The 72,089-nt window shown below is 40.4% G+C and overlaps 1 protein-coding gene and 2 long non-coding RNA genes across 5 annotated transcripts; 2 read left to right on the forward strand and 1 right to left on the reverse strand.

Moving 5' to 3' along the window:
* Positions 1-10,885: 10,885 nt before the first annotated feature.
* SMAD5 (SMAD family member 5) lies at positions 10,886-22,567 on the reverse strand. Its single transcript, XM_070739209.1, has 8 exons — positions 22,443-22,567; positions 21,440-21,554; positions 19,681-20,186; positions 17,597-17,848; positions 16,332-16,451; positions 14,663-14,884; positions 13,506-13,762; positions 10,886-12,829 (listed from the first exon to the last, which is right to left on the reverse strand). The coding sequence occupies exons 3-8, from the start codon at positions 20,081-20,083 to the stop codon at positions 12,686-12,688; spliced, it is 1,398 nt and encodes a 465-aa protein (XP_070595310.1). The 5' UTR covers positions 20,084-20,186; positions 21,440-21,554; positions 22,443-22,567; the 3' UTR covers positions 10,886-12,685.
* A 26-nt stretch (positions 22,568-22,593) lies between these two features.
* Positions 22,594-26,536, forward strand: LOC139160836 (uncharacterized). 2 transcript variants are annotated; one of them, XR_011558017.1, is made up of 3 exons: positions 22,594-23,220; positions 25,137-25,679; positions 25,929-26,536. It is a non-coding gene; the product is annotated as an uncharacterized lncRNA (long non-coding RNA). The 2 variants fall into 2 exon arrangements; XR_011558018.1 differs by having other exon boundaries at positions 22,662-23,220; positions 25,976-26,051.
* Positions 26,537-40,451: 13,915 nt separating this feature from the next.
* On the forward strand, positions 40,452-47,484 carry LOC139160837 (uncharacterized). 2 transcript variants are annotated; one of them, XR_011558020.1, is made up of 3 exons: positions 40,452-40,916; positions 41,936-42,040; positions 46,551-47,484. It is a non-coding gene; the product is annotated as an uncharacterized lncRNA (long non-coding RNA). The 2 variants fall into 2 exon arrangements; XR_011558019.1 differs by having other exon boundaries at positions 40,596-40,916; positions 46,081-47,484.
* The last annotated feature ends 24,605 nt before the right edge of the window (positions 47,485-72,089 follow it).

Here is a 72,089-nt window from a genome sequence, read left to right on the forward strand (position 1 = left end):
CTTGGCTTAGTTCTAGCTGAGGCTCTGGGGAGATGTTTTCTGCCTCTGGAGGGCCTCTGGGGGGATAGTGTTTTCGCCCTCCCCAGGCTTCAAGAAAGTCTGGGGAGGTGAAAATTGGGCCTACCATGCCCATTCAGGAAATGTAAAATTTTTGGCCTCCAGAGGGCCTCTGATGGGGTGTTTTCAACATCTCCAGGCTCCAAGAAAGCCTCTGGAGACCAGGGAGGGAGGAAAAAATGGCCTACCAGGTCTACTGGAATATGGGAAATGGGCCATTTTTGGCACCCAATGAAAAAAGGTTTGCCATCCCTGCCATAACCAATAAAGGCAGTTCTCAACTTATGACAAAGGGGACTGGAATCTTGGTCACTATCAAAATGGTCATTAAACAAAATACCTACATTACTGATTTATTTAGTGAAATCCCAGCACTCCCAGTTATGAACATTAAACAATGTTCAGTGGAACACGGAATGCCTCAGAGGGTGAGAGCGGCAAACCCAGATTGCATGAGAATATGTTCCTGCTAAGGAATTAAAAATCCTCCCTGCCAAAATCCAAGCAGGAGTTTCATCCTCCAAGAAGAAATGTGCGTGCATTAAGCAAAGGGTCATAAGTTGAGGCCCACCTATTTATCAAACTGGCTCAAAACAAGCTGATTCTCCTTTAGATTACATAAATAATGTGTACTTCAGAACTCCAACTGTCAGTCCTTAATGAATCAAGAGTTCTTAAAAAGGGAAGGACAAGATTAAATTAATTCTTCTACCCTCAAGACAATCTGCTCTGAAGGGAGGGAATGACACGTAACATTGTAAATTTTTGTTTTGTATCCGATTACTCATTTTGTAGGTGAATCTCAAAATATGCACTTACATAATATATAACATTCACTCATATTAGCACTGGCATTCCAATTAAAACAGTCTGAAGATTTTTAAGGTTCTATTTTTTGCTTATTAACAAATACAGCACCTTATTTAGCATTGAAAAAAATATTTTTAATTTCTTCCTTAAGCAATAGAGTGCTATAAGTAGAGCACTGCTTGATCATTACTCATTCAAGCAGTTTCTGAAGAGCATATGCCAACATTTGTTCTACAGATAAGCATGCTATTTTTAAAACTAAAAATATTTCGATTTTCATACAAGCTGATTAGCTAAGGAATCTTCCCAAGAACTAAATGAAACCAGCGTATTTTCTGGAAATGTTGATGAACGCATGACGGGAAACGATGACTGATAAATTTACAAATAAAAGTGTGAGTTATATGACATTTTATTTTTCTTTCCCATCCCTTAAGTCTAATTTAAAGCTGGCATATTGAAATAGGATTTTTTTTTTCCGTTTCGTTTCTTAAACACGGGACTCTTTTTTCTGGAATTTCTTCTAAATCCTTAACTAATTTTAGTTGCTTTAACATAAATAGGATCACATGCACATCTTTTCTTCAAGAGGCCTGTCTTCATTTAAAATTCCCCTGATAAATGTTGCTTCTTGAAGGCTAGAGATCTTTTTAAAATTAACTAGTTCTGACTGCAAGGGGTCCAAAATGCAGTAGACCATAAATGATGGTAGTCCTATAACATGTATTAGAGGTATAACAAGCAGGAAGAGGGAGATTGTGATCCTGCTATAAAGAGCGCTGGTGAGACCACATTTGGAATACTGTGTTCAGTTCTGGAGACCTCACCTACAAAAAGATATTGACAAAATTGACAAGAAGGTCTTAAGCATAAAACGTATCAGGAAAGACTTAATGAACTCAATCTGTATAGTCTGGAGGACAGAAGGAAAAGGGGGGGACATGATCGAAACATTTAAATATGTCAAAGGGTTAAATAAGGTTCAGGAGGGAAGTGTTTTTAATAGGAAAGTGAACACAAGAACAAGGGGGCACAATCTGAGGTTAGTTGGGGGAAAAGATCAGAAGCAACATGAGAAAACATTATTTTACTGAAAGAGTAGTAGATCCTTGGAACAAACTTCCAGCAGACGTGGTTGGTAAATCCCCAGAAACTGAATTTAAAAATGCCTGGGATAAAAATATATCCATCCTAAGATAAAATACAGGAAATAGCATAAGGGCAGACTAGATGGACTATGAGGTCTTTTTCTGCTGTCAATCTTCTATGTTGTAATGGTGTAATGCAGAGGCGACCTTAAGCTATATATCCAGAGGTGGGCTGCTAAGGTGGAAAGGTTATGTGTTTTCACTCCCGTGGCTCTGAGTACTAGTGGAGTCCAACGCAGTTAATGCTACTGTACCTGTGCAGGTAGCAAAATCGTGCGGAGAGAGGCAGGTGCTCCCGTGTTTCGCTTCTGTGCATGCGCGGTAGCATAATTGCGCTGGACTCTGCTAGCACTTAGAGCCACAGGGGCGAGCACATGTCACCATTCCACCTTAGCAGCCCACCTCTGTACATAGCCATATAAAATTTGGCATTAAGGCATATATGGTTCACAAATGTGTCATCAACATGGAAGCAACCAATCCATCCAATCACACACAGTATCAGAAAGTCCAGAGGATCCCCCAAATTTTAAAGGAAAAGGGGTAAAAGCTGTATCCATTATTTCTCCATTGAAGTTAAGATAGCCTCCCGATTAGTTAGACTGACTTTTTGAGTACTGACCCAGCTGAAGCAAAGACTGTACTACTCTTCTGGAGTGTTTAGAGAATGAGATTGGTTACAATTCTATTTAAGGTACCACAAGCAAATAAATGAGATCAAACGTGTTATAAGTGCAACTTCATATCAATAATTTCTCAAAAACAAGTCCCTTTTGTACCGAGATGGAAAAATTGTGAGCAGTTTCATTTGACTAAATTTTAATATTTTTTTCCTAAGATAATGTGTTTTAAGAAATTGTGGGGTTTTTTTTCTTTTTTACTGTTTGGGAGCAATTGGGAAAGCATGACAGAATGGGATCTCCAAGTACTATCTGCAAGAAGCTAGTTCAGTAAAGTATTTAACCCAGGCTCAAGCCAAAAGGATTTCTACGAATAAAGCAGGAAATCTATGATTTATTATTTAGGCTTCTCCCAAACATTTGACTTTTTTCTTCCCCAATTCTTTGTAGGGCAATTCAAACCGCTTGGCTCAGGAAATATTGGCAATAGCATTCATTTTATCTGGTCATTTGACACCTAAGTTATGTACATGTTTGCCAAGAGGTCCAGCAGTGATATTTTGTTCTTTTCTGTCTACTAATGCGTATTACTAAAACCAATCCTTTAAAGCCTTTGAAGCACCAATCAATTCTTAATTCCTATCTTTGCCTGTTTTCCACTATCTGTTTCATAGTCTCAGCACAAGCACTGTAATATATGTATGCTCTCAAATACAGTGTTACCTCTACCTAAGAATGCCTCTACTTACAAACTTTTCTAGATAAGAACTGGGTGTTCAAGATTTTTTTGCTTCTTCTCAAGAACCATTTTCCACTTACAAACCCAAGCCTCCGAATCTGTAACCAGAAAAGGCAAGGAGAAGCCTCCGTGGGGCCTCTCTAGGATATCTCCTAGGAGGAAACAGGGCCAGAAAAGGTGGGGAGAAGCCTCTGTGGGGCCTCTCTAGGAATCTCCTGGGAGGAAACAGGGCTGGAAAAGGCAGAGAGAAGCCTCTCTAGGAATCTCCTGGGAGGAAACAGGGCCTCCACCCTCACTGTGGTTTCCCCAACCGCACACATTATTTGCTTTCACATTGATTCCTATGGGAGAAATTGCTTCTTCTTACAAACTTTTCTACTTAAAAATCTGGTCATGGAACAAATTAAGTCCGTAAGTAGAGGTACCACTGAATACCCAAGTACTGATTAATAAAGAGTTGAATTCTTGTAGTAGAGAAGAAACAGAAAGAAAAACATTAAGATGAAGAATAACTTTCATAAAAATACTTAAACATATATGAGATAGCTCTAAAATTTTACTTTCACAAAATTGGAAATACCTTTCCAAAGGACATTACTTCATTTATAATAACCATATTAACAATCACGATCAAATGCAGAAATGCTCAAAGAATAAAAGTAAAGTGTATTGTTGGAATAATATATCTTACAAAGTAAACAGTACAGCAGTTGCATCCTTAATATACACTGATATACTGTACATTAGAATAGTATGAATTAAATAACAGAGGAAGAGACATTTAAATATAAACTACCCTATGAATCTAGACTACACTTTCTCAAAAGTACTGTATTAACAAAAAATGCAATCATAGTCACATTAGCTATTAATACAATAGTTTGAAATATTTTATTAAATATATTGTTATCAAGCAATAACTCAGGCAACAAACACCTTTTATTCTTCCATAACGTAGCTTAAGCAAGCAAGACTTAGAAAAAATATTTTTCCAATTATAAAGCCTAAAAGAGGCAATAATTAAGTAATCATCAGTAACACTATGGAACATATCCATAGTTAAATAAATCAAGCAACAACTAATTATATAGTTTTCCCAACTATTATTCTATGCAGATTGTTAGACTGAGCTTTAAAAAAGTAGATTGAGTACTTTAAGAAAAAAGTATTCTGAGACAGTAATAAAATTACAATTTATGATTCAGCTTTGCTTATTGTGGAACTTACGTGTTAGGAAATAAAAGTATTTAAGATATGTTCTAATTTTCATGGTACACTTTGGTCTTTTAAGCAGGCCTGTAATTCAATCAGATGTAGCAATATTTCTGCATCTGATTGAATTAACCAAACTGATCTACAATTTAGTTAATTCAATTTTGCAGCAAACTAAACTAATATCTAGGGAGGAAGTGCCTAGTACACTTTTGATAACCATGAAATAAAAACTCTTTAGCATAGGTGCAACTCACAGATAATTGCTCATGGAGAATTACCTCATCTCTTATAAAGATGGTTAAGAGAGATTCCTATATTGCACATTACAAAAAGGAATGAAAATGTTATTTTTACTCAAAGCAAATTGTAACATAAAGAGTTTGTGATTTGGATTAAATCTGCCATACATTCAATTTTTTCCTAATACATATCTAATGGCTATGTATGGCTTGTTGCATGGCTGTATAAGCTGCATAGCTAGAGGTATAACAAGCAGGAAAAGGAAGATTGTGATCCCGCTATATAGAGCGCTGGTGAGACCCCATTTGGAATACTGGGTTCAGTTCTGGAGACCTCACCTACAAAAAGATATTGACAAAATTGAACGGGTCCAAAGATGGGCTACAAGAATGGTGGAAGGTCTTAAGCATAAAACGTATCAGGAAAGACTTAATGAACTCAATCTGTATAGTCTGGAGGACAGAAGGAAAAGGGGGGACATGATCGAAACATTTAAATATGTTAAAGGGTTAAATAGGGTTCAGGAGGGAAGTGTTTTTAATAGGAAAGTGAACACAAGAACAAGGGGACACAATCTGAAGTTAGTTGTGGGAAAGATCAAAAGCAACGTGAGGAAATATTATTTCACTGAAAGAGTAGTAGATCCTTGGAACAAACTTCCAGCAGACGTGGTTGGTAAATCCACAGTCACTGAATTTAAACATGCCTGGGATAAACATATATCCATCCTAAGATAAAACACAGGAAATAGTATAAGGGCAGACTAGATGGACCATGAGGTCTTTTTCTGCCGTCAGTCTTCTATGTTTCTATGTAATATTACTATTATCCTTCTTATCTTCTTTACGACTCCCCACTTTATTGGTATTATTATGATTATTATTATTCTGATGCTTTGCATGTACACCGAGAGCTTCTGCACCAGAGACAAATGCCTTGTGTATCTAATCACACTTGGCCAAATAAAGTATTCTATTCTATTCTGTATTATCATGGAAAGACAATAATTACTGGTTTATTGTAAAGCAACTTATTTCATAGGTTATAGGCATAAATTTAACACTGATTAACTTCTGACTATAACCACACAAAGTTTAAACAAAAGCTACCATACCAATGAAAAGACAAAAAGTGAAAAAGCCAAATTGGGTATACAAAGCCCCAAATTGCCAAAAGGGACTTGAAAGATATAACAGAAAAGACAAGACTGTTGCAATAGTGTTTAATACATTTGTCTCAGCAGAGAAATAAGGGAAAATAAGATATTAATGTATTGCTATTATAATACAATCCAAAAAATATACATTTGCTACAAGAATACTACATATATTCTGATGGCAATAACTGATTGAAATTGCATGCAAAAGTCACATAATTTCTGCTGCCCACAATTCAAAGCACATCAAAAAGTCCATTTTTTTCTTGGTACCTAATGATATATATAAATGACTTGAGCAGTAAAAAAAAAAGGGGGGGAGCTTCTTAAGAGATTCTAAACATTTCAGAAAAACTGCAAATGAGTTCTTATCACTGGTGTTACCTGGAATACTGATTTATAATAAAAATCAACTGCAATCCAAAACATTTAGGATGTTTCTGTTGTTGTCTCTCATAGGTATATTGTGGCAACCTTCAGCTATTACAGAATTCCCAGCCAGCATGGGTTTCTACAAATTCTAGTTAACAGCTATGAGGCTGGGAAAGGTTGAGTAACTAGAATAATCAATCCAGCACTCTTTATAGTTCCCATTCATTTAACTAGGGAGAAACTGCTCAGAACTCCCAGGGAATTCTGATCTTCACTAACTGGATATTCAATAAAAGCAGCTTCTTAAAACAAGAGCCAGCAAAATGGTATCTTTACTTCTCCCATTCTATGGTGTATGCTGTTGTGTTTTAGAACTTCATCAGAAACTAGCTCACTTATATAATGGGGCTTTGTAAGGTGAATTTTCAAATTTTAAAACATCTTGTTTTCAAAAACATCTTTTCTCACAGCATGTATACACTTTATTCTTGAAGAAACTGTCATCTACTTCTCTCTCAACACATCTGAATCAAAGGCCAAATATGAAGGGTACACACACACACACCATTACCATGGAACACACTATCATGATTTACTGACATCCTTTTATCCAGCAATTTAAATGGGTTTAAAAAATATCAGACAAAATTATTACATACAAGATTAACAGTTACAAACCATGTTACTATAGCACAGCTCTAAGTGATAAGACAGTAGAGAATTAAAGCAAAAGGCAATTGCTCTATCCTGCTTACAGATTAATACAATCATGTAAGTGGTTCCTATAGAACAGGAGTGTGAAACTGGCGGCCCGTAAGTCAAATGCATCATGCACAGGCCATCTCCACACCAGCTCCACAAAGGCAATAATATATCTCACGATATATCATGTGATATAATCGAGTTCTGACACCCATGCTATAGAATGATGGGCAAGATAGGCCTTAACTTTACAGTGCTCTATTCTCACATTCTTAAGATAATACCATCATGCATTACAAATTAAACCTTCTCTGGTCAGGAATCACAAATTTAAAACTGTTAACTGTAACGTTAAAATTATTAAAACATTTTTCCAGAATTTAGAATTAGTCTTCAGAGGCATTAACATAGAATACACAAGGATACAGGCCGAAGCGATATTTCAAATACCAATATACAGTAGGATTTTTGAAATGCAAAAATTATCAACCAAGATTACAAGTACAGTGGTACCTCATGATACGAACCCCTCGTCTTACGAACATTTCGTGATACGAACCCGGGGTTCATGATTTGTTTGCCTTGTCTTAAGAACCATTTTCACCTTACGAACCCGAGCCGGGGGCGTGGGCTCTCCTACTGCGCATGCGCTCTACCTTGTGCTTTCTTACTGCAGCAGGGATTTCCCTGCCTTGTGACTGTCATTTCCGGAATTTCCTCCCTGCCTCCCTCCTATTCCTCCTCCTGTATTCCGCCTCCCTCCCAGCCTTCGGGCAGCATTCGCCTTCCTCCGCCGCCATCGGCACCCAGCTCCTCCTTGTCTTCTCACTTCTTTACAAATTGAAAGTCGGGCGGCGGCGCAGAGGCTGGGGGCGGCGAGGGTGTGTGGAAGAGGCACCTAAGGCAGAACTTTCAGCTTCTGGGTGGATGGGAGGAGTTAAGTGGCTGGGCTAGCAAAATCTCCGTGCTGCTTAATTTCTCCCAAAGCTGAAAGAAACGCTGGTAAATAAAAGCAGAACTTGCAGCTTTTGGGTGGATGGGAGGAGTTAAGTGGCTGGGCTAGCAAAATCTCCGTGCTGCTTAATTTCTCCCAAAGCTGAAAGAAACGCTGGTAAATAAAAGCAGAACTTGCAGCTTTTGGGTGGATGGGAGGAGTTAAGTGGTTGGGCTAGCAAAATCTCCCTGCTGCTTAGTTTCTCCCAAAGCTGAAAGAAACGCTGGTAAATAAAAGCAGAACTTTCAGCTTTTGGATGGATGGGAGGAGCTAAGCAGCCGGAGGAATCAATGTAAAACGCCGCTGGGCTGTAGCTCCTCCCATCCACCCAGAAGCCGAAAGTTCTGCCTTTTGTTTACAAGCCTCCACGCGTTTCTTTCGGCTTTGGGCTGCTTGCTCTCCCGGAAAGACCCCAGCCCACACCTTCGGGAGCTTCCCAACCGGGTCCCTTCCACGGGGCAGTGGCCACGGCTCCCCCCAGTTCTCCCGCTGACCCTTTTCACACATGCACACCATCCCCAGTCTCCGCGCGGCCGGCTGTCATCTTCTAAAGAAGCAAGAAGAGGAGGAGCTGGGCGCCGGTGGTGGCGGAGGAAGGCGAATGTGGCCTGGAGGTTGGGAGGGAGGTGGAATACAGGAAGAGGAGGAGGAGGGAGGCCAGGAGGGAGGGAGGAGAGAAAGGTTTCTGCCTGAACTTACAGCAGCGCAAATCCAGCAAGGGCTTCCCCAACCTTTCCCCAACCGCTACCGGACTCCCGCAAGATGATCCTAGAACCCCAGTGGGGCCTCCCAGACACAAAAAATCAGAGAAGACGCACGTACAAACCGCCCGTGCGTTTCCCTCCCTTCCCTTCCAGTCATTGCAAGCCGGACAGTAACTGTTGACTTTTCGGTTAATCCACCCATGAGGGTCCCTCCGTGAAGCCTGCGCTGTCTCCCCCTGTCTCCCCCCCTCCACCCACCTCCGAACAAAATCCGAATGCCAGCGGTAATGAGGCAAAAGGGGTGAATTTGGGGCTTGCACGCATTAATAGCTTTTCCATTGATTCCTATGGGAAACATTGTTTCGTCTTACGAACTTTTCACCTTACGAACCTCCTCCTGGCACCAATTAAGTTCGTAAGACGAGGTATTACTGTATTTAAATGGGAACTGTACTAATCTCCTTGCCACACAGCCAAACTTTCGTTTACATTGCAAACAAGTTTCATATCTTCCATTTCCCCCATATTAACTACTCATTACTCAAAAACTGAGGAACTTGTTGTATTCAATTCAGGGACTCAAAACACACACTCATTTAACTTATGAAGTGCCTTAAAATAATTAAGTGAGTTGGGAAATTATGTGAGTTGGGAATAATTAGTCTCTTGGGATTGCAATGGATATGTCAAATAAAAAAGAACAACTATTTTGAAAAAGCAAATTCTATGCTGGGCATATTACAAAAGGAATAGAGAATTAAATTGCCAATATGTTAATATTGCCACATTGTCTAGCACTTTTGATCACTATACCAAACATTTTCTTAATAGAATGAGATCATAAACATAAGTTGAATCAGAAAAGATCAAGTGTAACAAAGAAGGCAGATAAAATAATGAGATTCACAACTATAAATAGTTGTTGGAATTTAGACACATTCTAAAAGGCCACAAATGGCACTAATTGTGGTGACTAGATATCTTAAGTAAAAACAAAACAAATGTACAACCTGCCTTTTAATGTTGAGTTGTTTAATACAAGCATGAGAGATCTTTAATTTGACCCAGGAAGGGTCTTCCCAAACTACCTTCTCCCTCATTTTATACAGTTACTTTTGTAAGACATTCTCCTTTATAGAATTTTAGGATTACCAAACTTAATTGAACATATTAATATAAGCATGTAAGAACTCTCAATCAAAATTGGCTAAAAGATATCAGCCTTGTGCTAACATACACTATGGATCTGCTTATGTTCTTGATTATTCTAATACATAGGATGTTAAAACATCAAGACTGAAGGATACAACCATCTATAGAGAGAAGGCTGTCCTCAAAGTCACACTGGCTAAGATTCTCTTTTTGAGTTCAAATAGCTTGGACAGAATCCATGCAAAATTTCATAAGTTATTGTAGGAAGTTCCCTTTTAACTGCTAGCATTGAAGAGCAAAGTATCCAAGAGTTACTTCTGATACAGACTGCCTTCCATGTCCAAGGAAGGAAATTAAAACAGTGTATATATTTTTGGAGGGTGAAAGCCTTCATCAATTTACCACTGAAAAATGAAATTTCAAGGAAAGATTATATATTCAAAGCCAAAGTTTCAACCAATTACTCATTGCATAGATGAGCATCAGACAAATAGATTTAGGAAAATTTCATCTACATTTAAATTTAAATTAAACTTTACTTTAACTTGTAATGGTCGTTGACTCTAATATATTTTCTTTAGTTCAAATAATCAAAATATTCCTGAATGGAGACAAATAATGTTTAATAAACACCTGTATCCCCATGACAAACTATTCATCAGAACTTTGTATTGGCTTTGCATTGCTTTAGTCAGAACAATTCCAAATAAGATCCAGATGTTAAGATTGCCAGCTTTTGTTAAATTATAGAGGAGATCTTGTATCTATGAATGATTAAGTTTCAGGAACACTATACCAAAGATATACATCCTAATTTTAAAAACTTGCTTCATGTATTGATATACACCCGTAGCAGGAATTATTAGCACATTTGCAAAGGGAAGGTAGGGAAGAAAGAAAAGATAAAGATGTCAAATGTCCTCCACAAATCAGTGTATAGAGCCCCTATGAGATTATTCCTGAAAGAATGTAACCCTTGCCAATAAAAAAAGTTTATTTTACACCATACAACTTTCAATCACCCACATGGCAATATTCTCATAAATCATTATCATGAGAATGAGTTTCCCCAGCAATCAAAAAGCAAAAGTTTTTACAACACTTAACTGCTGTATTTTTCGGAGTATAAGACACACCTTAGTTTTGGGGGAGAAAAACAAGGAAAAAAGACCTCTGTCTCCCAGCAATTTGCCTAACAGCAAACAGCACAGATGATATACTGTACACTGTTTGCTATGTATTTCTGTGCATGTGTGCCTGAGGCATTGAAACAGCAAAGAATTGGAGAAATGTACATTATGGCAGGATATTAATCCCAGAAAGTTTTCTTACATGTAATCACAACTCCTCCCAATTATTTAAATAGATCTACTCCAAATATGATTGAGTGTTTAACTTAGCTGTCTTATCTTAATACTAAAATGGAACGCTGTTACATTTCAGATTATATTTTTACAGAACTTTAAAATTGATGTGGCTTTCTGGAAGTATTCTCTGCTATTTAAAAGAAGATACAATAGCATTGGGCCTCTTCAGATCAAGCATTGAGTTTTAAAAGCTTTTTCATTTTGTTAAATTAATAATAAAGCAATCTTTAAAAAATAAATCTAATAATCTGAGCATTCTATAAGCATTTATAGTTATTTACTCCTTACAGCAAAAAACAAACAACCAGTTTCAGCACAGTCTGATCACTCCAGCAACTTCAATCAATTGAGTGTCAGGAGGCAGAAAATCAGTGGTTTGTGCTAAGCAGACTCTGCTGCTGTTTGCTGCAAGCAGGAAAATTGCTGGCAGGCAGAGACCAAAGAGTTGGGGTGGATGGGTGGGACTACATTCGATGAATAAGACATACCCAAGTTTTCACCCTCTTTTGGGAGGTAAAAAGGTATGTCTTATATTCCGAAAAATACAGTAGGCAAAATTTAAATCTCCCCAAAACAGAAGTAACATTTAAAAGAAAAAAATAACATTGAATATTAGCAAATGTAAATTTTTAGGAAGCCTCCAAATTATTTTCTACAAAATGCAAAATAAAATATAAAACACAATGCACATTCTTGCAATGTGATACACAGCACTTTAGTGTTTTGCATTCAAATAAATGTTGACTGCCTCAAACAGTGCATACCCTGGATAAAACATCTGTTAAGCACCAATCTTGTACACATTCATCTGAATCTCCCTGGACTTTGATCTGAGTACAGGACTAAATTATGAAGGTAACACTGAACTGTGGTGAAAGTAACTTTGCTACTGATTAAAGGAGAGTCTAATGCATTTTGTTATCACTATCTGTAAAGGTGCTTGTCAACATGTACATATTGAGGTCATATTTAAGCTAAAGGCAATCTTAGGTATAATAAAGCTAGCTCTTTGTGGATTTAGATCATCCACACAACCATATAGTAATACTAAAAATGATGGTATATTGGAGCTATATATATTTAGCAAATGAGATAGTGTTTGTTATTCATTGTGTAAAGTCATTCAAGAATGCATCCTCAGAAAACATGTTAAAATACTTCCAGTGGAATCAAAAGTTGTTCAAATATGTGTAGCTCAGATAAAAGTTTCTGCATTTTTCAATTTTTTCTCCAAATTGAAGAGTCTTAATATGAAATGAAAGGGGAAACGATGATAAAACAATGGAATTGGTCATTTGTAGAAGAAAGCTAACTTATGATGTATTCCTACAGAATCCACACTGGAAGCTTCTGGAAAATTAGAAAATGGTCACTAAAATTGTGGTTGCTGAAAAAAAAATATTTTGGCACTATGAAACAGAAGAAATAGGATTAAGTGGGGAGCCCATTTGGGTAAGTACTTTATCCAGCCACTGAAGAGGCCCATGAAGATGGATTTCTATCCAACACGGGGTGCTTGTAACGTCTTGTCGGTGGTATTCTGCTCCCCATCCCTATAAAGAATGATATGTATTTAACTAGATTAGGATTAAACACTGAAACAATTGATGAATACAACAATTTTTTTTTAAAAAAAGATTTGGTTTGAACAATGCTTTTCTCCATTCCACTCAAAAAACATGTTATTTAAACCATCAATCCCTAATGTCTTCTAGTTTTGTTGGACAATTTATAATATTTTTATTTATGATGGATATATGATAGCGATGCAAAACTACAACTTGGCAGAAACCTCAGTCAACACTGACCACTCATAAATTGTACTGGAATTGTGATTAATCACCCCCTAAATAGGTACAGATTTCCATCCCATTTTTCTTGTGGGGGAGAGGAAATATTATTCATGAGTTAATTAGAAAGAAGTAGGTAATCTTCATTCTTAATTCATCCTGCAAATGAATGAAGTGGAAAAACATCTATCCAACTACCCATACATTTTTATGCATATCGTAAGGCATTTATCCTACTATCTATACATCCTTATAAGTTAATCACAACAACAAAGAATAATAAATCTGACATGCTGAATTAACTCTGGAGGATTTGCTAATTAAATATAGAAAAATTCCAAAGATCTGTTATATGTTAAAACTGCACTCATACGTAATAAATTTCAGATATATTTCAAATAGATACAATACAGTAAATAATAAATATGCTACGTCTTACCTTTACAAAACTCATTCGAATTGTGCACATTTTGGTGAGCTCATATACTGCTTCAAATCCATGATTGACTGACTGAGCTAGAAGCTGAGCAAATTCCTGATTGTTAAAAATTTTAAGACTACAGCCACTGGGAATCTTGCATACAGTTGTAGGGTGAAATCCGTGATGATAATTACAATTCCTACTTTGTACGAATATGCTGCTGTCACTCAGGCATTCTGCATAGACTTCCCCACCAACATAATACAGATGAACGCCTAGGGGAGGGAGAAAAATCCCAAATATTTAACACAGTTAAATTGCAAAAATGATTATAGCCTCTTCCTTTCAGCTGTTAGGAACTCTAGCCAAATTTCTATTTGAAAGGATTCCAACTGTTTCCAGTTGTTTAAATATGTCAAGTGTATTATTTCAAACACCAAATATCTTAACCACTAGATGTCCTCATCTTACTTCACTCAGTACATGATAGAATTATTCAATAAATAAATAAATGATATGCAGTACTATTTTTTCTTGCCTCATCAGTACAGGCAAGTTGGTATGGGAGACAGACTTTAGGCTTTTAAGTCATCATTTTGAATTGTATCCAGAAAGAACTTGTATGCCTCATAGAACACGTCTTTATAGAGTACAGCCAGTTAGCATCCAATATTGCTCACTGCTACCTAATGCTGTTTTGAAAAACTTTTCAGAGATAGTCCCAAGTAAAGTGCATTGTAATAAAATCCAATCTAAAAGAAATCTACATTGCATATCTCATTATAGCAAGTCTGTGCTCTCATCGAGAACCGAATCAGGTAACAAACCAATTAACATTAAATAATGCTGCCTCCTAAAATTATTTTATTTTCAATTATGTCTGTACAAATAATTTAAATATGTACACCCAGTACAAGGGATTAGAAAACAATTAACTATTGGTTTACCACTAAATCTATAGTGATAAAAGTTGATAAAATAAAAATTTTGATGCAATGTTTCATTTACAAAGTTGCTAAAATATCAAGCTGACATTTGTTTTCAAGCTGAATTGTTCAGATTTATAATATTTTTCTATGTGGCATAATATTACTCAAAATTGTATAATTACATTTAGCTTATCCAAACTGCAAACACAGTGTATTTACAATTATATAAGCATACTTCAGGATTACCTTTTCCAATGTGTCTCCGAGTGTTCTCAATTGTTGAGTTACGATTAACATTGGAGAGCAAACCTAAGCAGAATCTGCTTTTGTTGTTAGAAGGATCTGTAAATCCATCTACTAAGATACTGGTAGAAGACGCATGAAAAGCCTCCCCAACACGATTATTTAGTTCGTAATACACTATTGAACACCAGTGTTTGGGTTCTTGATAGGCCACAGGATGAACATCTACAAACAAACATGAAAAACCTGTAATAATTCCAGCATTTACAGTCTCTTGCCTACAGTATTAAACATTTATGCATTTTTTTAATAGCTAAAGAACTTCAGTTGTATTCCTGCAGAAATCTTCCCAACAGGTAGTTCCATCAACAGCACACTATAGACCAGTGTTTTTCAACCAGTGTGCCGCGAGACATGATCAGGTGTGCCGCAAAGCTCAGAGAGAGAAAGAAAGCAAGAGAGAGAGAGAGAAAGAAAGAAAGAGAGAGAGAGAAAGAGAGGGAAGGAGGGAAGGAGAGAGAGAGAGAAAGACATAGAGGGAGGTAGGGAGGGAGAGAGAAAGAGAGCAAAAAAGAGAGGAAGGAAGAGAAAGAAAGAGGGATGGAGAGAGAGAAAGAAAGAGGAAGGAAGGGAGAGAAAGAGGGAGGGAGAGAGAAAAAAAGCAAAAGGGAGGAAGAGAGAGAGATATTTTTTTTGTCCAAACTTTTTTTAGCCCCCCCCCCCCCCTCAATGTGCCCCAGGGTTTCGTAAATGTAAAAAATGTGCCGCAGCTCAAGAAAGGTTGAAAATCACTGCTATAGACTGTAAATGTTACTCCAAGATCCTGAATTCATTAGTGAAGTATAAATACATTATTTGAAAGAACAACAGCAAATCTTCTTAAACCGTTTTGAGAGAGTGTATTCCATTAGCTAAAATTCAAATTGTGTAAGAAATATTTTTTTCTAAAGATTTTCACTTACAAATAAAAATAATACAGAATTAATGTTATTTTGCACAGCCTGCATGCTTAATATATGCTGAATCATTCAACAGAAAATAGCTACTCCTTTGAAGAACAGGCCTATAGTTAAATGATATCCATTTAAAAAAAAGTTCCATTCCTATCAGAAAATAACTTTATGCTCCTACTATTACAGTAAACGAATGATACTTATTTTGTCTTCTTCTTTTCCAAATTTCAACTAGTTATTCTCCTTGGCATAACCTTGAACCGTCTCTTATCAGCAGTTTGCAACACAGAAATAAATAATCTGGAATGCAGTTTCAACTTCTTATATACGGGAATTAACAGTGTGAAACCCTCAAAAATGTCCCCCAATTTCCATTTAAATACACATTTAATCGCAACTTGCTTTTTAAAACAAAATATTTCCCTCACCCTTTTTGAACCCATGATTCAGACGAGAGGATAAAATTATGATCAGATGACATTATGCTCCTCTTTGTAGTCAACAGACTCTCTGTATCTCTGATGACCAGATTCTTAAATGTAACAATCTCATCCCATGTACACAAGACAGTGTGAGGTGCTGCACTTCAAAAACTAAATAAAAGATTTATCTTCTTCTTTCAAATTGTAAGTAGCTAATTATAAGTAGCGCAGTGTATAGTGTAATTATCAAAAAGTTTCAAAATGTTAGTAATTTATCAAGTCACAAGTTTATCTCACCTCTGCTTGAAATACTGGGCATTATCTGAGGAATTATACTATTGCTTGTATCCATAGACTGCGAAGTATCTTGACCCATTTGGTCTTCAGGAGGCATATATGCAGGTGGTGGTGTATCCGCTACAATTGAATATTTGAGCAGTATTAATGCATTTACCTTGAACTATGAGGGTTTTTTCAAGTATAATCACAATTTGGTTTTTCTGTCATTTTCTGCCTTTTTCCATTTTTGTTTGGAACCTAACAATTTTATCACAAAAAATGTTCTCTTCATTCTCACTTAAGGTTTGCACGGGCCTCATTCTCTTCCTTTGTCAGTCATTTATGACACAATCTATCTTGCTTCATCTAACTTAAGCAGTTTCATTTTCTTGGGATTAGAAAGAAGCACCAGCAGATTCTCCAACTGTAACCTAGCTGTTTCTTTGATATTAATGAGTTCTATCAAAGTGGATTTTATGATTAGCTATAAAAGATTTCTCATTTTAAAACTTTTTTTTTACTATATAGTTACTGCTGCACTATTTTCTGGTTTCGACTTATTTTCGGAACCTCTACAACCTTTTCTCTCTCTCCTTTATCTCTCTTTGCTTCTATCTCCCAATCAATGTACAGTGTTCCCTCGATTTTCACGGGTTCGAACTTTGCGAATAGCCTATACCAAGGTTTTTCAAAAAATATTAATTAAAAAATACTTCACGGTTTTTTTCCTATACCACGGTTTTTCCCATCCGATGATGTCATATGTCATCGCCAAACTAATAATTTTTGCAAATAAATAACAAAAAAAATAATTATTGTTAATAAATAATTATGTTTATAAATATGGTAATTTAGAGGTTTAAAGTGTTAAGGGATGGCTTGTGATACTGTCCATAGCCAAAATTGGTGTATTTACTTCCGCATCTCGACTTCGCGGAAATTCGACTTTCACGGGCGGTCTCAGAACACAACTCCCGCGGAAATCGAGGGAACACTGTATATTTAATCAACTGGAGTACAAATATAGCATAATCAGGGGTGGGCTTCTGCCTGGACCGGGGGGGGGGGAGGAATGCAGCGGGGAAGCAAAAATGGAGCACCACCCCAGAAAACCCAATTTGCACTGAAAGATGTTGAAACAAAATGCATAAGCCACGCCCATAGTGTGGTAGTAAAAGTTTTGGTAGCCCATCACTGAGCATAACCTAAATATAATTCTAATTTCTTCCGATTTTATAATACAACCTCTATTTTTCAATGTTTGCCATATAGATAGTTCTTACCTGGTAGTTGAAATGGGCTAGATGGTCCAGAACTAGCTGGAGAACTTGGATAGGTACTGCTGCCTGGAGATGGTGGGTATGGACTATTTGGAGACATGGGAAATGTACTGCTGTTGGGCTGTTGGAATGAATCTGGAAAGGTAGCATTGTGTGGCATATGTGGCTCATTGTGAGTTAAGTTTCTAAACTGAACCAAAAGGCTATGCTGTGGGTTAAATTCACTGTGCCTTGGCACCAAGACTGGAGGTAAAACTGAAAAAAGAGAAAAAAAGAAAACATTAAAATAGTGTTGAAGGTCAGGTCATAATTAACTCTCAAGGAGCAAAACTGTAAAGAAAGAAGCATATGCCAGAAGCTTATCGTTCTCTCATTGGAAAAGAGTTACTACTGGAATGTACAACATGATGGTTCAAGGCCAGATGTTGCTTCATAAAGTCTTGAGGCCCCCAAATTTCCTTCTGAAATTGTTGCTCAATTATAACTTTTAATGTAACAAAAGTGAAAATCAATAAAAACATGAGAATAGAGTATAAGATGAATCTTCTTTCCTCCTAAATGAGGGTGGAAATGTCGATACATCTTATATACTAAATACTTTTGGCCTCACAAAGCCCTGACCCCACATCCCATTTTTGCAAAAAAATGGGCCCGTTTTTCAAAATAATGGGGTGCGGAGAGAGAGAGCAGAGTGGGAGGCCTGAAAAGTGCCCCCGGGGACTGGGGGAGGCAAAAATACCTCCGTCTTTGCAGAAAAATGGCCGAAAAGGTTTTTTTTTGCAAAAATAGGTGAAAAATGGGTCCATTTTTGCAAAAAACAGGGTGGGTGGAGGATTTCAGGGGACTGTGGCATGGGGGAAGGCAAAAACGCCCCCGTTTTTGTGAAAAACAGAGCGCGCAAAGAGTTTTGGAGGCTTGTATAGTAATGCTGGGGGCCAGGGAGGACAAAAACTTTTTTTTCTTTCTTATCTCTTTGAAATTTTCTGTGTCTTATAAGCCGAAAAATATGATATGTCTACTTATATTTAAATTGAATTAAGAGATTTTGCCTTGGACTCTTTTTTTAAAAAAACTTCTAGCCAAGTTCCTGATAAAGTTCTTGAATTTGAAAATATGCAAATCCTATTAAGATTATGAGTGACCAATCTATTTGCAATTGAACTAAAATTATACAGAACTCTAATGCAACACAAAGCTTTTCTGTATTAAGACAATTGTACAAGATAATTGAACAATTGTGATGTTAATAGAACATGTGAAAAACAAATGTTTTAGGAAACATTTTCCAGATTTTCAATCATCAATACATAAATTACTTTATGAAAAAAGACTAAAAGATTACTATGAAAATTTATCTTATTTAACAATACAATTATCAAAACCATTTGATATTGTCTATCACCATTAGCTATAATAAAAGTCAGGGAGGAAATAATTAAAAGGAGAATTCATATATTTCATTATGCCATTATAGAGTTTTGTTTTAGTTTAAACGAGCCGGAGTGGCATAGCAGGTAGTGCTGCACTGTAGGCCACTGAAGCTGACTGTAGATCTGTAGGTCAGCAGTTCAAATCTCATCACCGGCTCAAGGTTGGCTCAGCCTTCCATCCTTCCGAGGTGGGTAAAATGAGGACCCAGATTGTGGGGGCAATATGCTGGCTCTATGAAAAAGTGCTATTGCTAACATGTTGTAAGCTGCCCTGAGTCTAAGGAGAAGGGCGGCATAAAAATAAAATGAATGAATGAATGAATGAATGAATGAATGAATGAAGCAAGCAAGCAAGCAAGCAAGCAAGCAAGCAAGCAAGCAAGCAAGCAAGCAAGCAAGCAAGCAAGCAAGCAAGCAAGCAAGCAAGCAAGCAAGCAATGGCTGTATCAGCATGGTTTGTAGACTATGGTGTATAGGATGGCTGTATCATCTATTGACCTGGCTATTAAAGGATGCTCAATAGGTTATGGCTCTAGTCTACAGAGTAGCAATGTTCCCAGATGCAATTCCCATGTGCCAAATTGTCCCTCCCGTTTTCAATTTGCTGCTCTGCAACAAGTCAACTATTTTTTGGTGGGTAAAAGCATTGAAACACACCTGGGCTCTCCACCCTTTTGTAATGGTATGGATTGATACAAACTTCTTTCTGTTTAGATCCAAAAGGAAATTCACAAATGTCCAATGGCTTCAGCTCATGATGACTCTGCAAATCAGGCCAACGCCACACACGGCAGTAAATCACGTGGGGAAGGCCTTTGCGGTGTGACACTTGAAGTCGCCCATCTAATGAACGAGGAATTGTAACACATTTGCTGGGTTGTCCAGGACTACTTAGTGCCTTTTCCAGCTCCTCCATGGCTCCCTTTTTCTTCTTTAGTTTTTTTACCAAAGCATCGACTGCTTTTTCTGCCCATTTTTCTTCTTCATCACCTTGTTTCCAGCCCAACAAGCGCTTTACAGCTGGGCTAGTAAAAGAGAACAGACTGGCCATTGATGTCATTTGACAAGTTTTAAAGCAATTTTTAGAACAAAACTGCTGTTTCTCAGACACAAAAATAACTGTGCAACTTCTTTCTAATCCAAAGAAGTGATTTTTCTTAGACCTATAAGAAAAAAATACAGAACGTCAGTTGATGCCAGCTTACTAGAGAAATAAAGGCAAACACAGAGAATTGAGTAATTTTAAACCTCATTATATTTAATTCCCACATATGCATATTATTAACAGCCTTTTAATCTGAACCAATTTTCATGCCATGGGGATAACACTTAAAAGACAAAACAGTTGGTGGAATTTACAAAGGAAGTCCTTTGAACTAAACTCCTTCTATCCTTCACAAAGGCTACTCATTTGGTCAAACAGGGAAAAAAGCTTGGATTTTTAAAAAGATAAATGAAAAGATGTTTATTTTAAACTTCAATCAATTTGAAATATAAACTTATTGAAATGCATAGTATATATTACAAGAAGATGTACATCTATTAAGACAGCAATGGAAATACTCTGGTGATTTCTGAGCTGTTTTAAATGATAGCAATTATGCACTGGAAACCCTCTGGTGACTAGAAACTGATAGCAATTAGGCATTCTGGAAACAAGAGATTCTGTAATAAAATTCCAGTTCTGAGAAGCCACTACAGTGTCTGAGGTTTTACTCCTACTGTTCCTTTCTGTTAAGACATTCTGAACTTGGTGTTGTGATCAGGACTATAAAAAGAGAATCTATGCATTTTGAAAAGTCAACTGTGTGGATTTCATTTAAAGGAATAAAGCAATGAATCATCAATGGTGTAAGCAGCGGTACAAAAGTGAGCATTCTTTGGCAAAGGAAGCTCCTTGTTGGGGAACACTGCTCAGACCCCAAGAGAGTCAATCTGGATTGTTGCAGAAGGGAAACAAAATATATTGCTGAGAGCTACACACAGCCCCTTTTTTTTGTTACTAACAAGATCCATCTGCAATTCTCTTTAAAAAATAAAAAGGAGTAAGGATGACAAACGGAACTAATGTGCTGTGGCAACATGTTGATAAGACCTCATAAAATCCCCGAAGAATACTCAACAAGTACAGACATAGACAATAGGCAGCTGGCAAAAAGCAGCACTAAACAAAGAGAAAGGATGTCAATAACAAGTCAGTTCCGTTTCTGCTACAGAAACTGCCAAATATTGTCTATGGGGTTTCTGATAAACTACAGCAAGTCAAAACAGCTAGCCCACCCTGCTGCATTTTCAGCCCATCAAACACAAGGCATTAAGAGCCAGAAAGCTGCCTGCTCGCCTTGCTTGCTAATTCTCAGAATGCTGCTGCTTCTCAATAACTTAGTAGGAGAATGTGCCTGGCGATCCCAGCTACCTGTTTTTTCAGTGGAGAGAAGAAAGCTGCAGGTTTCATGAGCAAAGACAGGCAGCAGTTTTTTACCATCTGCATTCGGCATCTCTCTGGATGGGGGTGAGAAAAGGCTGCACAACTAAACAAGAAAAGAAAAAAACAGGCACATAAAGAACAATCCACCAACAGCCATCCCCAGCGTTTCTTCACTCCTCTTGCTAGGAAACTTTATCAGGATGCCACAGGTGCTGACTTGGTACACTCTCTCTATTATCATAATAGGGTTCAGCTGACAAAGCGCATTTCCTCATTCAGAAGTTTAGTTCTGCCCAAGAGGCAATAAAGGATTTAGGGTTGTTCTCTTCCAAAAGACAATGTGTAAGAGTACATAATGTACAAGAATACACAGAGAGACACTGAATATTCCCGTACAAACAAATTAAAAGTTCCCCGCTTAATGGCAAATCAGCCATTAAGCTGAGCATGTTTGGATATATATTGGGGGGGGGGGATAAGGACACCCATTAAATACACACCCCATCAGCTGCTGATTGAGGACGGCTATAAAAAGAAGCAGGTTGCGTGGCCTGGCAAGGCTGATGTTTTTAAAGCCTTCCATGAAATATCGATCCGGGTCAGGTGGCCCGCGAGCGTGGGCCAGGCCCAAACTGGGCCACCTCGGGGTCCAGCCCTGGCGAGCCACTCTGCCTCGGTCGCAGAGTTTGGAGGGGGAGTTGCTACGAAGAGCTGCCCCCGCCACCCACAACGCCTCCACCCTGGCTTGCAAAGCGAAGAAGCGCCTGGCGCGAGATGCGGACGCTTCTTCTACATCCGCCAACCCCCCCACCTCCACCGCAGCTTGCAAAAGGCAGGCGGGCGGGTTGGGCGGAGAACGATTCCCGCCGCCACTTCCTCACCCAGCAAGCCACGAAAAGGGCGCCCTCCTCTTTCTCCTCCTTTTGTCCTCCCCCCCCTCTCCTCCCCTCCCCTCCGTCTTCTCCGGGCTTTTCCAACGGCTTTAACCTACCACCCGACGCGCGGCTTGGCGGCCGAAAAGGGAAGCGGCAAACCCGGACCAGGAGAACCGACCAAGAACTGCCGAGGAGGGGAAAAAGAGGCGGAGTCAGCCATGTCAGTCGAAACCGAGGGCTCACGTGACAAGGCCCATCGGCCGAAACGCGGCTGGTTGAGTCTGCCCGTCACTCAAAGAGCCCAGAGCCTGTGATTTGCGGAAAGGAGGAAAGAAGGCGGGAGCGTGCTCTCCAGGCTTCTGGCGGAATGGGAGAGAGGAGGAGGAAGAGAGGAGAGGATTGCAGGGCCTTGGGTCTGTTTGGTTGCTCTTTATTGCAGCGTTGCGTTCGCCGTGTAACTTGCGTTTTGTGCCTAGCCTTTGGCCGGGCTAAAAAGCTACCCGGCTTCCTCGTCGTGATTTCAATTTGCGGCTTAGCGGTTCGGGATGTTTCGGGTTCAGGTACTTCTGCTCCTTAGAGGAAAGTCTTAAAAAAAGAGCTTTAAAAAAAAAACTACTAAAACTCGGGCGTAAAAGCCACATCGTTGAGAGGAATTAGAAGAGGAATTAGAAGAACTTTGGAGGAAGACTTAAGACAGCCGCAAAGCAAAGTGGAAGGAGTTTGTCAAGCTTAAAAGAAAACAAAACAAAAAAAAAATGAAATCAAAAGGCAAGGACCCTAATCCTGGGCACAGAAAGACAGACAATTTCTGCCTAGTACATAATGCTGTCCTGGCTGGAAGGATTTATAAAATATCGAGAAACCCAGACTAATTTCAACGTTGCTGCACTTGAGGTAAGAAAACTATACAGGTAGTAGTCTTCAATTTACCACCGCAATTGGGACCCAAATCTATGAATAGAATATAATAGAATTTTATTGGCCAAGTGTGATTGGACACACAAGTAATTTGTCTTGGTGCATATGCTCTCAGCGTACATAAAATAAAATATACATTTGTCAAGAATCATATGGTAGGACACTTGTTAAGTGAGTTTTGCCCCTTTTTACTTGCCACTTGTTTGTTAAGTGAATCACTCCAGTTACGTTTGTAAAGTGAGTCTGGTTTCCCCCATTGACTTTCGCTTGTCAGAAAGTTGCAAAATGGGATCATAAGATGCAGGAACAGGGCCAACATCGTAAATGTGAGACGGTGAGCCAAACATCTGAATTTCAATCGTGTCCATGATTGAAATGACTTATGAACAGGCGGGGGTCCCTACTTACCGTCGCTGCTGGTGCGATGCGCGGGCAGCTCCAGGTGACCAGCAGGTAAGCACGGGCATTCCGGTCAGATTTTGCTTCTGTGCATGTGCAAGAAACAAAATCTCATGAGGGGACACGTACGTGAGAAACAGATTTTGGCAATTCTTTTTTCAGTGCCTATAACTTTGAACACTCACTTAGCGAACTGTTGCAAGTCAAGGACTATTCTAGACCATTACAGTGATCTCTCGGTTAGCGCGGGGGTTACGTTCCAAGACCTCCCGCGCTAACCGATTTCCGTGTTATACTGGATGCGGAAGTAAAAACCACCATCTGCGCATGTGCGCCATTTTTTTCATGGCCGCACATGCGCAGATGGTGGAGTTTGCGTGTGGGCAGCGGGGAAGACCAAGGGAAGGTTCCTTCAGCCGCCCAACAGCTGATCTGCTCCGCAGCGCGGAAGCAGCGAGGAGCCGAAGATGGGGTAAAGGCAAAGGGGAAACCCCATCTTCGGCTCCTCGCTGCTGCCGCGCTGCGGAGCGGATCAGGTGTTGGGCGGCTGAAGGAACCTTCCCTTGGTCTTCCCGCCGCCTAGGCAAAGGGGAAACCCCAAGATCGCTTGCCGCTTTGCAGCTTGGAGCCTTGCTTCGCCTCCTTCGCTGCAATAGGCAAGCGGCAAGCGATCTTGAGAAAGAGAGAGAAAGGAGGGCGACTTGCCAGTCCACGCCCCCCTGGATGAACAGCCTCGCATGGCCCCAGCGCCGGGCTCCGCTGTTGCCTCCGCCCCCATTCGGCTCTGCAGCTGAGAGGCCTTCCCGGCAGAGCCCTCCCCAACAGCTCCCGTCGCCAGCGCAAAAAAGAAAAGAAAAAAAAATCCCCAAAAGAGGCAGGCACAAAGCGGGGGCACAAGGGGAGCTGCCCGGCAGAGGTTGCTTTTTTTCTTCTCGTGGGCAAGTGGAGGGGGGGAGAGAGAAGGGAGGAAGAGAGTGTGAGAGAGGAAGAAAGAGAGAGAGAAATGATAGAAAAAAGGGGAGAAAAAAGAGAAATGAGAAAATGATTGAAGCATAGTGACAGGAAAGAAAGAGAAAGAGACAGAGAAGTGACTCTTGGTGATGACGTATGACGTCATCGGGTGGGAAAAACCGTGGTATAGCAAAAAAAACCGTGGAGTATTTTTTAATTAATATTTTGTGAAAAACCGTGTTGTAGCGTTTCGCACTAATCGAGACCATGCTAATCGAGGGATCACTGTATTACAAATGTACAAAACTGGACACATTGTTTCTTTTGACCCATGGTACACTCCTTCCATGTGTGGAGCTTTGGAATCAACAGTATTCACCTCTGTTCTGACATGCATAGGCAAATTCAAATACGTTTTCTTAATCTAGTATGAATGTATGATCTGTATGTACTTCATGCTAGTTTTGTTGGTGTGTTTAAAGATTATATAATCGTGTATCTGTCTGTTCAGACTATCATTTGCACAAATTATATCATTGCAGCCTGAGGATGTCATTCCATGTCTTGTAGAGCAAAACTCTTTGGAGTCAACATTGAATACAGAAGTCATCTCATTCACAAAACAGCTCCTATTCAGGAACTCCAGAGTCACCTTACCCTCGCAGCAGTAAGAAGGATCAACCAGTGATGATGAAGGATCAACCAGTGTCATCCTTAAAACCACAATCCCCCAGTAAAGAAAGAGGAAGATAGGAGGGGACAAGATACTGGACAGCATTGTGACGATGTTGGGAGCAGCTTCAGATTTATACTACAGGGATGTCCCAGTTGAGCCTCATCAACAGCAGGATATATATAGTCTTTTGTGGCTTTCCTAGCCAGCTTCCAACAAGCAAAGACAAGGGATGAAGCACCTAACGCTGAAAACTGAAAATCTAACATCAAATACCTAACACTGAAAAATGAAAACCTAAAACATAACCCCCTACATGGAAAAACGAAAAATAAAAACCTAACACCTAACTTCCAACATGGAAAACCAAAAAACGACAAAAATGGGGAAAAAATTCCAACAACCTAATACAGTGTTCCCTCAATTTTTGCGGGGGATGCGTTCCGAGACTGCCCGCGAAAGTCGAATTTCCACGAAGTAGAGATGCGGAAGTAAATACAGTACAGTATTTTTGGCTATGAACAGTATCACGAATATTTATGAAAGGCAGATGAAAGTTTGACGATGATATATGACGTCATCGGGCGGGAAAAACCATGGTATAGGGGAAAAAAAACGCAAAATATTTTTAAATTAATATTTTTGAAAAACCGTGGTATAGACTTTTCACGAAGTTTGAACCTGCGAAAATCGGAACAGTGTACCTAGCATCTAATACCGAAAAACAAAAAAATGAAAATCTATTACCTAACACCAAAAAACAGTCACCTAACACTGAACAAAATTGAAAAATGAACACTACTGAAACACTGCTTTGATAGACTTAATAACTGCAGAATAACTGCTCTGATGCACTTAACAACCATGGCAGAAAATAAAATAAAATCTAGAGCAACTCACTCAGGAACCATCTGGTTAACACTTGTGGGGCCTAGGAAGAGAGCCTGTGGTATATTCTACTCCCAGAGGTGAGACAGGCCCCTACTCTCCTGGCCTTCTGAAAAGGAATTAAAACATGGCTCTGCAGACTTGATTGTGGAACACAGAGGAACACACAACCTTGGGGCTGGCTGATGCCCTGAGAGGCTTCCCTTCAACTTTTAATTAAATTTAACAGCATTTATTTATCCTTGTAAAATTTTAATTTTAAAACCTTAACCTTTATATACTGTTCTTATAGTTTAATGTTTTATTGTACAAGCAGTCAGAGTCCCTGTTTGAGGAACGATGGGCAATTCAAAAATGTGGAAAATAAAGACGTTTCATCTGTGCTAGTTTCATTCTTGAGTCAAAAGCCAGTGACAAACACTAAAGATTGAGACTCATTGAGATTGCATTGAATTAAAAGAAAGTGGGATTCTGTTCAAAAGTGTCATCAAATACGGTATTGAGGCAGGATATTTAGTACATGGTATCATAGCCTATACAGTGATCCCTCTATTATCGCGAGGGTTCCGTTCCCAGACCCCTCGCGATAATCGATTTTTCGCAATGTAGGGTTGCGGAAGTAAAAACACCATCTGCGCATGCACGCCCTTTTTCCCATGGCCGCGCATGCGCAGATGGTGGAGTTTGCGTTCCCCGCCGCCCACACAAAGGGGAAACCCCGATTCGGCTCCTCGCTGCTGCTGCGCTACCGAGCAGATCAGCTGTTGGGCGGCCGAAGGAACCTTCCCTGGGTCTTCCCCTCTTGCTGGCGGGCAGGCGAGCGGCGGGCATCAGCGAGGAGCCGGGGTTTCCCCTTTGCGTGGGCGGCCGGGAAGACCCAGGTTGGGGGTTTGGGGGGGTGCTGGGAAGCCCCCCATGCCGGCGGCGACCTTTTAAAACAGCCGCGCGGCTTCCCAACTGAGTCCTGAAGCCAAACGCGGAAGTTTGCCTTTGGCGTTTGGCTTCAGGACTCAGTTGGGAAGCCGCGCGGCTGTTTTAAAAGGTCGCCGCCGGCATGGGGGGCTTCCCAGCACCCCCCCAAACCCGGGTTGGGGGTTCGGGGGGGTGCTGGGAAGCCCCCCAGGCCGGCGGCGACCTTTTAAAACAGCCGCGCCGCTTCCCAGCTGACTCCCGAAGCCAAACGCGAAAGTGGTTTTTTTAAAATTAATATTTTTTAAAAAATCGCGATATAGCGTTTCGCGAAGATCGATATCGCAAAACTCGAGGGATCACTGTATTGCCACTTGGGCTAGCTCATGTATGTCAAGCTTAATTGTGTCACGCGAGGTATTACAATATGTTGTGACATTTTTTGCCTTTGCAGAGTCGCGGTGTGTGTCCTGCGCATAATACATCCGGCCCATAGGCCGCCAGTTTGACACCCTGGGCTAGCTGATCTTTCTGTTGTTCAGTTTCAGCTAGCAACTACTCCCTACTGACGTAAGGTGGAACTTCTTTCATTGTAGTTGGCAGATAATTTGGTCTACTGCCAACAATTAAGCTTAGACTTCGGTAAAATGTCTTGGTTCTTAAAACAATGCAAGTATGTAAGTGTTGAGAGAAAATAAACAAACTTGTTTCAATAGGTAAAATTCTTTGTAGACAAATCCAAGGACTGTGGTTGGGAGTAATTTTACCAATTCAGGGGTTATCCGGTTATGGAAAAAGCCCCCCATACATTTAAGGTTGAATAGTTGTTTGACAACAGAAGTCTGACTCACAAGATCTTTTATAGCACTGGTTCAGGCATGCCTATTTTCCAAAGTCTTCTGAGAGACCTCATTGAACACTTTGTTCTATTCATTTAATCTTTATACACATGCAAGGGCTGAGGATCTTTCCAGCTTAGGCCCTGAATCAGCTTCTGCAACAAGTGACTGATCACCTGACTGTTCCAGAACTGCAAGCTCATCCTCCCAATAGATAGTGCTCCTTTTGACTCTTATCTGCACCTAGCTGAAAGCCTGCTGGTTCCTGAGTTGCCTAGTCCAGTGTTTCCCAACCTTGGCAACTTGAAGATATTTGGACTTCAACTTTCAGAATCCCCCAGCCAGCAAATGCTGGCTGGGGAATTTTGGGAGTTGAAGTCCAGATATCTTCAAGTTGCCAAGGTTGAGAAACATTGGCCTAGTCAGAACCTGTTGCATCCTGGGTCTTTGATTTAAAAGTCTGACTCATCAATCCAGCCCATAATAGCTAGCTCAAGATTCTACCAGATGTGGTTGTCCATGAAAATGGAGAAAACATCACACCACTAACTTCTCCCCCACACTATTTTGTATTCTTCTCCCCCAGACTATTTTGAGAATATCCATTGCAATATAAATTGGGCTTACGATAAAACATCCTGATTTATTCTTTTAGGATTAAATGGATTATAAAAGGGGGGGGGCACTAGGTTCAAACTTATTAAAATAACAACTGGCATGTAGAAACTTGCATTCGAGTTCTTCATTCTAAAGGTCATGTCAATTAGCAGTGCCAATTTCATTTTCTTCACTTTCTAAAATTTAATTTGTCTTAGGATCTCCATTATGTCCTCTGGAGTAAATGATAAATATGAAATTTCAGTGGCAGCAAAAACATCAGGACCAAAGTCTGCAATTGATAAATCTTTATGTTGAATAAACTGCGTCAAAGCAACCTAGGAAAATCAGACTTGCATTTAATGAGGACTGGGGAACTATGACTTTTATGACTTGTGGACTTCAACTCCCAGAATTCCTGAGCCAGCATGATATTCTGGAAGTTAAGTCCACAAGTCACAAAAGGGACATAGTTCCCACTCCTGATTTAGTGCAACAGAGCTGTCCCAATAGGTTTCCAGAAAATGTAGGGAGGAGGTATTTTAAAAAGGGCCTGTGGATCACAGCTTCTATAGTGAGCCAACTCCCTTATTGTTCCCATCAAGAATGCTTGGTGAAGAAGCAATGGATGATGGCTGAATTTCATTGCATCTGCATGTTGTTTGGAATTCTCTAGAGTAAAATGCCCAATTTTGTTCCCTTCAGGGACATCTGCAATCAAGATGGGGATTGATGGCTGCCCTCCAAACTATAGGCACACATTATTTTAGGTTGTACTTATTATTTGAATCAGTTCCATTAAAGGTAAATGCTATGATAATTGCTTGATGGAACTTGCTGCTTTTTGGGGGGTGAGAAATTAAAATGTTTAGATTTCTTGTATCCTATTTTTCTTTGTTAGCCCTAATTAACCTTCTCTGCCATCATAGTTCTCTTTTATTTTTAATAGCTCATAACATGAAAGCTTTAAAATAACAATTAAAATATTAGAATTAAAATTTTAAAACTTAATATTGTTAAAATAATGAAATCCAAAAAAGAAAGTATATAAAGAAAAAATACGGAAAATTTTGAAACATCAGATTTATAAATAAAATGTATATAGGTTAATATTAGTTTTCTGGAATGACCAATTACAAGAATAAAATATATAAAATTTCAAAGATGCAATAATAAATTTTACAATCAAATCACCCCTCAAGGGAAAGATTACTATAACTGATAAATTGCAAGTCAGACAGGTAAATATAGAAATTCCCTCCTGCTGTATAATTAAAAACAAAATTAACAAAGAATATTGTGCAGAGTTAACATGTTTTTAGCCTAACACAATTCAAAATGTTCACCAACTTTGCAATATTACTCTGCGAGAAATCAATCTAGTTAATTCTGTATTGATCCACAATCATTCAAGCACTGTGTAGCCATAAGGCCTCTGTATTATTTTAATGGGGGATGGACTCCAGATGCTGTTTTATCTTCTCAAAAGAATTATTCTCCTGAAGAATTATTCCCATTCCGCTCCTTTCCTTCTGGTGCTGTATTATCTTGCCAGAGAATAAGTAGCCTTATTTATATTTGCTTTGTGATTTATGGTCCAGAGGCTTTTTAAGGCTGCTTTCTGCATCTGAATTTTCAGCAACCATCTCTCTTCAGCTCAGTATGTGCCAAAAGGAAGCTTGTCATGGCTTTTAAAAACAATCTGGTTCATAGTGAGAATTTACTTAATTCTGCATTTTGTGAAACAAGGCTGAAGTATTTTTAGATGTGGATTGTATTTTGCAAGTCAGTTCCCTAGAAACAAGGCATAGAAATGATTGCATTGAGGAATATTCCAATTAAAATATGTATATGTGTCTCTCGACTAAACAGTGTCGTCTGGCGGGACCCAGGGGAAGAGCCTTCTCTGTGGTGGCTTTGACCCTCTGGAACCAGCTCCCCCCAGAGATTAGGATTGCCCCCACCCTCCTTGCCTTTCGTAAACTTAAAACCCACCTCTGCCATCAGGCATGGGGGAATTGAAACATCTCCCCCTTGCCCATGTAGTTTTTGTGTATGATTCGATTGTGTGTTGTTTTTTATATATTGGGGTTTCTTTTTTGGACTTTTTAATCAAAAACTGTAATTTAGATTTTTAAATATTAGATTTGTTACTATGTACTGTTTCTTTACCATTGTTGTGAGCCGCCCCGAGTCTGCGGAGAGGGGCGGCATATAAATCTAATCTAATCTAATCTCTGTGTTGACCAGGAGTGAGTTCTAAATTACCTCTCTCTGCCGGTTCGCTTCCTCCCACATTGTGTGGCCGTACCTCATATGCAAATATAATAAAATCCCCCCAAAATTTCCCACCCCCTGTTCTGTCGGGCTCTCTGGTAGAATCCTCCCAAAAATTCACAGGTACAAATTTCAGACACACACACGTTTGAAAATTCAAAACAATGATCTTTATAATGAAAATTCACTTAAACTAAGCCCTCTTTTAGTATAGCAAAGAGCACTCGTCTCCAAACAAACTGGTAATTTATACAAGTCCCTTATCAGTTCTGTGATACTTAGCTTGCAGCTGTGAGGCAATTCACAGTTCTTCTTTCACAAAGTGAAACACACTTTGCTCTGGTTTAGTTTCAAATTGGGGGAAAATCAGCACCCAAAAGGTCAAAGTCAGTAAAGCAGTCACGAAACACAACGATCAGATAATCCTCCACAATGGCCAAACCCACAGGCTGCTCTTTATAGCAGCCTCACTAATTACCACAGCCCCACCCAACCACAGGTGGCCTCATTTTCTTTGATAATAACCTCTCAGTTGTTGTTGCCTATGCATTGCTCTCCGCATGCATGGATGTATCATTAACTCTTGTTCTGAATCCAAGGAGGAGCTAGATAATTGATCTCCTTCTGAGCTGTCTGCCACACTCTCCTCCTCCCTGTCACTCATGTCTTCTTGGTCAGAGGAGCCTTCATCAGCAGATTCCACAGGGGGGGGCGCAAAACAGGCCTGCAGCATGTGGATGTCTCCCCCACATCCACAGTCCTTGGGGCAGGAGCTGGGCCAGAGTTAACCACAACACGCCCAAAGCCAAAATTAGTATGCACAGTGTCAGAAACTTGGCTCCTGTGCACGCGCATAAGAAAAAAAAGACTCCAAAAATAATCCCCACCCCTCAAAATAAATAACTCCCTGCATGAAAGGTGGCTATCCAATCTCTTTAAAAAAAAAAATTTTTTTTTAAAGAATAAAGTCCTATTGCATTTAGGAGATACCGTATGTATTGTTTTCAAACACCTTGGGAAAAATACAGCTTTCAAAGCTTTCAAGTGATGAAATCCAAGAAGCAGATTAATATTCAGAAGAGTTATAAACTATAATTATTGTAGCAGCACTCTACACGCCACTTCAGCAGTTCTAAATTGGAATGCAGGTAAGGGCTTGGCTGTTCATACTTGCAGACAAACATGTGATATTTGAGTCTTTTTATTGATACATCTAGGAGCAATTTGCTAAGCAATCCTCGTTAGCTTTGACTCGAACAACAACTAAATTTTTCTAAATTCCTTTGAGTAGTGTCCTGTAGTCTCTGCTTTGCTCAAAGATCGGTCACAATTCAAATATCTCTGGGTCTGCCTTCTGCCGCACGAATCCCAGTGACCAGTTAGGTCCCACAGAGTTGGCCTTCTCCGGGTCCCGTCAACTAAACAATGTCGTTTGGTGGGACCCAGGGGAAGAGCCTTCTCTGTGGCGGCCCCGACCCTTTGGAACCAACTCCCCCCAGATATCAGAGTTGCCCCCACCCTCCTTGCCTTTCGTAAGTTCCTTAAAACCCACCTCTGTCATCAGGAATGGGGGAATTGAGACTTTCCCTCTCCCTAGGCTTATTAAATTTATGCATGGTATGTCAGTATGTATGATTGGTTTTTAAATTGGGGTTTTAAATGAACTTAAATATTAAATTTGTTTACATTGTATTATTATTGCTGTGAGCCGCCCCGAGTCTGCGGAGAGGGGCGGCATACAAATCTGATTAATAAATAATAAATAAATAAATAAAGAATCTGGAAAAATGACCACACTTGAAAAAGATGAGTAGTTTCATTATTAAAACTGCCATTTTCTTCTTTATTTTTCTGAGATATTTGGCCATTTATTTTGAAACCAAGACACTTCTTTCCGTCTCCAGACCTGTCTTCTTTACACACTGCAGTTTTCCAGACGGGCAGCTTTGGAATGGAGTTAGGTGGCAAAACGGGGAAGGCTGAAGCAGATACACACCTTCTGTGAAGCTTTGCCAGCATGCACACCCAAGAATTAATGGAATGACAGCCAACCCACTCTAAAATCTGCTGGTCCAGTTCCAGGATCAGCAGCTGCTGAATAAACAGAGAAGACATGCTTAGGATTGTATTCAACTGCACTAATGTGGTCATAGACCTGCAACCACAGACCTGCAGGCAAATCCACCAACCCGGTCAAAAGTTGGCTATGTTTCTGCTCAAGAAATTAACTTTCTCTGGAGCAACGGTTCCTTTCAAGATTTATTGCTTAACTGGAGCCCAAGAAAATTGATTAAGGTTCAAAAAAACTTTCAATCGTTCAGCAGAGACTTTGAGTGCATATAGAAGACACAGAGAGAAAAGTGCTCAAATTGTGAGATGGTCTTGAAAATTCCTAATAGCAAGCTAGAATGAAGTATTCCTTCTTTCCAGAAAAAGGGAAGTAGGTAAGTAAGAAGTAACTCTTCCCCTTTTTTCCAGAAAGCACAAATCCCTTGGAAGAATGTTTCTGATGTTTCTGTTCACACGAGATCAGTGCAAGGCATGATAAAGATCTGAATAGTTCTTGTTTCATGATAAGATGCAACTTTGGCTGGGTGCCAATACCATCTAATTATGAATTGCATTGTAGGTTTGGTGCCAAACTCTGTACTTTTTTTATATTTCTCTGAAAAGTAAGTCTGTCCTATTTGAAAAACCTAGTTTATTAACCCAGTTCTGCAGATTGTTTCATCCCCTCCCTTTTAAAAAATAAATGTTTATGAACAACCTTAGGTGAAATAATAAAAGAAAGTACAAACTAAAAATAAGAAAAATGGAATAAAAAACTCAAGAAAGCAAAAAGAAAAAAAAATAGAAAGAAGAAAAAAAGGGGAAACAACTACAAAAGCAACTTCCCACCCTCATCACAACAAATATAAACAATGTCCATATTTCTTCACCTCTTCTTAGTTTTATGATAAACAGTTATCCAGCTTAGTCTGGATAGGCTCCTTATAGTCAAATGAGAAGGGAGATGAAGATCATTTAAACTATTGCTTGCATGTGATACTTAGGAATGATAAAAAGAAGCAGCAAAGATGGAAGAGCTTTCCATGAAAAAATTTATAGGAGCGACAGCAGAAACAGAATTTTATAAAATATGGGATAAAATGTACAAATGGTGGAATTTTAAAAAATAGTTTTAAAAATTATATAAGAACTTATAATCATTTGAATTTATGAAATTGAATATACAGTATATATGGTAGAGTACTAAGAGTACTAAGAGTAATTTTTAAAATTGAATAACTGACTTTAACCATTATAAAATATTGTTATAATAGATATAAAGTAATAGATTAAAACAGTATAATGATAGAGGTTTTTTTTTTAATATTAATGACTTTAAATACTTTTTTGCTATTTGTTTAATTAATTGATTTTAATTAGTTCAATTATATTATCAAAACGATATTGTATAGACAGGAGAACTTATTTGAGTTATATGAATTATATGAATTATAACATAAAAATGGAAACACAGAGGCAAATTTAAAAGAAGAGCGTACAAATATCAAAAATTGTATTTCTGCATTGATCTGACTATAGTTAGCTTTTCTTTTCTTTTGTATTAGTTAGACTTCTAAGACAAGCGGAGCAATGGTAGCTCCTTTAAATGTTAAATGTTGTTTGTCTTGTGTGTTTAAAGAAAATTAATAAAAATATTTTTTTTAAAAAAAGAAAAAAATTATAGGAGAAAAGATTTAAGAAACCAATCCTTGTACTCATTTTCCACTTCAAAATTACAACCTCCAGAAGTGCATTGTGGGGAAAGATGGTAATTTAAAAAAAGAAAAGAAATAAATAGCACAGAACATAAATTAAGCTGGAATTGGCAAGTAGTTTGGGCAAGTGATTATATTTTGAGTTAGTTGTAGTAGGAATTCTTACAAATGGCATTGGAAGGGGTGGAGTAGAGGGATGCTATAAAAAGTGAACCTGGAAAAGTAACACCCAGAGGTTCCCAGGCTAGGAAGAACTATTATGTAATGCTGTCTCAGTCTTTGCACTTCAGAGTAGGCAATCAACTGTTGCATTTAGGGCTTTAGTTTTTTTTCCAATAAAGATTCTAGTCTGGTTGGTCATGTCTGAATTTTTTGCCAAGTCAAGCCCAGCTGGATTAAGTGTCTGTAGAGCAGTGATTTACTATCAAGCTCTAGTGTAAAGCCCAATTATGGCTTGGGCAAAATGGTTCCAGAGTAACCCCAATCCATATTAAAATACTCATTTAGAGAGGATAACTAGAGAAATTGCTTGTGCTTCACAATTAGATTTGATTTTTTAACTAATTCCTATTTTTTAAAAATAGGAATAACCATCAGATATCTTTGGGAATCTATTTCTGGACTAAATTTGGCATGTCCCTCATACAATGAAATATTTCAATTTCTTTTATTGATTAGATGCCACCCATGTCCCTTGCAAGGTGACTCTGGGTGTCTTTTTTCAATTGAAACATAGAAACATAGAAGACTGACGGCAGAAAAAGACCTCCTGGTCCATCTAGTCTGCCCTTATACTATTTCCTGTATTTTATCTTAGGATGGATATATGTTTATCCCAGGCATGTTTAAATTCAGTTACTGTGGATTTACCAACCACGTCTGCTGGAAGTTTGTTCCAAGGATCTACTACTCTTTCAGTAAAATAATATTTTCTCATGTTGCTTTTGATCTTTCCCCCAACTAATTTCAGATTGTGCCCCCTTGTTCTTGTGTTCACTTTCCTATTAAAAACACTTCCCTCCTAAACCATATTTAACCCTTTGACATATTTAAATGTTTCAATCATGTCCCCCCTTTTCCTTCTGTCCTCCAGACTATACAGATTGAGTTCATGAAGTCTTTCCTGATACCTTTTATGCTTAAGATTGATTTCCCATTTGGTCAGGAGGGGGTTGAATGGACAAAGTCTGTTTACTGCCCTTAGTTACTTGTAAAATTAACAAAGGTAAGATATGGATGGATGGATGGATGGATGGAGGGAGGGAGGGAGGGAGGGATTGATGGATGGATGGATGGATGGATGGATGGAATTATGGTTGTGCAAACACTGTTCTCGTCATAGCAGTGCAACCCCATCCAGATCTAAATATGGCAAATCCCCAGTATCAGGAAGTCCTCCCCCATACAACGATTCAGTCTTGTTATGTTGAAGCTTATTTTCTCCATCCAGACTCCTACAGCCTTTGGAAGCATCACTTGTTCAGCACGGAACAGAGAATCGGAATATCATCTGCACACTGTTGTCACTAAATGTTAAATAGGAGCCGGAAGAGTATTGAACATTAAGAAATGCCAAAGAAAGGTTTGTCGTTTTTGACAGTCTCTTTTCACATTCATTCATCCTTAATGGTTTCCTAATTTTTTTCCATAGTTTCCACTGATTCCTTACCAATGATTTTTAAGGATTTCAAAGCAAATTCTGATGTTCTCCTTGAAAACGGGAGTAGATGTTCAAGGTCATGGCATGGAAACTGGGTCCCTTTCTTCTTTAGCTTAACTTGGAGATTGCAGTTGAGCAAGCTCATGATCTGTTCTGCAGGCAGTGCCTGGCTCTGTTATGTCTTTGATGCTCCAATTTTACTCATTCTAATTTTTGCTACTCTACTTAACTAGAACCAGTGTTGGTGTTGCTTATTACAGGAGAGAACAGTTCCTCATGAGGAACCTTGCAGAACACCTTTGCCCTACTCCTTTCTCTACCTGGTGAGCCCTTTTGCTGGGTGGAGGCTGCATCTCAGACGCCTCTTTCAAAACTGAAAGTAACTACTCCTGTTGATTACTGGAGGCCCCACCTCGACAGCCTCCAAGTCCTCAGGCAGCAGTTCATCTGGTAACTCTAGAGCAAGCAATCTCCTCATCTGAGTCTAAGCTTGCCATGACAATAATAACAAAACCTTGGAAACCTGTTAGTTTCGAAGCAGCTGACAATTTTTCTCCCTTTCACCTGAACCCAAACAAAGTCAAGTTTCTTTGAGTATCTTTCTAATGCTACATTTCCCCCCAGACCTGAGTAATTTTTTTTCCCTGAACCTCCTCCTGACCTGAGTATTTTTCCCCCCTGAACCTTAATAATTCACTCAATCTCTTTTCCATTCCCAAACGTTGGTTTACATTGCCATTACTGGCCTGGAACTGACACATATTAATTAATTAAGTAAGTAGGTAATTAAGTAATTAGTTAATAGAGGCAACACCACTTATCAGCCTCATTATGAAGGCCTGTTGAAGCAGAGGGCTCAGTGACAGCACAATTTATATCAATGTACTTTTCAACCAACTCAGGGGCAGTAAGAATACAGTACAAAGTATTCTGCTGCACGAATCCCAGCGACCAGTTAGGTCCCACAGAGTGGGTCTTCTCCGGGTCCCGTCAACCAAACAATGTTGCTTGGCGGGACCCAGGGGAAGAGCCTTCTCTGTGGAGGCCCCGGCCCTCTGGAACCAACTCCCCCCAGAGATTAGAATTGCCCCCACCCTCCTTGCCTTTAATAAGCTACTTAAAACCCACCTCTGCCGCCAGGCATGGGGGAACTGAGATATACTTTCCCCCTAGGCCTTTAAAATTTTATGCATGGTTGTATGTATGATTGGTTTTTATATAATGGGTTTTTAACTAACTGTTTTTAGTATTGGATTATTGTTATATACTGTTTTATTACTGTTGCTAGCTGCCCCGAGTCTGCGGAGAGGGGCAGCATACAAATCCAATCAATCAATCAATCAATCAATCAATCAATCAATCAATCAATCAATAAATAAATAAATAAATAAATTAATAAATTAATAAATAAATAAATAAATAAATAAATAAATAAATAAATAAATAAATAAAATAATAACCTTGGAAGTCTTCTAGTCCAATCCTACTCAAGCAGGAGACCCTTTACATACATGGTGAAGCTTTTTTTGCTAGGGTGCCAAAAGGGTGCACACACGCATGCCTACACCCGTAATGCAATGCCTTCTCCCTGCTCATGAGTCTTATTGGTATTGAGTCAGTTTTCCAACTCTGGGCATATACGATTCTACCAGCTATTGTGTATTTCATATCTATCTTCTTTTGAAAATTTTCCTCTAAAGATACCTAGTAGGAATAACCCCAGCTTTTCTCGAGATTTTGTTCTAGACATTTTTTATTTTATTTTAATCCATTGGGGAATGTCCACCAGAGATGGTAATATGTCTCCTTTTCTTTTTATATTTCCAACACTTTGGAAAGAGTTTTGGAAACATTTTTGCCAATCGCACAGGAGCAAGGTACTATCAGTAATATATTTTGTAAATATTTTCTTTGTAGGCTACTGCCAGCATCGATTTATAATTTAGGTCCCCAATTTTTGCTATTCTGATACATTTATTGAATAGCCAAAATTTTGAGCTCAAGCTATCATAGATCCTTTAACCACGTCTTCATATAAGTTGTATAATTTTGAAATCATTTTTTTCTTCTGTACCTAGCAATATTTTGTCTAACCCATGTAGGTTTTGCAATCCATATTGTGATTTGTCTTTGTTATATTTTGATTGCACCTGTGGGTAGTGCTACCAATATAACTCGATTCCCCTCATCATAAATTCTTGTTTTGATTTAAGATTTTCATGCTTATCCAGTAGATGTTGGTAAGTTACTAAGTTCTTTTCATCTATTAAATTTGGATATATAGTTGCTTCTGTTACTGAAATCCATTTTGGGATTGTGGTATAATGGTCTTTATTTTATTTATTTTATCTTTATTTTAATCCAGTTTTCTAGTGTGGTTCTTCTTATATAGTGCCATTGGAAACATGAATGTGTTTTATATTTCCCCCCCCATGAAAAAGCATGCCAATCAATTTGTAAATTAACCTGATTTCTTTTGATGTCTTCTTAGGTGTTTGCTTTTTGGAAATGAATGCTAGATTTTATCAAGTTTCATATTGTTGAGGATCTTTTTGATTCTTGAGCCTTTCTTCTACGTACTATTTTATAAAGCCATTTACAAATAAATAGGATCCAGGAATATAGACTTCTATTCAACAAGTCTTGTTAGTTTGATGCATGTGAATAATAATAATTTAATAATTTAATAATTTAATAATTTAATAATTTAATAATTTAATAATTTAATAATTTGATAATTTGATAATTTGATAATTTGATAATTTGATAATTTGATAATTTGATAATTTGATAATTTGATAATTTGATAATTTGATAATTTAATAATTTAATAATTTAATAATTTAATAATTTAATAATTTAATAATTTAATAATTTAATAATTTAATAATTTAATAAATAATTTAATAATTTAAATTGATCCATGTAACAGTAGTAGCATTCGCTCCACATGTTATTTTTAGTTATTAGTCTGCTGCACCAAAACCTTGTGGGATGTGGTAGTTCAGTGGCTAAGATGCTGAGCTTGTTGATCAAAAGGCCAGCAGTTCAGCAGTTTGAATCTCTAGCATCGTGTAATCCAGTGATTTTCAACCTTTTTTGAGCCACAGCACATTTTTTAATTTTACAAAATCCTGGGGCACATTGAGTGGGGGGGGGGGGGGGGGCCTCAAAAAAGTTTGGACAAAATTTTTTTCTCTCTCTTCCTCCCTTTCGCTCTATTTCTCTTTCCCTCCCTCTTTCTCTCCCTTCTTCTTTTTTCTCTCTCTCCATCCCTCTTTCTTTCTCTCTTCCTTCCTTCCTCTCTTTTTTGCTGTCTTTCTCCCTACCTCCCTCTATGTCTTTCTCTCTCCCATCTTCCCTCCCTCTCTTTCTCTCTCTCTCTTTCTTTTTATCTCTCTCTTGCTCTCTCTCTTGCTTTTCTCTCTCTCTCTCTCTCTCTCTCTCTATCTCTTGTTTTCTTTCTCTCTCTCTCATTCTTTCTCTCTTTCTGTCTCTTTCTTTCTTTCTCTCTCTTTCTTTCTCTCTCTCTTGTTTTCTTTCTCTCTCTGAGCTTCGCGGCACACTTGACCATGTCTCACGGCACACTAGTGTGCCGCAGCACACTGGTTGAAAAACACTGGTGTAATCAAGTAAGCTTCTGTTACTTGTCCCAGCTTCTGCCAAACTAGCAGTTCGAAATGCAAGCAGAAAAATAGGGACCACCTTTGGTGAAGGTAATAGTGCTCTGAGCAACTTCAGTGCTTAGTCCTGCTGGCCACATGGCCATGGAGACATCTTCAAACAATGCTGGCTCTTTGGCTTAGAAATGGAGATAAGCACCATCCCTAGAGCCAGAAAGAGCTAGCATGCATGTGTGGGGGAACCTTACCAAAACCCTAAGGACTTATTTATTAAAAAATAATGTATTGTGTGAACTTTTGAAATTCATCTACACTACCACATTCTCTGCAGTGATTCCATAGCTTTGTAAAGAAGACTTTCCAGAGAAGCACATGCCAGGCTATTTGAAGGACCATCTTTTCCCAGTTACATCTGCCCAACCTACCCAGCCTATGCAACATCAGCTCTGCAAAAATAAGATTGGCTTCCCACTTTGACACTCTTTCAAATAGCCAGCAGGCCTAAAGACCTCAAGGTGGCAGGGAACCCATTAAGTGGTTCGGTTGGATTGATGTCACCCAATGTGTGGGCTTTCATAGAGATTTACGTTTGGGGTTTTATTTCTGTAAACTGACTGGAATCATCATGACTGATGGGCACATACAGTTCCTTCATAAATAAATAAATAAATAAAAGAAAAATTACTTTTGTCACATTCCATGTGAACTCATGGAACACATTTAAAATGTGAAGGAACGCACTTCAAATGCTGGGTTACTTAATTTCAAACTGGTTCATTATCTATAATTTTTAATATTCCCAGCTATGGCACAGTGCCCTGAAACCTTGCGAGATGTAAACGTAATTAAATAAAATCCTCCAATGGAAGGATTGAATGCATACTGCCCTACTTCTGATCCCCGTTTTTCTTATTCTTTTCTCTCTCCCTACTTGAAACTGGTGCCCAAGAGTATAGCACAGGCCTCTGATTATATGAGTGGGCCACACCCTGCTTGCTCCCATTAGAGTTGTGATGGCAGACTATTTGGGGAATCCAGCTGTTTGTTCTTCTTTGATGCCATTTGTGACTGGAAATTAGAGCAAGAGGAAAGGTGCGTGGCCAATGTTGTGGTGCTACAGAATTCCCCGCACTCTGTTGGGGAACCCCAATATCTGCGCCGTGAGGGGACCTGGTTCAGCTAGAACCAGGTCAGAACAACCCTGTATGGGTGGGGGAAAAGAGAGGTGTCTGCTGGTAAGCTTGGGAGGAGCAGCAAACCTCCCAGGGACCCAGCTCTGTCCTCTCGGCCTGCATTGAATCCAGATTTTAACTCTAACTTTTAACCACTATTGGTTTAACTTTCCAAAATAATTATTTTGCCTCTTAATTTTAGGCCTTTTGCTCCCCCCCCATACTTAGTTATGATAAAAAGAGGGGACAAGGAAAACAAACATTGAGGAAAGAGATTAAGGAAGGGGAGGAAGCCATCAATAGTGGTTAAAAGTTGGAGTTAAAATCTAGGTTCAATTGATGGAGAACCCAGAAGAAAAAATTAGGCTTTCTTTTTGGAGGTAGCCTTTTTATGTGTGACATATACCTAGAAAAAAGAGTTTTTCTTATAAGTAAATGTTATAATAGTAATAATTTTTGGAAGAGCCACTGATAGTTTTAAATTTGAGAATACACCATCAGACTGCTAATTATGAGGTGAGTTAGGATGAAAAACACTCTGGGAAAGATAAAGAGTGTGGAAGAGGAAGTAGAAGGGGGAGGAAAAGAAGAAGGGAGAAGTAGTAGGACTGAAGGAGTAAGAAGGTAGTAGGAGATAGAGAGAAAGGGAGGGGAGTGTAAGGGGAAAACGGGGGCAGACTGATGATGGTTGACGTAAGGACAGAATAAGATATGGATTTTTGAACAATTAATAAAAATGTGTAACTGTTATTTTTAATATTTTAAAGTATATACATATTAACTTGTATATGATGTAACAGAGAAAAATTTAAAAAAATGGAAAAAAACATTTTCAAGTATTTCAAAAAGTCTTTAAAATAATTTTTAAAAATACATTACAGATCTTAATAAACACTTAAAAAGAAATTACAGCCAGATTTCTTTTGCTTCCTAAATTAGTTCCATTTTATAGCGCTCTTTAACTACTTCCTGAGGAAATTTCAACAGGCATCTTGGCAGGCATTGATTCCAGGCAGAATCTCATCTCATCAGGAAGCTTAAAAGGTAAGGAAGCATTGTAATTATCTCTCTAGTGAGTTGGCAAGCTGGTGAGAGGCACGCCACCATCTAAATGGCATACTGAAGTTGTAATAACAGCTAATGCTCTAATTGATGCAGTTACGGGTTTTAAAACATTTTCATTGCAATTAGGAATCTGGGGCACAAAGTTGTTTCTGCAGCATTTGTGAAACACAAGGGGTGCAGCCATTAAATGCCCTGTTCACCCCAGTGCTCTCAGCAATGGAATTAGGCAATTAAATGTTTAAGTTGAATTCCACTAAGCTTAGGTTTATGAAGCATGGCATATGCTAGCAGAATTGTACAGTCTAGAAAGAAAACGTTTAAAGAATACATTTTTATTAAAACATAAAAGCAAAGCAATGTCTATCGTAACTATCAATGAGAAGGGAAAGGAAGACTTACAAATTATCTTTCCAATTGTGCCTCCATTTTATAGCTCCAGGCTTGATTTTTCTCCAAAATGCTCTGTTTTTTTCCTACTATACCCACTTTCCCCCCCTCCAATTCAACATTGAAGTTGGCCTTCTCCGGGTCCCGTCGACTAAACAATGTCATCAGGCAGGCCCCAGGGGAAGAGCCTTCTCTGTGGTGACCCTGGCCCTCTGAAATCATCTCCCCTCAGAGATTAGAACTGCCCTTCCTCCTTGTCTTTCGTAAATTGCTTAAGACCCACCTATATCACCAGCCATGGGGGAATTGAGATACACCCCCCCAGGCTTATATAGTTTATGTATGGTATGCTTGTGTTGTATGGTTTTAATGATGGGTTTTAGAAGTTTTTTAAATATTAGATTTGTTATATTGTTACTATTGTTGTTGTGAGCCGCCCCGAGTCTGCGGAGAGGGGCGGCATACAAATCTAATAAATTATTATTAATAATTATTTTTTAAACTGAGGTTGCTCAATCATTGTAGAACTTTTTGGAAAAGGATGAATTAGTAATTTCTGCATGTGTGAGGCTGCTCTCTCATCTCTCTTAACTGGCCCATTGCAGCTCCAGTTCTCTTGATGTTCACTGATATTATATTAACATAAGAACATAAGAAGAGCCATGCTGAATTGGGCCAAAGCCCATCAAGTCCAGTGTGACACAGTGGCCCACCAATTGTACATGGGGATCTTGAGCAGAAAGAGAAGGCAAAACCCTCCCTTTACCTTGAACCCCCAACAAATGGGACCCATATTGATGTTGATAAGTAAAGAATTTTCTTTCAAATATAGAGAAAATTAAGAATGCAATACAATTATTTGTGTAAGGTGAATTAATATCTCCATCAACCTTAAGAAAAATGAATTGCTTGAACTATTTTAACTTCCTTTTCCTACTGTCATAATTTAAGATTTGGGGGGAAAGGTGGTGTCCCCCCCCCAGAATTTCATGGTTTGTTTCCTTGCTAGCAATGTGATCTTTAAAAAAGAAAGTATATTTTTTGAGATCAAGATTCAGTAATATTTCTGACTAAACAAAAAACAATTGCTGCCAACCTGCCTTCCATTGAGGACTTGTATACTGCACGAGTCAAAAAGAGGGCGGGGAAAATATTTACTGACCCCTCACATCCTGGACACACTGTTTCAACTCCTACCCTCAAAATGTCCCTACAGAGCACTTCACACCAAGACAACTAGACACAAGAACAGGTTTTTTTCCTGAACGCCATCACTCTACTAAACAAATAATTCCCTCAACACTGTCAGACTTTCTACTAAATCTGCACTTCTATTCTACTAGTTTTTCTCATCATTCCTATCATCCTTTTCCTCCCACTTAGGACTGTATGACTGTAACTTGTTGCTTGTATCCTAAGATTTTTATTAATATTGATTGTTTCTTCATTGCTTATTTGACCCCTATGACAATCATTAAATGTTGTAACACATGATTCTTGAAAAATGTATCTTTTTCTTTTATGTACGCTGAGAGCATATGCACCAATTCTATTCTATTAAGCTTTTCTAAACTTATAAGCATACAAATGTTTTCAAAAATTACTTCACATTTTTAATATTATAGTAAATCAATAGTAACACAGTGAGGCTGACAGCTACTATGGGTGAGTTGTGGAGAAGGATGGGTGAAGCCATGTGATCTCAGTAGTACTTGATGAGTCCAATGCAAAGTAAATAATTTTGCCACCAAATTATTAGTGGTAAATCAATAGTAATAGTATTGGAATTAAATGTAGACTACTAGTTAAGTTTCTAATGTTTGAACCAGATCAGACTCACCAAGTACTCCTGAGACCACATGGCTTCACCCATCCTTCTCCACAACTCACCCATAGTAGGTTAGGTTAGGTTAGGTTTATTGGATTTATATGCCGCCCCTCTCCGCAAACTCGGGGCGGCTCACAACAATAATAAAAAACAGTACAGTACATAATACCAAATCCAATGCCCACCCATCTAGTTACAATTTAAAATTAATAATCTCATAAAAACAGTATATATAAAAAACAGGCACACAGTCAATCAATCAACAAAACAACATGGGCAAGGGGGAGGTGTTTTAGTTCCCCCATGCCTGATGGCAAAGGTGGGTCTTAAGGAGTTTACGAAAGGCAGGGAGGGTGGGGGCAATCCTAACCTCAGGGGGGAGCTGGTTCCAGAGGGTCGGGGCCCCCACAGAGAAGGCTCTTCCCCTGGGTCCCGCCAGACGACATTGTTTAGTCGACGGGACCCGGAGAAGGCCAACTCTGTGGGACCTAACCGGTCGCTGGGATTCGTGCGGCAGGAGGCGGTCCCGAAGATATTCTGGTCCGGTGCCATGAAGGGCTATATAGGTCATAACCAGCACTTTGAATTGTGACCGGAAACTGATCGGCAGCCAATGCAGACTGCGGAGTGTTGGAGTGACATGGGCATACTTGGAGAAGCCCATAATTGCTCTCGCAGCTGCATTCTGCACGATCTGAAGTTTCCGAACACTTTTCAAAGGTAGCCCCATGTAGAGAGCGTTACAGTAGTCGAGCCTCGAGGTGATGAGGGCATGAGTGACTGTGAGCAATGACTCCCGGTCCAAATAGGGCCGCAACTGGCGCACCAGGCGAACCTGGGCAAACGCCCCCCTCGCCACAGCTGAAAGGTGTTTTTCTAATGTGAGCTGTGGATCGAGGAGGACGCCCAAGTTGCGGACCCTCTCTGAGGAGGTCAATAATTCCCCCCCCCCAGGGTAATGGACGGACAGATAGAATTGTCCTTGGGAGGCAAAACCCACAGCCACTCCGTCTTGTCTGGGTTGAGTTTGAGTTTGTTGACACCCATCCAGGCCCCAACAGCCTCCAGGCACCGGCACATCACTTCCACTGCTTCGTTGACTGGACAGTAGCTGCCAGCCTTGCTGTGTTTCTTCTTATCTTCAACTGTGCTTCAGCCATAAGCAATGGGTGGGTGGAGGGAGGTGTTTGGGTTTGGGTGGGGGGAGTCTGCTGGAGGAGCCCAGAAAAGTTTCATTTTTGATGAGAAGGGGTGATGAAGGGGGGCAGCTGCAAGCTGGCACAGTTACGCTTATCAACAAGGCAAGGTTAACAGCCAGACATTAGAAACATAAAAACATAGAAGACTGATGGCAGAAAAAGACCTCATGGTCCCTCTAGTCTGCCCTTATACTATTTTCTGTATTTTATCTTACAATGGAAATATGTTTATCCCAGGCATGTTTAAATTCAGTTACTGTGGATTTACCAACCACGTCTGCTGGAAGTTTGTTCCAAGGATCTACTACTCTTTCAGTAAAATAATATTTTCTCATGTTGCTTCTGATCTTTCCCCCAGCTAGCCTCAGATTGTGCCCCCTTGTTCTTGTGTTCACTTTCCTATTAAAAACACTTCCCTCCTGAACCTTATTTAACCCTTTAACATATTTAAATGTTTCTATCATGTCCACCCTTTTCCTTCTGTCGTCCAGACTATACAGATTGAGTTCATTAAGTCTTTCCTGATACGTTTTATGCTTAAGACCTTCCACCATTCTTGTAGCCCGTCTTTGGACCAGTTCAATTTTGTCAATATCTTTTAGTAGGTGAGGTCTCCAGAACTGAACACAGTATTCCAAATGTGGTCTCACCAGCGCTGTATATAGCGGGATCACAATCTCCTTCTAAGAGTATGACGCATTGGCGAAGATGCACCCACCTGACGAAGATGGACCATAGGGACTGGGTGAATTGCGCCTTTTTCCTCAGACTTTTCTTTTCTTTTGCTGCATTCACTTCTGATTTAGTAAAGATGACCTTTGAAGTTCAAAATGGACTCTTAGTTTTTCTTTCCTAAATTCTGAGTGAAGCAGACCTGACAGAAGCCACACTATGAGCAGGAGGACTTTTCAAACTGTATTTGACATGGCAGCATGTCTTTCATTCTCCATTTTAGTTTTCACCAATGCAGAGCCTGATAACATTGTCCAGGATTGAATTTCAGCTAAAGTAATATGTAGCTGGCAACCAAAGTATTGCTTTTGGACTTCTTTCAAAAGATTGCTTTTCTCTACAGGAGCTGTATTGAAGTTGAAGTAGCAGGCCAGGTGGTGGCTGATGGAGTGGTGTAAGAGAATATGTGGGTAGCATCTGGTAGTTTCAGCTTAATCAGCACCATACTGGAATTCTAATATAGGCTGGGTCAGACTTAAATTGGAAGAAGCAATATGGAATGTCCACGTGCCTCATTCCAGCTTTGCCCAATCTCAATTTACTTCGGTTTGTAAGCTGCAATGGAAGAATGCCACCCAGTTTTCAATATCTGTTTGCAACATATGACAGGTGATTATTTAATGGACATTAGCATTTTAAAGTTTGCCTGCTGATCAGCATTCACAGCCCATCACTTGCCAAGATCAAACACATCAAACACAAACTGTCTGGTTTGGTGCTGCAACCCAACAAGACCGACACAGACTTCAGAGGATAATCAGAACTGCAGAAAAAACAATTGCTGCCAACCTGCCTTCCATTGAGGACCTGTATACTGCACGAGTCAAAAAGAGGGCGGGTAAAATATTTACTGACCCCTCACATCCTGGACACAAACTGTTTCAAATCCTACCCTCAAAACGTCGCTACAGAGCACTGCTCACCAAGACAACTAGACACAAGAACAGTTTTTGTCCGAACGCCATCACTCTACTAAACAAATAATTCCCTCAACACTGTCAGACTTTCTACTAGATTTTCTCATCATTCCTATCACCCATTTCCTCCCATGTTGACTGTATGACTGTAACTTGTTGCTTATATCCTAAGATTTTTATTAATATTGCTTCTTCATTGCTTATTTGACCCCTATGACAATCATTAAGTGTCGTACCACATGATTCTTGACAAATGTATATTTTATTTTATGTACGCTGAGAGCATATGCACCAAGACAAATTCCTTGTGTGTCCAATCACACTTGGCCAATAAAATTCTATTCTATTCTATCGTAAAAAGTCATATGAGATTACTCTTGTGTTTAAATATGAGAGCTAGGTATGGACCAGATGAGCTACATTACAGCTGTAGGCCAGTGGCTAGATATAAGCTGAAAGACATCTCCCTGCACTTAATCAGTAGTATTAAATTTACTGAAGAATATTCATTATTTATCTTTTGGAAACCAAAAGGAGGCTTGCAAATAGGTTTTGAAGCTGCAGGGTCAACAGGGACACAAATCCAACAATGTTTATGAATGTATTCAGGTTAGAGTTCCCAAAATTTTTACTACCATACTGCGGGCGTGGCTTATTTTTGTGGGTGTGGCTTGCCAGCCATGTAACTGGGTGGGAGTGGCTTGATGATCATGTGACCAGGGATGGCTTAAAGGTCGTGTGACTGGCTTAAAGGTGGCCAACTTGACATCACTCACATCGAAGGTTTGGGTTAGGATTAGAGTGCCTGGCCTCTTCTCACCTCAAAGAGATACAATTTCCATAGATATTTACTATTATTGAACATCCAAAATATACTATTTAATCCTACCTATATATGCCATATGTGTACGTACATATTACACACAGGCACACAAAATGTAAATGTACACATATGCACACAAACATGCACATCTCTTCTAAAATTATACACATTCAACCTCATTTACTGTGATAGGAAAAACACACCCAGAGTCCACTTTCTGCTACACATTTAACCATAACGTCTGTACATTAGAACCATGTTTCCCAACCTTGGCAACTTGAAGATATTTGGACTTCAAGTCCAAATATCTTCAAGTTGCCAAGGTTGGGAAACACTGCATTAGAACATTAAACACATCTTCAGATGTACTTCCCTAGCTTGCACATCACTGTTAAATAAACAAATAAAAAGCAGATTCAGCCCCCCCTTCCCTGCAATTACATAACCACCACCCCCAGCCTTGGCCTGTGTTACTTACCAGTACAGGTCCTCCGCCTCTAGAAGCCCTCCTCTCGCCTACTTTGTAAGTTTAATTTTAGGAAAAAAGTAAGGGGAGCCGCAAGTGAGGTAGGCAGGGCGAATCAGCGAGCCGCTGTCTTGTCAATCACTCTGACAGTGCATGCACAGAGGATTTTTAAAAAAATAAAAATAAAAAAGTGGTGGACTCGAAAGTGGCAATCAATCAAATCACGTCACCTGCGATCCCGACTGGTATAGTCAGGATCGCAGTTACTGGTACTGCGATCCTGACATTACGGTAGGAACCCATCACTGAATATATTGCTTTATGTCCTATAAAGCCTAAGCAGTGTCCTGATAAAAACAAGACAAGAACAATGAGTACCTTAATTTGCTGTCCCTTGGTCCCTGAGAAACAGGGGGGGGGGAAATTAGGCCGTGATGCAATCTGGATGCCACTTTGATATTTTCTCCCTATTTATAGAAACTTCCCTGTCACCTGGTTCTCGGGTGGCAGTTATGATACCAAGTGGAAGTGTGCGCAGGATACAAGAGATTAGTGTAGGCTGCCCTATAGTCCTCCTTTGCATTTTGTTTTGTTTCACTTTCCTTATCTCAGGAGAGTGACAACTGTGGCTCATTAAAAAGGGGGGAGGGAATAGATAGGGGCTGGTGATTACCAGCAGAACACTATTTATAACCTCTTGAACAATAGCTGACCTTGGCAGCTTCAAATGCTTGGACAGCCTAGCATTCTCACTGCCTTGGAGTATCGTGTTCCCACCCAACTGCCCGGGGCTGGCTTTCCCACTTGTGATTGCCAAGATGCTGCCTGTGGGTGGAGGCACAAGAAGAAAGGGTAAACCATACAAGGAAGTTAAGGCAAGGAGCACTTGTTTTCTGTAGTGAGTTCAGGAAACATTTTATTTGCCTTCTCCCTGGAGTGTAAAAATATTGGCAACTGCTCTTTTTCAGATCTTTAATTGTTAGTGTTGGGCTCTTTGTTGCTATTTAAAGTAATAAATGCAGGGTTTCTACTTTTGACCTAGTCTGTTTTCTGTTTATGCATTTCGCTTTGCTACTCTCAGTTTAAAGATACAACCACCACCACATGTGGAACAGATAATAAAAGTATTGGCACTGCTTTCTCTTCTCTCTCCCTCTCTCTTGTGTGCTCATGCACACATGCACACCCATCCGCACCACATTAACTTTCAGAAAAGTAGGAGAAAAATTATGCAAAATTGGTGTGTTGCAGCTTCTATATTACACTTGTTTATTTGTTGCACATATCACACACAGACATGTATGGGCATATTTCTACATACAGTGGTATGTCTACTTAAGAACGCCTCTACTTAAGAACTTTTCTAAATAAGAACTGGGTGTTCAAGATTTTTTGCCTCTACTTAAGAACCATTTTCTACTTAAAAACCCGAGCCTGGGAACATTTCCCAGGAAATTTGAGAACGGCACGAAGGCCCGGCCAGTTTCCTGCCATTTCACTCTCTGGCACAATGTATGGGAGGCAGCCTCGCACCAGGTGTATGAGAAGCGCATGGTCCTCCTCGCCACCTCAGCGTTCCTCTTTTTTTTTTAAGTCTTAAAGTTTTGAATTTTTTTTATTCTCCTCCCCTCCCCTTCTTCTTTCGGCAGCGACTCTCCTCCTCCTCTTCTTCCTCTTCCTCCTCTCACCCAAATTCCAAGCTTTTATTTCTTTCCTAATGGTTTTGCACGCATTATGTGTTTTTACATTGATTCCTATGGGAAAAATTGCTTCTACTTAAAAATGTTTCTACTTAAGAACCTGGTCACGGAACGAATTAAGTTCTTAAGTAGAGGTACCACTGTATATCTTAAATACATAAGAAACGCATGTGGTAACATTAGAACTGTTGACTTGGGGAGGCTGATGTTTGTGTCTTTTAATGTCCTGATGATGCTGTGTCGTTGCCCAAAAATCTGAATGATTTGCAGTTAGGAAAAGAGCATGTTGAAATGATTTGGTCATTTAGAGAGAATAGAAAGGATTGGATATGGAAACAAAACAATGTATGAAGGAAACATGAATGGGATCCAGAGGAAGAGAAAGACTGGAAAACAAATTGTGATTGGAAGGGTTAGATGAAATCCTAAAAACAAAGAGATGAAAAGTTTAAGGAACAAAAGACAATGTTTTTGAATTGGTGAATGAAGGTGTTGGAAAAGGTAAAGAAAGATATGACTGCTTTTTATATAAATTGAATTTAGCTATAATGTATTTTCTTTTCTTTTCTTGTTAATTAATTTATATATCAAACTTCTTAACAGCCCATCTTCCTTACAGAGGAGCTCTAGGTAATGGACAATTTAATAATAATAATAATAATAATAATAATAATAATAATAATAATAATGTATTAGGTTTGTATGCCACCCCCTCCGAAGACTCGGGGCGGCTCACAACAACATAAACAGTGTACAAATCCAATTTTTAAAAATACAATTTAAAACTCTTATAATAAAATAATCACACAATCCAATCAAACCATACACCAACCTTGACAATTGGGGTGCATGTTAATTTCCCCACACCTGGCAGCAAAGATGAGTTTTTAATAACTTACAAAAGGTGAGGAGGGTGGGGGCAGTCCTAATCTCTGGGGGGAATTGGTTCCAGAGGGCTGGGGATGCCACAGAGAAGGCTCTTCCCCTGGGTGTGCCAGATGACATTGTTTAGTCGACGGGACCTGGAGAAGGCCAACTCTGTGGGACCTAATCGGCCGCTGGGATTTGTGCGGCAGAAGGCGGTCTCAGAGATATTCTGCTCTGATGCCATGTAGGGCTTTATAGGTCATAACCAATACTTTGAATTGTGACTGGAAACTGATCAGCAGCCAGTGCAGGCTGCGGAGTGTTGACGAAATATGGACATATCTGGGAAAGCCCATGATTGCTCTCGCAGCTGCATTCTGCATGATCCGAAGTTTCCGAACCCTCTTCAAAGGTAGTCCCATGTAGAGAGCATTGCAGTAGTCGAACCTCGAGGTGATGAGGGCATGAGTAACTGTGAGCAGTGACTCCGGGTCCAAATAGGGCCGCAACTGGTGCACCAGGCGAATCTGGGCAAACACCCTCCTCGCCACAGCTGAAAGATGGTGCTCTAATTTTAGCTGTGGATCGAGGAAGACGCCCAAGTTGCGGACCCTCTCTGAGGGGGTCAATAATTCTCCCCCCCCCCAGGATGATGGACGGACATATGGAATTGTCCTTGGGAGGCAAAACCCACAGTCACTCCATCTCGTCAGAGTTGAATTTGAGCCTGTTTGAGCCTGTATAACAAAATATTAAAAATGGGATAATTTAAAATAATTTGAAATTTTATGTAAGAGTAGTGTAGTAGCTGTGCCTATATATCCCAGATTTCCTTCAGGTCATATGAATATCCCAAATGAAAACCTTACTCCTTTTATTTGACTTCTCACTGTGATACCCATTTACATTGGTTAATCTATTCTATTGATAATCATTTTAATCTATTGGTAATGTGATTCCCTCAGTGACCACTAGATGGATTCCTTGGTTTTTGCTGTAGGTTAGAAAATATACAAATAAGGTGGTGAGAATTACATTTTATCTGTATCTGTATACAATAATACTTCATGATACGAACTTAATTGGTGCAAGGAGGAGGTTCGTAAGACGAAAGGTTCGTAAGACGAAACATTGTTTCCCATAGGAAACAATGTAAAGTCAATTAATCCGTGCAACCAAAAAACCCCCGCAAAAAAAACGGCTTTCGGCGACTGCTGGGAAGCCGCATGGCTGTTTTAAAAGGTGACAGCTGGCCTGGGGGCTTCCCAGCACCCCCCCCCGAACCCGGGTTCGTGGTTCGGGGGGTGCTGGCAAGCCCCCCAGGCCAGCTGCGACCTTTTAAAACAGCCGCGCCGCTTCCCAGCTGTCTCCTGAAGCCGAACGCGGAAGTTCGGCTTTGGCGTTCGGCTTCAGGAGACAGCTGGGAAGCGGCGCGGCTGTTTTAAAAGGTTCGGGGGGTGCTGGGAAGCCCCCCAGGCTGGCTGCGACCTTTTAAAACAGCCGCGCCGCTTCCCAGCTGTCTCCTGAAGCCGAACGCGGAAGTTCGGCTTTGGCGTTCGGCTTCAGGAGACAGCTGGGAAGCGGCGCGGCTGTTTTAAAAGGTTCGGGGGGTGCTGGGAAGCCCCCCAGGCTGGCTGCGACCTTTTAAAACAGCCGCACCGCTTCCCAGCTGTCTCCTGAAGCCGAACGCTAAAGCCGAACTTCCGAACCCGGGTTCGGGGGGGTGCTGGCAAGCCCCCCAGGCCGGCTGCGACCTTTTAAAACAGCCGCGCTGCTTCCCAGCTGTCTCCTGAAGCCGAACGCTAAAGCCAAACTTCCGCATTCGGCTTCGGGAGACAGCTGGGAAGCGGCGCGGCTGTTTTAAAAGGTGACAGCCGGGCTGGGGAGCTTCCCAGCAACCTCCCGAACCGAACCCGGGGTTCAGAAAAAATTTGCCTCTTCTTATGAACTTTGTTTGAGTTACGAACGGGCGTTCGGGAGGCTTCTGGGAAGCCCCGCCGCCCGGCTGTCACCTTTTAAAACAGCCGCACGTCATCCCAGCAGTCTCCGAACGCCGGTTCGTAACTCGAAAAAAGTTCGTAAGAAGAGGCAAAATTTTTCTGAACCCCGGGTTCGTATCACGAGTTGTTCGTAAGATGAGGGGTTCGTATCTTGAGGTACCACTGTATACTGTTTTAATGGCACGCTTCTTTTTTTGCTGTGGAGGGTCTGAAAAGTGCTCACCAATTATAAAAAGAATGGGTTAACATATTTATTCTAAGATGTTTAAGAAACCTATTTAAAACCAATCCTTAGTTCAGTTTAAATTTTCTTTCCATTCCCAGCTGTTCTTATCATTTGGCTTCCATGAGACACAAGTAGAATCATAATATATTATGTATGTTTTCAACCAATTATCTAATCATTGTAGATCTGTTGTAAATTTTCCCCTAAGTCACGCTGGAAAGAAGTATGCAAGAGTAAGAAATTGTATTCAAAGGAGAGTCTAGGAAATGGAAAAAGCCACTTTTATAGATCAAAAATTTGTTTCAGTGCTTACATCATATTGTCTTCTTAAAAGAATAGCCCTAATATTAGTAAAAAAAAATTCATACTGTAGGTTTAATATATATGAAAAATTTACAGAGTGGCATATGTAACAATAGTTTTAAATTACACCTGAATTTAGTTGTGTGGTAGGTACAGTAATTTCTTTTTTCCTAACTCATGATCCTGAAAAATGGTTTTAGTCATTGTAGTTCAGTAGAATTTGATGTTTATTTCTTTGTTTTTTTGTACATATTATTGGTGTAAAGTATTACATATGCCACTCTGTAAATAATGTAACAGAATAAAATGTAACCTAAACTTCTAGCCACATTCATAAATAACAGGAAATCTGTGGTTAGGTATTTTCATCTGTAATGCCTTAACATGAACACTATGGGTGAGATCATCCAAGGGCATGGGGTGAGGTATCATCAGTACGCTGATAATACCCAGCTTTACATCTCCACCCCATGTCCAATCAACGAAGCAGTGGAAGTGATGTGCCGGTGTCTGGAGGCTTTTGGGGCCTGGATGGGTGCCAACAGACTCAAACTCAACCCTGATAAGACGGAGTGGCTGTGGGTTTTGCCTCCCAAGGACAATCCCACCTGTCCATCCATCACCTTGGGGGGGGGGAATTATTGACCCCATCGGAGAGGGTCCGCAACTTGGGCGTCCTCCTCGATCCACAGCTCACATTAGAGAACCATCTTTCAGCTGTGGCAAGGGGGGCGTTTGCCCAGGTTCGCCTGGTGCACCATTTGCGGCCCTATTTGGACCGGGACTCACTACTCACAGTCACTCATGCCCTCATCACCTCGAGGTTCGACTACTGTAATGCTCTGTACATGGGGCTACCTTTGAAAAGTGTTCGGAAACTTCAGATCGTGCAGAATGCAGCTGCGAGAGCAGTCATGGGCTTCCCTAGGTATGCCCATGTTACACCAACACTCCACAGTCTGCATTGGTTGCCGATCAATTTCCGGTCACAATTCAAAGTGTTGGTTATGACCTTTAAAGCCCTTCATGGCATTGGACCAGAATATCTCCGAGACCGCCTTCTGCCGCACGAATCCCAGCGACCAATTAGGTCCCACAGAGTGGGCCTTCTCCGGGTCCCATCAACTAAACAATGTCGGTTGGCGGGCCCCAGGGGAAGAGCCTTCTCTGTGGCAGCCCCGACTCTCTGGAACCAGCTCCCCCCAGAGATTAGAACTGCCCCTACCCTCCTCACCTTTCGCAAACTGCTTAAAACCCACCTTTGTCATCAGGCATGGGGGAACTGAGATATCTCCCCCGGGCCTATACAATTTATGTATGGTATGCTTGTGTGTATGTCTGTTTAATAATGGGTTTTTAAAAATATTTTATATTGTAAATTATTAGATTTGTTATAAACTGTTTTTATTGTGTTGTGAGCCGCCCCGAGTCTATGGAAAGGGCGGCATACAAGTCTAATAAATAAATAAATAATAAATATGTAAACATATTTTGAATTCTGATGATAATGTGTTGTTTTCAGTTTTGTTTCTAAATTCAAAAATATGATCTTCTATGTCAAAGAGCCCAACTCTCTACCCACTGTGAGGCTCAGCTGAAAATATTATATTCCTTTCTTTCACTACTACTCTATGAAACAAGGATGGTTTTCCATTCCAGTCTTCTCTATGCAGTTACAACTGTAGTTGTATGCCTGCATGAAGACTGGGTGGTGTACATCAATCTTTCTGTATTCTAAAATTGCTTCACAATTTATAGAAATTGAGTTTTTGTTTGTTTGTTTGTTTGTTTGTTTGTTTGTTTGTTTGTTTGCGTCACTCTGTGGTTCCTCCAGGACTTCCTTTAGTCATCTACCGTTCAGGCTGATTTAGATTTTCAAACTAAATAGTTAACTGTACCTTAATGTTACCTTTATCTTTATCTTGCTGATTGTGTATCAACAATTTAGGCATTTCCCCCCCATACAGATAATAAGAGATTGGAGAGGAATGGAATGGAATAAACAGACTAGACTAGACTAGACTAGACTAGACTAGACTAGAATAGAATAGAATAGAATAGAATAGAACAGAATGGACCTTGGAGGTCTTCAACTCCCTGCTCAGGCAGGAAACTATACCAATCCCTTCTTAAAAACTCCTATCTGAAAAATATCCTTAACTAATAGCTATTCCTTTAGTGACTGTTTGAAGTTCCAATTATGTTACCACCAATTTAAATAGTTTCGGCATCCAGGGATTAAATGGTCACCATTTATGATTTTCCCATCCAAGCAAAGTTAATGGGAGGAGTTGGATTTGCTTAGCAACCACGTGATTCACTTAGAACTGCAGCAAACATTGGGAGCAATTCACTTAGTGGCCTCATTGCTCAGAATTGAAGTTCTAATCCCAACTAAGGACATACTAGCATATACATTTTGCAGTACTTTACAGCCCTCTCTAAGTGGTTTACAGAGAGTAAGCATAATGGTCCCAACAATCTGGGTTCTCATTTTACTGAACTTGGAAGGATGGAAGGCTTCCTAAGGAAGGAGCGCACAATTGCCTCCTTTAAAGAAGCCAGGAAGGACCCCTCCCTCAAAGAAGCATTGACAACTGCCTGGACCCAGCCTCATGTCACCTCCCTGCTGGTCGAAACTAGCCAGGAGGGATAGGGTCCAGTAAGCAGGTGGCAAAGCTCACAGCTCCCATGGCCTTGGGGAAGGTCAAACTCCTCCCACACAACAGGACTTCAGGATGGGGTGGGCTACTGCCCAGACATGGGGGGAATGCAGTGGGGTAGCAAAAATGGAGCTCCACCTCAGAGCATCCAATTTGAACTGAAAGATGTTGAAAGAAAATGCAGGCTGTCCTGCATAAGCCACGCCCACAGCTGTGGTAGTAAAAATTTTGGTAGCCTTTCACTGACTTCGGGCATGACTTTCTTTTAAATTCCTAAAATAATCCAGGATTATCCCAATGAATTAATTGTTTAAAAAAATGTTTAAAGTGAACCATTCTGCCATCCAACATACTGTATATATTCTATCCTTTAGCCATTTCCCCATTTTCTACCCCATCATTTCAGAAAATGGCAGGCCTGGCCCATTTCATTTTGCAAGATACTTCTGGCATTCAAACAAGAATGATTATCCACAGATATGATGACCCTGTCTACAGGAAAATAATTTTACTTTAACTTTATGTCTTTAAATGTTACTTAATATGCTTTCATGACAAGCATGGGAACTTGGTTTCTTTTTTCTTTCAAAAGATTAAACTACCTGTTCTGTCGGGCTCTCTGGTAGACTCCTCCCAAAAATTCATAGGTACAAATTTCAGACACACACACGTTTGAAAATTCAAAACAATGTTCTTTATAATGAAAATTCACATAAACCAAGCCCTCTTTTGGTATAGCAAAGAGCACTCATCTCCAAACAAACTGGTAATTTGTACAAGTCCCTTATCAGTTCTGTGATACTTAGCTTGCAGCTGTGAGGCAATTCACAGTCCTTCTTCTTTCACAAAGTGAAACACACTTTGCTCTGGTTTAGTTTCAAAGCGGGGAAAAATCAGCACACAAAAGGTCAAAGTCAGTAAAGCAGTCATGAAGCACAACGATCAGATAATCCTCCACCATGGACAAACCCACAGGCTGCTATTTATAGTAGCCTCACTAATTAGCACAGCCCCACCCAACCACAGGTGGCCTCATTTTCTTTGATAATAATCTCTCAGTTGTTGTTGCCTATGCATCGCTCTCCGCATGCGTGGCTGTATCATTAACTCTTGTTCTGAATCCAAGGAGGAGCTAGATAATTGATCTCCTGAGCTGTCTGCCACACTCTCTTCCTCCCTGTCACTCATGTCTTCTTGGTCAGAGGAGCCTTTATCAGCAGATTCCACCGGGGGCAAAACAGGCCTGCCGCATGTGGGTGTTTCCCCCACATCCACAGTCCTTGGGGCAGGAGCTGGGCCAGAGCTAACCACAACACTACCTACATATTTTGCACATAGTTTTCTTAGCAATATTATATGTACTTTTGGAAATCCAATTTTAAAACGCATGTTTTTGCATAGAAATAAATGTGTTTTGTGTAATAAACCTCTAACTACCAGGGTCATAAATCATTACAAGTCAGTAACACAAAAATGGCTGTTTTCATTCCTGAAAATAAGCTTTTAGGCTCTTGTCCACTGTGACAATTTACTAAAGAGGGTTTAGTAAACAAATGGTTGTAGGAGGAGGGTTAATTCCTCTCCCAAGAATTTTAAATTTATTATGACAAATGTTGTTCACATTTTGTTCTTGGATCTAATTGTGGGTTCTGCCATTGCTTTGATTATAAAACAGTGAACTTTGTACCTTAATATAGTTTTTCTTCTAAGTTGAATAACATCCTCCACAAAACGTTGCCATTTCTTGGGTAAAATAAAATTAGATTATAATTTTTTTCAGTCCATTGCAAGAATGGAGAGTCTTCTCTGTGTTTGAACTCAAGCTTTTACTATGTTATATCTCTCGACATGTCAGCTATGTTAATTTGGAGTGGACTTCAGCAAAACCTGAAGAATGCATATTGTTCAGCCATGGAACAAACAGAACCAGGTTCATGGTTTAAGTCAGAGTGGGTTCCTGCAGGTTTGGACTGGTTCTATAGAACCAGTAGTAATTTGACAGCCTAGGCCAGTGACCCAAGTCTGCCACAACCCTGAACTGGCTCTCTCAATGGCCACCATTTTGTTTTTTGGGTTCTTTGCATACACAGAAGCTGGTGGGTTTTTTGCTTCTATGCATGTGCAGAAGCTGGGGTTTTGGAACTGTGCATATGCTCACCCGCACTGCACATCGAGAAGCAAACTGGCAGCGAGGTAAGCCAGAACTGGTTCGAGTTATCCAGAAAACTACCCATAGACTCTACTTTTAGCCCATTAACTACAGGTTTTGCTATATGACAGTGATGGCTAATCTTTTTGTTGTTGCATGCCAAAAGTGCATGGGTGCATGCGTGACAGCCTTCCCCACATGTTCAGACCCATAATGTAATGTGTGCATGACAGTACTGTGAACCCATATGTAGTAATCAGGGACTTCGTATAGGAAAAGGCCTTTATTATAATAACACATGCCAAAGCAGGCAGGCACAGACTTAAAGATACAGAACAACACCAGCTCTTTATACTCAGAGCTGGCTGAGGCAGTAACCAATACACATACAGTAAACTTTCCCGCTTACAGAGTTACTATGTATACGCGTCCAATCAGCACCCTGGAGAGGGCACCAATAGCCGCAGCTTGCAGCCGGCCGGTTGTCAAGCAGATACTTCACTCCTTCCCCTTTGGTTGGAGCATACAAAATCCTTTAAATAGGCAGGCTTTTTACAAACACGGCCGGATCGCCTGGGCTCCACGGCACCCTCCGGAAGTGACTCTGGGGTAGATTCTCCCTGTTTATGGTCAGGGCTGGGCACAGCTTCAGACCAGCTATTCTCTGGCTTTAAATTCCCTCGGTTTCTTTCCAGCCCCAGTGCATTATGAGCTTCCCCATCTGAGCCCCCTGGCCCGTCGCCGATTCCGGCCGTTTCCCGAGCCCCTGCTTTATTCAACCTAATTTGGTCCAGATGCCGTTTCCATATTCGGCCATCCCCTAACACTGTCTCATAGGAGCGCAGACCCAATTCCCTCCTTACTGTAGCTAATTCCCAATTCTGACCACCCGCGTAAGAGCGGACATACACCGAATCACCTACCTCTATCCTCCTGTCTGGCGGTTCTGGCCACTGTGCTGCTTCAGAATACAGAGGGTGCAATCTGTCTAGTGTGATTCTAAGTTTCCTCCCCATTAATAACTCCGCCGGGGTCTTCCCGGTCGCCACACACGAGGTGGAATGCTGCGCAAGCAGCAGCTCTGTCAACCTCTGATGCCACGACCCCTGTGGCATTCTCCTGAGGGCATCCTTGGTCGAGAGGACCATCCGTTCAGCCTGACCATTACTGGCCGTATGCCAAGCTGATGCCAACGCATGCCTGATGCCCACACCCCCTAAAAAAGATTCAAACACCACAGACGTTGTGGCCCATTATCGGAAACTATAAGGTCCGGGAATCCATGCGAAGCAAATAAAGTTTCCAAAACCTCAATGATGGCCTGAGATTGGTAGACCGCAGGCGGACTACCTCCAGCCACTTGGAGTGGGCATCAACAACTATTAGAAAATTCTGACCCATAAAAGGGCCAGCCAGATGCAGGTGGTTCCCAACATAAGGGGTCAGACCGGGGAGGGGAAGGCCGACTCTCCTGGCATAAACAACAAGCCGCTACCCAATGCTCAATCTCCCTATCCATGACAGGCCACCAAACATAATCTCGGGCTAGCACTTTCATACGGACAATGCCCGGGTGCCCCTTGTGCAAAAGTGACAATACCCTGTCACACAGGATGGGGGGAATCACCACTCTACTTTCCCTGAGTAAACAGCCCCTTTCCATGGAAAACTCATTCCTACACCTAAAGAAGGGGTCAAACTCCTCCTCTTGGGAGGATGGTGGCCACCCCCTGAAGACCCACTGTCTAATCCTAGCCAGCACCCGATCTCGTGCCATTTCCCTAGCGACTACAGGGGCATCCAACAACAACGGACCCTCCCCCAAAGACATGACCTCGCAAGCAGGTGCAGGGTCAGAAAGAACGTCTGAGAGGGGGCATCTGCTCAATGCATCAGCATGAGCTATGTGGCGGCCAGGTCTATAAGTCAAGGTGTAGCTGTAATTAGCTAAAAACACTAGCCAACGAGACATCCGTGGAGATAAAACAATGGGGCTTTGCCGGTTCCCCGCTAACAGCCCCAATAGAGACTGGTGGTCTGTGACCAACTCAAAATGCCTCCCATAAAGATAATCATGGAACCGACGGATTCCCGCGATGAGAGCTAATGCCTCCTTATCGATGTGGCCATAGCTCCTCTCTGCCTTGGCTAAGGTACGGGGGAAAAATGCCAGCGGAGCCTCCTTACCATCAGGCAACCTATGGCTTAACACTCCCCCCACGCCGTACTGGGACGCATCGCATGTCAAGACCAGCGGTAAAGCAGGGGAATACTGGGCTAGAACAGTGTTAGAGGTAAGTATGTCTTTGACTGCTTCGAACGCAGACTCCTCTCGCTTGCCCCAATGCCACACAGCCCCCTTGTCTAATAGCCTGTGCAAAGGCTCTGCAACCGACGCCTTGTGGGGCAAAAACACCGCGTAAAAATTTAACAGCCCCAAAAATGCCTGAAGCTCTGACTTGGACTGTGGCCTCGGCGCCTCTCTAATAGCCCTCGTTTTCTCAGCAGTGGGGTGAATTCCCTCAGCATCCACTGTAAACCCCAGGAATTCCACCCCCGGAACATTATATACACACTTCTTGGACTTTAACTTTAATCCCGCGTCCCTGAACTTGGTTAAAACTTGCCTCACCCTAAGCTCTAACTCCTCGACCGTACCCCCAGAAACCAACACGTCGTCGAAATATGGCACCGTTCCCCCTATGCCATACAACAACCATTCCATCAGCCCTTTAAAAATTCCCGGGGCAATAGAAACTCCAAATTGAAGCCGGTTACATTTAAACACCCCCCCGGTGAGTGATAATGGCTTGCGCCTCTGCCGTTTGGGGGTCCACAGGGAGCTGTTGGTACGCCTGTGTGAGGTCGAGTTTGGCAAAAACCTTGCTATTTCCCAAAGAGTGCAGCAGGTGCTGCACTACTGGCAGCGGGTAAGAGTGATGGGCTAGCGCCTTATTAATAGAGCATTTATAATCTCCGCACAAACAGATGCCCCCATCCCCTTTTACAGCAATCACAACAGGGGTTTCCCATTTAGCTTGATCAACAGGTTCTAAAACCCCTTGAGCTATCAACCGATCCAGCTCCTCGTCCACTTTTGGCCTCATGGGAATGGGCACTCGGCGGGCTTTCAGGCGCATAGCCGGCACTTGGGGGTCCAAACTGAAGGAAATTTTGGATCCCGTATAACACCCCAATTGGTCATCAAATACAGTGGGGAACTCCTTCGCCCAACGGCTAAACCCAGAACTCTCTTTCACAGTATTAACCCCCACCACTGATAGACCCAAAGATTTAAACCAGTCCAGGCCAAGAAAATCAGAGAAGGGTCCATTGACTACGATTAATGGTAACTTCCCCACAAAAGTTTTGAATCGAACAGCAAACTTGCCCTCCCCCACAACAGGAATAGGTGTCCCCTGGTAGTCCCGTAAGTTCAGGTAGCAAGGCTGCAGGCGAGACCTCTTCAGGGTCGGGAAACAGCGTTTTACTGTAGACCAGGAAACGAGCAAATGAGCTGACCCCGTGTCCACTTGCATGGAGCAAACTGCTTGACCCAGGACAACCTCCACCGAAATCTTGTCAGCTGAAGAGGACGTCTCACGAACGTACGTCGGCATCGGACGAGGCACGGTATAAATGGCATTGCAGTCCTCCCTGCGCGAATAGGATGACCTCCTCTGTCCCCACGAGCTGAAGTTGGGGGGGTCCCTCTGATCCCTCGCAGATGGTGGCAGGGATCTGCGAGAGCGGCAGACCTTAGCGACATGCCCTCTTGCCTCACAGCGCCAGCAAACAGCACCCCGGAAAGAGCAATTGGCCCTGAGGTGGTTACCCCCGCACCCCCTACAAGGAGACAGTGGGGGACAGGGGCGGGCAGCTGGCTGCTCGCGGCCACGATTGACCGCAAGCCGGCAAACCTCTTCCTCATCGGGCACCGCCAACTCTTCTCCCTCAGACGAAACCTTTGACTTGACCACCACAGGAGGGCTCTTCTGTGTAACATTAACAGAACTGTCCATAGCCGCTAAAGACTGGGTTGACAGCTCAAAAGCCCTCGCCTCGGACAAGGCAGTTTGGAACGTCAAGTCCTGTATTGCCAATAAACGCCGCTTGAGACGGCCATCCCTAATCCTGAAAACCAATCTGTCCAGCAGGTAATCGCTCAGATTATCAAACTCACAATAGAGAGCTGCCCTGCAGAGAGCAGCCACAAAGTCATTAATTGACTCTCCGTCTTCCTGATTCCTGTGGTAAAATTTATAGCGGCGAGCGCAGCGTGAGGGAGCCGGAGCATAATGGTCTTGCAGTGTTTTTAAAAATTCCTCCCACGGGACATTGTTAATTGAGACTGGGGCAAACAAAGCCCGGGCGGTCTCGAACATTTCAGGCCCGCAAAATCCGAGGAAATAAGATCTCTTCCGATCCCCAGAGATCTCCGTATAGCCGTTTGAGATTAAAAAGCAATCAAACCTGGCCACATACGAATCCCAAGTCTCCCCTTGTGGGTTAAAAGGGGCAAAAGTTAACTGGGTAGACATCCTGACAGGCAAATAATTACCCTATATAGCGGAATCCTCGTCGCCAATGTAGTAATCAGGGACTTCGTATAGGAAAAGGCCTTTATTATAATAACACATGCCAAAGCAGGCAGGCACAGACTTAAAGATACAGAACAACACCAGCTCTTTATACTCAGAGCTGGCTGAGGCAGTAACCAATACACATACAGCAAACTTTCCCGCTTACAGAGTTACTATGTATACGCATCCAATCAGCACCCTGGATAGGGCACCAATAGCCGCAGCTTGCAGCCGGCTGGTTGTCAAGCAGATAATTCACCATACATGTAAGCATCCTACACATGCGCGCACAACCCCCTGCTCATGCATGTGTGAATCCCCAGTGTTTTTCCACCCTCTGCGTATGCACCCTACCCGCTCTCAAACATTTTTGGCTTCCAGGTTGGTACAGGAGACTTTCCAGGCCCAAAACGGGGTGCGGGAGATTGGCCACATTGGGGAAAACAGGGGAACCCATGGCACAGCCATGTTTCTATTTGTAGAAACTTTCATTGTATTTAAAATACATAGTGATCAAACAGAGGTCCAGCATGGCACATATGTGGTCTGGGCTGAGGTTGGTTCTGTCACCTAAGATGCTGTCTTGTAGAAGTTGTTTTTTCACTACCATGACAAGCTTTGGTTGAAGGCAGGGGTGGGCTACAGCCGGAACGCTAAATTGGGCTCACCGCCATGGCTCGGGACTGCTTGCGGGGCCAGCGCAATTTTGCTTTTGCGCTTGTGGAGATAGCAAAATCACACACTGTGCCACAGGTGGCCTGTGTTTTGGCATGCGCGGAAGCAAAAAAACCTCACTGAAACACGGGAGCACCTGCGGCTCCGTACGTGATTTTGCTATCTCCACAGGTGCAGAAGCAAAATCTCAGTGACCCCGCAAGCACTCACGAACTTCAGTGGCGTGCCCAATTTAGCATTCCAGCTAGCAGCCCACCCTTGGTTGAAGGTCTCATTAGTGTGAGGCTATGTAAAACAGATGATCACCAGGTCCTTGTACTGCTGCCAAGAAAAAAGCAATAAATGCTGTAAATGACACGCCCATTCCATTCAACCGTAAAAGCAATGGTGACATACCCACATTTGCTATCTTCAGGTTCTGTATTTATTTTCCACAAATTCGGAAAATAAATAGCACATGTAGGATGCTGTAAACCATGTTCCCATTTTCTTATAATTCAGTTAGACAGCATTTGTTTGTTTTTTTAAAAAAAGTGAAAGTGGGAGCAGTTTACTTTCTTATTTCCTTTCATTCTTTCCTAACATAATCACAGCAGAAATAGGGATTGGGGACAGGGACATTTCAAGCTCAGCCGCCTTAAATTCCTAACAATAAAAGTAAAAAATATTCTAATACGAGCAGCAAAATGTGAAAAAGTTTGGGATGCAATCATCTGTTTCACATTGTTTTCTTACTTGGCCTTCTTCAGTTGGAGGATAATGGTCAGAGCCTTCTCTACAAAATAGTTAAGAAAATGGATTGTTGAGACTAGAGAAGATGACCTTGGCAGAAATATACAGAAACAATTATATAGGCAAAAGGAGTTGAAGCACAGAAGTCCAGAGCTATGAGATAACATTCAGAGGTAGCTCAGGAAGATGTCTCCCAAATTCAATGAATTTATAAAAACTCAATTTTATGACCCTGCAACTGTAAGAATGAACACACACACACACACTTATATTTTTGAAATAATATATGATAAAGTGGGAATTTTGATTTTAATAAACAGATGGAAGAAATGGGAAAACAAGTGGTTGAAATGATTCAAATTTACATTATATGATAAACTTAAAGAAAATTCTTATATGAATAACATGTGATTGGTATATATAGCAATAGTACTTAGACCAGGGGTCCTCAAGCTTGGGAACTTCTGAATTTTAACTGCCAGCTATGCTTGCTGTAGAATTCTGAAACTAAAAGTCCACAAGTCTTAAAGTTCCCAAGTTTGAAGACCTGACTTAGACCTGACTTAGACTTATATATCATCCCATAGTGCTTTAACAGCCCTCTCCAAGTGGTTTACAAATGTCAGCATATTGCCCTCAATAACCTGTCACCAGATTATCTAGAACAGTGATTTTCAACCTTTTTTGAGCCGCGGCACATTTTTTACATTTACAAAATCCTGGGGCACACCACCAACCAAAACGACACAAAATGACACCCTAAGACACTCTCCTCTCTTTTTCCATCCCTGTCTCCTCCGCCCCTTGTGTGTGTGTGTGCACATTCTTGAACCACTTCCAAAAACAGGTGAGGGCTGGGGGGTTTTTTCTCTCTTATTCTTTGGGTGCTTTTTATCATATGCTTTAAATCAAGAGTCACTTCTCTCTCTTTTGTTTCTCTCTCTTTCCTCTCATTCTCTGTCTCAATCATTTTCTCATTTCTCTTTTTTTCCCCCCCCTTTTTGCTCATTTCTCTCTCTCTCCCTTCCTCTCATTTTCTCTCATTCTCTCTCTTGCTTTCTTTCTCTCTCTCTCTCTCTCTCTCTTGCTTTCTTTCTCTCTCTCAGCAAAAAGTTGCGAGAGTGAAACCTGAGCTTCTTTCTTTGCGGCACACCTGACCATGTCTCGCGGCACACTAGTGTGCCACGGCACACTGGTTGAAAAACACTGATCTAGAATGAGTAAAAATACTTCAAATTTATGTAAAAAATGTGAACAAGAAGAGACATTTTATCATTTATTATTTATTTATTTATTCATTCTATTTTTATGCTGCCCTTCTCCTTAGACTCAGGGCGGCTTACAGCATGCTAACAATAGCACTTTTTAACAGAGCCAGATATAGCCCCCACAATCCGGTTACCCACCTCGTAAGGATGGAAGGCTGAGTCAACCTTGAGCTGGTGATGAGATTTGAACCGCTGACCTACAGATCTACAGTCAGCTTCAGTGGCTTGCAATACAGCACTCTACCTGCTGCGCCATCCCGGCTCTTTGGTCATTATGCTTGTGGATGCGTAAAACTTCTGAATTAAAATGCACACACTGAATCAGATTATTTTAAAAATTAATATACGATTGAGACCAAAGGATTTTGTGGGGGATTGGTGAAGAAACAATTAGGGGAAAAAAGTCATGAAAACTGCGGCAAGATTATTGTATGCATAAAGATGAAAAGATTTGTCACTACTCACAATGGTTGAATGGTTGATGAAGCACTGTACATATAACTGACCAAAGCAAAGAACATTATAGAATATTATAAAAGTAAAGGGTCTCAGAAACTAACCTTGATTCCTGATGAATAAATGGTACACATGTTATTTTCTTGGCAGCCATATGGAAATAGTAATTCTTTAGCCTTGATCTTGTATCTTTTCTGACTTCCTAATCTGTCCTAGAGCTGTGAGCTTTTCAGGTGGGTCTTTTATCTAAGAACATGTCCAATGCAATTTAGCTTTTTCAAGATTAGCTAGCTGCTGCCATCTGCTGTGAGAGTGAGTATTTTTATAATGCCATAATAAAATGCTGTCTGGAATCCTCAGTTTAATTCAAGATATTATAGAAAAGCAGAATTACAATATCATGAAACAATCATAGTCTGAAATCAACTTGTATTGGGAACTGGCTTCCCTAGATAATGAAAAAATATCCATGAACTGTCTACTCAAGAATAATCTCTGTATATTTTATTTTTTATATTCAGAATGTGAGCTTCTCAACTTTAAAAACTACAGTTAGGTGCTAAGGGGACATGGTTATCTTTTGGAGCAAGAATTTATTCTTCCTAACAACCTCAGATGTTGCTAGAAATGGTCTGAAGTGACCGCTCACATTTTCTTTGAGCTTGACATTCTGCATTCTATCATCAGAAAGCTGCTGTTCATCAAAACACATTATCATAAATTGATTATTCACAAACAAATACCAATATAATATTATAGGCATGTAAAAGACATGTCTTTTCGAGCAGAATGTAAGTAAGAATGACTAGTTTTATCTTTGCTTTACCATTTTTTTGTACTTTGAGGTTGTTCTTTCTTTCCTTCCTTCTTTCTTTCTCTTTCTGTTTATTTTCCTTCCTTCCTCCCTCCCTCCCTCCTTCCTTCCCTCCCTCCCTCCCTCCCTTCCTCTCTCTCTCTGTTACCCTGGGTGGCCTTTTTAAAGAATTTGACTGCTCCTATAATTGCATGGTTAGTAACCAAGGGCTAAGACACCTTATGTACATATTCACCAAACATCTGCTGGAGAATTTGAGACTCAGTCAAATCATGCAAAGATGCTTTGCAAACTAGGGAAACAATACGCTGTGGTTGCTTCATAGCTGATTTGTTACATAGAAACATAGAAACATAGAAGTCTGACGGCAGAAAAAGACCCCATGGTCCATCTAGTCTGCCCTTATACTATTTTCTGTATTTTATCTTAGGATGGATATATGTTTATCCCAGGCATGTTTAAATTCAGTTACTGTGGATTTATCTACCACGTCTGCTGGAAGTTTGTTCCAAGGATCTACTACTTGTTAAAGAGATTCCAGGCTTTGCTTTTTATTATTTGCTCACAAAAAATGACACTCAAACATTAAAGGAAGAAGAGATCCTTAAAAACCATTTAAATATAAAATAAGAGTGCCTACTAGAACAGTTAAATATACAATGATACCAAGTTTAACAAATTGCAATTCAACCTTGACCATATGATTTAATTTTTATTCTTCATATTTGTAATATTTTTCTGCCTTATTTTCTGTTATTTTCTGGTTTCTTGTTTTTGGTATTATTATTTTGGGATTTTTATTTAAAATGAATATATGTTACTGATAGTAAATAAATTTTTTTTAAATAAAATAGTTCACCTTTGTTGTCCAATTTTTGTGCCACCTCAAACTAAATTACTGTAATACTTATGATACAAATATTGAAAGTAGACGCAACCTTAAGGAAATAGAGTATTCTATATTTAGATAACAAATAAAAATCTGACAAGTCTGCATATCTAAAAAATCCATTTTTAATTTTAAAGCTTTGAAAATTGACTTTTAAAATATTTCAAATTTTACTGGCAATAATCTGGACAGTACAAAATAGTATTTCTGCTTATGCAAATCTTGCAAGGGGTAAGCAATATTGGATGTGTCATGATTTATGATGGAGAGTGTTGGTCTTTTAGGATCAGCTATCAACAGCAGTCAAGAAATACACTGTAGACCAGTGATTTTCAACCTTTTTTGAGCCGCGGAACATTTTTTACTTTTACAAAATCCTGGGGCACACCACTAACCAAAATGACATTCTAACACAGTATGTACTGTATTATACATATAGTTAATAATATAGTTTCTAAATGTATTTATACTCACTTAGTGTGAAACCTGGGCCTGTTTCGATGAACACAAAAGGGCAGGAATGGTAGAAAAACACACACGAAGCTCTTCCTCAACAGTTCTCAGTCTCTCTCTGTTTTTAGTTTTTAGAGCAGTCAAGCTTGAGAAGCTCAGCTCACATAGATATGTGGTTGAAAATGGGAACAATCTTTGCTGGCCAGAATGGGGAACTCCTTGGCGACAGATAACCAAAAATTGTCCAAAGGAAGATCAGCAAACTTTAGCTTTAAACCATGATTAGAAATTGGGACTACGGGGAGGAGTAGCAGCTTCCACTACTCGCCACGGCCACACAATGACAAGTGCATGGCAGCCCAAGTGGGGACCTTCCTGGGTATAGATGAGAGGCAGCCTGCTATTGGTTCATCGCTAGTGGTCAGGATGAATCATAGAAGTCTGATGGCAGAAAAAGACCTCATGGTCCATCTAGTCTGCCCTTATACTATTTTCTGTATTTTATCTTAGGATGGATATATGTTTATCCCAGGCATGTTTAAATTCAGTTACTGTGGATTTATCTACCACATCTGCTGGAAGTTTGTTCCAAGGATCTACTACTCTTTCAGTAAAATAATATTTTCTCATGTTGCTTTTGATCTTTCCCCCAACTAACTTCAGATTGTGTCCCCTTGTTCTTGTGTTCACTTTCCTATTAAAAACACTTCCCTCCTGGACCTTATTTAACCCTTTAATATATTTAAATGTTTCGATCATGTCCCCCCTTTTCCTTCTGTCCTCCAGACTATACAGATTGAGTTCATTAAGTCTTTCCTGATACGTTTTATGCTTAAGACCTTCCACCATTCTTGTAGCCCGTCTTTGGACCCGTTCAATTTTGTCAATATCTTTTTGTAGGTGAGGTCTCCAGAACTGAACACAGTATTCCAAATGTGGTCTCACCAGCATTCTATATAGTGGGATCATAATCTCCCTCTTCCTGCTTGTTATACCTCTAGCTATGCAGCCAAGCATCCTACTTGCTTTCCCTACCGCCTGACTGCACTGTTCACCCATTTTGAAACTGTCAGAAATCAGTACCCCTAAATCCTTTTCTTTTGAAGTATTTGCCAACACTGAACTGCCAATACAATACTCAGATTGAGGATTCCTTTTCCCCAAGTGCATTATTTTACATTTGGAAACATTAAACTGCAGTTTCCATTGCTTAGACCATTTATCTAGTAAAGCTAAATCATTTACCATATTACAGACGCCTCCAGGAATATCAACCCTATTGCACACTTTAGAGTCATCGGCAAATAGGCAAACCTTCCCTACCAAACCTTCCCCTATGTCACTCACAAATATATTAAAAAGAATAGGACCCAGAACAGATCCTTGTGGCACACCGCTTGTAACCTGACTCTGCTCAGAATACTCGCCATTAACAATAACTCTCTGATGTCTACGCTTCAGCCAGCTGCAAATCCTAGAAAGTGATTGGTCAGTGAGCGTTCCCTGTGCCTCCACTCTTTCTGTTGCTGATAGCTGGAGGGATTGTGAGGGGAATATTTATGTTTGGATGGAGGCAGCTGGCGGCGGGATGGATAAATGGCCTCCGCGGGCCATATCCGGCATGCGGGCCATAGTTTAATTTCCCCACGGCACAACTGACCATGTCTCACAGCACACTAGTGTGCTGCGGCACACTGGTTGAAAAACACTGCTGTAGACTAACACTAGAATAAATATAAAGTAATTGCAAAAGGAAGAAGCTGGTGAATGGATCATCTCCTTAGACCCAATGTCCCTAGTCATTTAACTAAGATTCCCATCAAGCATCTTATTAATACTGTATATGTTTATCTTACTGATATAATTTGATACATCACATCATACAGTATGGTACAGTATATAGTACAGTACAGTACAGTATGATTCCTCCCCTCTTACAATAAACGTAATCTTTCAAGTTGGGAAAGGATCAATCTATAATAACCTACCATGTATTTAGCAAAAACAAGGAATTTCTCAGAAGCAAAAAGTGAAAATTGATTAGTTAGAATCTCAGCTGCAATGTATGAAATTCTCAGTTCAATTTTCTCCCACATTTGAATGTCAACTTTTTGTTCAATTTAAAAAGAATTGTACAAATCTGAGTAAATTCTTATCTAGCAAATAGACAACGTAGAGGGGCTTTGTGTAGCTCTGAAAATGCATTATTGCCGCTGGGTTTGGGCTGGAATTTTTAATTATTATTCTAATCAAGCTGGAGGAACATGTCAATACTTCACTGTGGGAATAGAGGAGCTATTGCGACTCACTGAGCAAGGTTGTGAGCAGTCTAATTTGACAGCTCATAATTTATGAGCTGTCAAACTAGGCTGTTCATACTGCTTACTTTATATACTAATAGCCTGAGGCTAAAGTTCACTCGCCAATTCAGACTTGGTGTATATTTAAAACTTTCTCGTCCTATTGCCCAGGGCATCTAATCACTCTATGTGTGATGGAGAAATATTTGTAATGGACATTGGCACCCTGACCAAACTAGGACTTATGGTGGTCTATTTCTCTTTTCCAGGTTGAACCACTTTCCACCCTTCCTTCAGGCTAGGAAGCCATCAAGCAGCTTCTGAAGTCTAGCACCCCTACATCTTTCTAATATCTCCTTCATGCACCTCACATGCCTCAACATGCAAGTTAAATAAGAGTATAGGATTTTCATTTAGTTTGTTACTTAATGAATTTACACCCTGGCTTTCTATTTACATAAACATGTAAGGCAAACCAATAAAGGCCCAAAATATAAACCATAACAATTAAAATAATGCAATTAAAATAAATGAGCAAGTTTGGGGTAGTGGTTAAAGCACAAGGCTAAAAACCAGAAGAGCATGAGTTTTAATCCGGTCTTAGGCAGGAAACCAACTAAGTCACATTGGTTTCCAATCGGCATCTCTCAGCCTTAGGAAAGTGGCAAGGGTAAGCCACTTTGGAAAATGTTGCCAAGAAATATTGTCCAGGCAATTGCCAGGAGTTAAAAATTCACCCGAAGGCATAAACACATAAGCAAACTAATAAAAGAAAAAATAAAACCCCTAGATTTAATTATGATATCATTGTTGTGGCTTACAAGCTGCCAGTGGAGCTGATGGAAGATTTGGATGATGAAGAGGTTGAGGAGGAACTTGGGTCAATCTGGAGAAGTCCTGGAGTCTGATGGATGCTATGCATCAAAAGCAGAGATAGAGCCAGTGCCGTCCGACATTTCCCAGCTGCCTTCAGAGTTGGAGATAAGTGAGGAAGAAGAACAGCTGGGGCCTGGTCCAGATGTATATATGCGCAGAGCTGTCCAGAAAGAACAACTGAGGAACAGGGGCTGACTCGGGAAGAAAGGCAGATGGGGAAGCTGAGAGCCTCCTCCCAGAATGTCAGATGAAATTTCTGATCAATCAGATGGAATTTTTATAGACTAATGCTACAAGAAACTGGGAGATATTTGCCCCTGCTACAAGTTTTGTCCCCCCTTTTCTGGCCTCTTCAGACCAAAAAGACAAATCAAGCTAAATTTGGCGTGTGCTAAACATTGAAATATGTGAAAAATATGTCTCACTTCAGTGTATTGGATTCAGACTACTTCTTCAAGAGTCAAGAAGAAAACTTAAAATGGCCCCTTCTAATCTATCTCATTGATTTAAATTGGTCTCACTAACTCTTAGTTAGTGCCGATTTATTAAATGGATTTGTTTTCAGAGTATTATTATGCTTATTTTAAGCTAATTGAGAAACAATCCTAACTCTAATCAGATAGACAGCTTGGGGTAGTGGTTAAGGCACCAGGACACCATGACTACCAGTCTTGCCCTGCTCACAAATCTAACTAGAGGACCTTGGGCCAGTCACTCTCTCA

This window comes from Erythrolamprus reginae, chromosome 2 (assembly GCF_031021105.1).
Source record: "Erythrolamprus reginae isolate rEryReg1 chromosome 2, rEryReg1.hap1, whole genome shotgun sequence".
In the NCBI taxonomy this organism is placed as follows: Eukaryota; Metazoa; Chordata; class Lepidosauria; order Squamata; family Dipsadidae; genus Erythrolamprus; species Erythrolamprus reginae.

Bases quoted from the DNA above. Each gene is read 5' to 3' on its own strand.
- SMAD5 (XM_070739209.1), bottom strand. From the start codon at position 20,083: ATGACATCAATGGCCAGTCTGTTCTCTTTTACTAGCCCAGCTGTAAAG. The intron at 17,849-19,680 runs GTGTGTTTCAAT...CTCTTTTTTCAG, and splicing joins CAAAAGGGTGGAGAGCCCAG to TTTTACCTCCAGTCTTGGTG. The intron at 16,452-17,596 runs GTAAGAACTATC...ATTCAATTGTAG, and splicing joins TAGCCCATTTCAACTACCAG to CGGATACACCACCACCTGCA.